The sequence below is a fragment of the Corapipo altera genome, unplaced genomic scaffold, assembly GCF_003945725.1.
Source record: "Corapipo altera isolate COAL_440 unplaced genomic scaffold, ASM394572v1 57, whole genome shotgun sequence".
In the NCBI taxonomy this organism is placed as follows: domain Eukaryota; kingdom Metazoa; phylum Chordata; class Aves; order Passeriformes; family Pipridae; genus Corapipo; species Corapipo altera.
Window position 1 is genome coordinate 9,270,796 of NW_020884905.1, and position 72,089 is coordinate 9,342,884.

At 43.5% G+C, this 72,089-nt stretch overlaps 1 long non-coding RNA gene across 1 annotated transcript; it reads left to right on the plus strand.

The window, feature by feature from the left end:
* Positions 1 to 38,186: 38,186 nt before the first annotated feature.
* LOC113950969 lies at positions 38,187 to 55,259 on the plus strand. Its single transcript, XR_003528953.1, has 3 exons — positions 38,187 to 38,196; positions 41,493 to 41,499; positions 55,161 to 55,259. It is a non-coding gene; the product is annotated as an uncharacterized LOC113950969 (long non-coding RNA).
* Positions 55,260 to 72,089: the final 16,830 nt, after the last annotated feature.

Below are 72,089 nucleotides of genomic sequence, written 5' to 3' on the forward strand. Positions count from 1 at the left end.
TACAGCGTTCTTGGCTGAGAGAGGGGGATGATTCCTGTTTACAGCACACACAATCATCTATGATTAAGCAAGTTCATACCATGCTCATGCAGAAGGCTTCCGCTGCACCAGAGAAGCGTATTTCTTGTCCGTGGTTTTTATCCAACAGTTTCACACAGTTTTTCAGATTTCCTAAATTCAGGCAAAGGAGCATCAGAAAGAAAAGGGTCAAAAACTTGAACACATCTCCAAATTAAAATTGTGAAGCTATTGTAGACAGTTGGGGATAGTTGTGATGTATTTGTGGCAGTGAGTGTCACTGAAGAGGTTTTCTGTAACATTTTGTACTGTTTGGAGTTTCCTAAGTGTTGCAGGCTTCATGCCCAGGTATATCGGTTTGCTGTAAAACAGCCAAGTGACCAAGGTGTGAAAAACTAAGGCCAGGTCAGTATCTGCCAGGATGGGATGCAGTCTCCCAGCCAACTGGGGATGGTTGGAAGTGATAATTGCTGCTATGAGAGAGCTGAATGTACTTGTGGATTCTTCTTTTGCTTATTTTTTTTTTAATAGAAGCTCAAACATGAATGCATGTTTTAACCACAGACTCCTCCAAATTCTCTCCTCTGCGTACTGACATCTCCTGTCTGCTTGGGTTCAACTTCCTTCCTGTGGTGAACCTCTCAGGATATCTTGACTTAGCACTGGAACCTCATCCTGGTATTGGCATGATTGCATATGATGAAAAATAGAGATATTTGTTTTCAGTGCCTTGCCAGCACTGAGGCCACTTACCCTCAGTTGTACATAAATATTGAAAGAGCTGGAGATGTGTCTTGGTTGATTTGATGCCCCAGGGTGAAGACACAGGCTCAGACTTTGTTCTGGACTCATGTTGCTTCTTGCAGGTGAGACGACAGTACCCAGTGTAAGTGATTTTGTATAAATACAGAGAGACCTGGAAGGATGAGACTGGATCATCTTCATCTCCACAGACGGCATAAGACCTCAGGCTGGCAGCAGCAGAGCCATTTCAGCTGTGGGTCTGGCGTGAGTCCAATTTGTGCTAGACTAAACCATAGGTCACAGCAAAACAAACAGCTTCCCAGTAGTCCAGCTATCTTGATCTGACATCAGAGGATCATGGTGGACATCAGTTTAATAATGTGTGTAGATGGGACTTCTTTAGGAATGGTTGTTCAAAGGAGCAAAGAAACACTCCTTTGCTGTATTACACCGGGACTGTTTGGTTCTAGGTGTTCGTGACTCTTCTTTCAAACCGTGGTGCTAAAATCAGGATTGTTGGTGGCTTCTGTTGACTGCTTGTCTCTTATAAACTGTGGAGTAACCACTGCAGTAGTGTGATCATAACCTGTGTTACCAGTGCCCTCAAAATCATCAGGAAGGCTGAACATGTGGTCAAGAGTCTCTTAGACCAGAAATTACTTGAGATCCTTAGCCAGGGGTTGCCTGCATGTAAACACAAAATCTGTAAGGTTTTGCCTCTTCTTTCTTTTTAGTAGAATTTAGTTTTTATTCTTTATCTTACAGGTGTCCTGCATCTCTAACTTCCCTGAAATCAGATTGTGCATCATCCTGCAGGAGCAGAGCTCTGCCTTTTAGAAAGGGGATATTTTGAAAACTGGGTAGCTCTCTCCAACCCACTGGGATAGAGAGAGCCTACTGGCAATGGGGTCCCACCACTGTACCCAAATGTTCATAACCCTCCTGGTACATATGCAAGCCCTTCATCTCACCCAGCAAAAGAAACCCTGTGCCTTTAAACGCCCTCCCCATGGCGGGTGCACACTTTTCTGCTTATTCTGAACTGACAGGTTTAACATGTCGTTTGCCTGGTCACCAGAGAGAGGCACCTCTGGCAAAAGTTCAGAAGTCAGTGTTTTGGAAAGATTGGTTTGACCAGCTCTCAAGCGAGAGCAAATCCCAGACCAAAGGCAGTCAAATCTTCAACGACATTTAACTACTATGGTGCTGTAGCTTGCTGACATCCTTTTAACCTGGAGAGGAGCGTTCAGCACACTTAAATCTTCAAGTTTTATTTATTGTTTCTTTTCTGCTCTCTTGGCTGGGGAACTTGGGGTGAAGACAGAATGTTTTTACTGAATTCTAGTTAATTAATTAGCTTGCATATGGTTTTGGCCCAAGAGTAGGGGACAAACAGCAATTTTTGATCTTGCCTTGGTATCTAGACTTCTGTAATATATAGTATTGTGGTAAGGATATATATTCCCTTATTACCTCTTCAGGGCTTGGTATTGAAGGGATCTTCAGATTTACTGCTTTGTAAAATTTCCAGTTCACAAACTTTATCTCATCCCTTGGTATTTACATTGAAGGGTAACAGTTTTGTAAAAAACAAACAAGAGCATACAAACAGTTAATAGCAAGTGGTGCCCAAATTACATATTTCTTAAACTCTTGGCCTACTTTACTAATCAGTTGTCATAAGATGTCAGATGGGGACCCATCACTGAAGAGTTGTAGAATGCAGCCAGTGAAGCAGCTAATTAGTTGGGCAGTGGCATGGAGGTGTGTGTCCCCAAGGAGCTGAAATGATCAGAGCAGGTGAAGAAAGTTTGGACAGATCGGTATCTCTGTAGTATAAACCCCAACACTTGGCTGAATTCACAGGGCTGCCGAGGGTGAGGGCACCACGGGTCCTCACCAGGGACCAAGCATGGCAGGCAAGTGCAGTGCTGCTGCTTCCAGAAAGGCGAGTCAGCTGAATGCTTGGAGGAGCATGACCTGAGATGTGCAGGGATTAGAATAGTTGAGCAGTTTCTGGTTTCATCTGGGAGAGATGTAGCTGCCTGACTTACTCTCCAATGGCTTGTAACTCATTCCCGAAGCCTTTGCTTCCCAGACGCTGCAAGAGTGGGAATTGGTTATTCCCTGTAGGCACCAAACATGCCTCCCATCACAGGTGGTCATTGAGCCCGCAGAGCAGAGGGTCCATTGGCTCCTGCAGCAGCTGGGTGCAAAAGGCCTCAGAAACAAACGTTAAGAGCCTCTACTGTGAGCTAAAAGATGTAAAAGGCTAAAGCTTATAAACCATAGATGTCCCATACACTCCTTTACAATTTGTCCTAGGAGTGCTGCATGACTTTCTTTCCTCTTTTCATCATCCCACAGCTATACAGGTGCACTCCTGCTGCACTCATGGAGTTCTGTCTCCCTGTAGAAAATCTATGGGTGCAACAGTGAACAAATTCTCTCCAAAACTCCTCCAATGGGTGAGCCCCACCATGATGCAGGACCTGAGACAAGGTCAGCGTGGGACACCAATAACCCCTTCACATCAGCAAGTCACTCACTCTTAGCAAAAATCAGGATCTCAACTTCAGCCTCTTCTCTTTGGGTACAAAACCAGGTATTTGACTTGGGATCTTTAGTGCAACAAATCCCAGGAGAAAATGTTCTTTTTGACGCTTTGATTTTCAAACTGTTATTGCACACTGTGGGAGCAGTCACACGATAGGATTAGAATTGTTGTATGAAGTATTAATAAGAAATATTTAGCTGTATTATTGTACAGATTAAGGATGGCCATGTCACAGGAATTATCAGAAGATGCGTTCCCAGACCTGGAGGTCACTTTTGGAGCCTTACTCATGTTATTGCTTGATATAGTGCAGTGGGAAATTTCTACCCAATGGGACAATCCAACATTCAGACTGGATCCACAGTTTCAGGACTGACACCACCCAAGAACAGGAAGCTGATGGAGGACAACATGATCATGTGGCCAGGCTGTCAGATGGGCTTGGAGGATGCCTTGTCAGGTAGTGTGCACCATGTGCCCTGGCAGAACCACACTCAGCAAACCCACACAAATGCTGTCTGGAGGTGTAAATGTAAAGAGGCATGAGTTCTTTCCATCCTGTTGAATTCAGGCAAGGTACTTGCTCAAAGGACAGATTCTTGGTTCCAAAAAAGCTGCTTTGACCTTTGAGCTGCTAAATTCCTTCCCCTGTTACCCTCCATCTTTCTTCTAGTATAGCACAGATACTCTGAGTCATTGTTTATCTAATTTAATTAACATTTGCTAGTGCCTGCAACCTAAAACACTGTCTTAAAACATTTGCTTGAAAAGCTTCCTTGTCCCAGAGCTGTCATTTTTAACATGATGGATAATGGATAGAAATAATTATCCTGAACAAGGTTAGACAGCTTAAATGATTTGAGTTTCAAGGAATTAGTAAGCTTAGCTAAACATCTTATTTTTCAAGACACATTAATAATAAAAACACAGTGATGTCCATAGCAGATTGTAAAATCTGTACTCTGCTAAAATGTATGTGATCTCTCACAGGTAGCAGTGTCCTCAACACCCTCGCTATCTCATACATAGAATCAGAGAATATCCTGAGTTGGAAGGGACTCATAAGGATCATTAAGTCCAACTCCTGGCCCTGCACAGGACAATCCCAAGGATTACACCATGTATCACTATGTACATCATCAATCCCTGCATTGCAAGGACTTTTGAATCCCAGATAAGACTCTTCCAGGGCTGTGAGTGCTAGTGTCCAGTTCAACTGGTCCAAATGGGAGGGCAATGCATGCCCAGGTTCTTGGGAGGACCTGAATCTATAGAAAGTCAGAGCTGCATCTGCTGCCCCTGAAACAGCTCTGGAAAAGGCCAGAAGAAATCAGAAGGCAAATCTGGTGCAAACAGAGTGAGCTATTTCAGCTTTACAAAGGTATAAAGGAGTGTGGAATTGGGCTCACTGCCTCGACATTATTTCCCCAGTCCATAATTTTGGGGAAAATACAAGTTTTGAATTAATCATTGACCTTTAGCTTCAAAGAAAAACAGAACTTCGGCATGAAATTGCCAAAAAATGAGAGTAACAATTTGCAATTGCTTAATTTCCCTCCTAGAAACCCAGGTGCAGCCAGGCCTCTGCAGCGCTTTGCTCTGTGCAGAAGTGGGCTCTCCTCCAGGGAACCTCAATCCAAGGCAGACAAAGAAAACATGGAGAAAAACAAGCACCTGGCAGAGAAGTGCCAAGCCACAGGCAACAGGACATGGGAGATGTCCCCTCTATGCCCTGCTCATTGCACTGTGACACCTTTCAAATAACAAACCTCCTGCACCTGGTGAGATGCACAGACCCGATGTTGTTCCCCTCGCTGCGGAGCAGAGGGTCACATCCTGCTTCCCATCAGCCACATTTGTGCTCTCAAAAGACACCCAGACACCCCACATGGACCCAGCCCTGGGAGCAGAGTCTGGCTTATAGGCTCCTGCAGCCTAAATTGTTAAATGCATCAATATGATGGAGATTTCCGCTAAGGCAGATTTATCTTTTCTTTAATTCTCAATCTATAAATTTTATATTTCTTTTTAAACAAAAGTCCTCATCCAAGAAAAAAATGTCCCTTTTCACTTCTGAAAGCAAAGAAAAATTTTCTTTATAAAGATGGAGAATTTGCAGACCCACTTGGTAAAATCCAAAAGTTTCACTTCGACCCTCACTTTTTACATTTTTAGATTCGTGTTTTAAAGATCTCTACATTGGTTTAGAATGATTTAAAATTCCTCCAGCAAAGTGCAGCTTTATTGCTCCAGAGCTAGCATAAAGCTGAATGGGTGGCTGTATTTCAAGCAAGGAGCTGTGGGAGAGTGCAGCTTGCAAGTGGCAATAGAGCCCAGAAATTGAACTCTAGCCTTTCTATTCAGTGCTCTTTTTATTATTAAGTCACAGAATAAGTAAAATGTTATGGGGACACTTTAAATCTACACTTGTTTGTACAGCATCCAATGAATATGTGATGGGGAAAGAAAATGAAAAATGTGGAGATATTAAAAATAAGGAAAAGATTGGATGCTGAAGAATTTAGTGTGGTAAATTATGAGACACAGTTATATCCATAATTTTAACCTGAAATGGAAGCTTTGGTGCACACTCATGTTTGTGGTGTGTCTTTGGAGTAGCTGCTCTCTGGTGGCTCAGAGGATGGGACATCTCTGTGGCATGAAAGGAGGCAGAGATGGCCAGAAGTTGACTCAATTGTAGCAAAAAAATATTATTTTAGTATTGAAGATCCCTTTTGTCTTGATTATTTTTTTCAGACTTGAAATAAAACAGTCCAGAATTTTTTATTATGCTTGTGAAAATGTTGGCACTAGTGGCAAAACCAGGTGAAAGTGTGGAGCAATCATTCCCAGCAGCATCAAGGTAGGATATGAAATAGGTTTGGTTGGAGGATGCCTTCAGGCTGTCATTAGCACCTCTTAATGATATGAAGCATAAATGTCTGGTTGATGCATCTAATTTAGACTAATGAGCCTTGACTAGTTTTTAAGGGCCAGGAAGTTTCAGCAAGAGCTGGCTGAGGTTCACCTGCAGGACTACAGGTTGCTGTTCCTTTCACTATAAGACAATGCAGATGACCCAATACCAGCATTTACTCATTGTTTCCCATCAGGATCCAGCCTTGCTGAGTGTTTTGGGTAAGTATCCTTATCCAGTGAGGTGTTGGCACCTCCCAGCATGGAGAAAGCAGGAAGAGGCAGGGGAGCATGGCCACTTCTCCAGACAAGGACACAGGACAAGCACTCCTAACACTGCCACCATGCAGGCTGCAATTTTAAGAAGCAACCTGCAATTTTGAAGTCCTTTGTTGTGCTTTTGTAACCTCGGATAGAAGATACAATGCAAATATTGCTCCTATTCCTATGTCCTGGAGCAGGGTGGAAGAGAAACTTCCTGAAAAAAAGGCTTTCTGTGCTCTGAGCTGACTGGGGCCATGGACAGATTTCTGTTTCTCACCAGTGCCAAACCAGGTCGCTGTTGACCACCACTGGCCCTGGTGCTCCTATACTCACCTGCCTCTTCATCCTGACCTCCTGACTGGAAAGTCATGGTGATTTCCCTGGTGGGAGGAGGTAAGAATCTCCACACCAAATGTGCTGGGAATGAGTGGAAAGAGCAGATCCTCTCGCTGTAGCTTCTCACCTTATTTTACATGTGGTTTAAATTTCACAAATCCATTGTAACTGGTTTTACCCCTTCTCCTACCCTGAGAAAATAATACAGTGTTAAATATTTTTTCTTGACAGTGTTTTTAACGTGCAATAGGAGGACAAATGTGAACACTAAGGAGCTTTTGCTTCTTTGTGTTTTCTGTGCCTCAAATGAGGAGCAAGTGACTCATGGGCTGCCCCATCATTTCTCGTGTTGTAAATCCCCACAGTTTGTGTTTTCTTTAGATCAGAGACAGGTGGGTCAAACGGAAGAGGCCACTGAGGCAGACAATCCCATGGCAAAAGATGCCCCCATGGAGGCAGCTGTTCATCTACCACAAAGGTGAGTTAGATGAAGAAGGATTTGGAGCTAGCACCAAACCTGCCAGCAGCCATGATGAAAAAAATTACATAGAGAGCTATTAAAGCTGGGGTCTATGACATAAATTTAGGTGTACGATGGGTGAAATCCTGGTGCTTAAAATGTAATTCCAAAGTCAATGGACTCTTGCTCCACCTCTTATGGCACCCAGGATCATGGCAGCACTGTGGCCAGAGTTAGCTGGAGAGGAGCAACAATAAGAAAACCAAATCCAAAGGATGGGAAAAGCAAGGTGTAGACGAGATCCATGGGTGGAAAAGGTACACATCCACAAAGCTGCCCCACAGAGCAAGAGGAGAGACAGCTCTGCCTTTTTATCAAAACCAAAATCGGATCAAAGAAACCATAACACACACTGGGTACCTGTTCCTTGGGTTTTTCTTTCAGTAGTGCAGTTGAGTTTCTGATGCAGTTTGTTTCTCATGCCTGTGGATATGCAATATGAGGCAGAGCACTCATTGTTGGGGAGCCACAACCCATAGATGAACAGTATATTTGGGTGCCAGTGTTAGCACTGGCCCTGTGTAACCATTATGTTGGTAACCTGCATTAATTGCTCATGGTAAAGCCAACAGATTAGTTTTCTTTAGCAATTACTTTATAATTACACAATGAGCCCAACAAAAGCAGTAGTAAAGTATCATGATGTGGGTACTTTTTTTTACAGGTACCAGGTAATTCTCGGAGATTATATATAGATATAGATATATAATTAATGTGTTGCTGCTGTGTGTTGGGTTGCTGAGAGGAGCTGGGCTTTGGAGCATGAAGTAGCTGCAATCTTCTCTGTTGCTGGTGTTTAGGAGGTGTAAAAGCCTCTCCTCACCCTTCTTGATTGGGAGGAAATGCTGCTTTGTCCCCTGACTTTTGGTCATGGTGCTCGGCCAGTTCTTGTCATGCCTCTGCCACCTCCTCCCATCTGATGGTACCTTTGCTTCTTGCCTGCCCTATGTCTGTGTAACTCAAGCAGTTCTGGTTGTCCTGCTGTGATTTAGCAAAAAAACCATGGCAGAAAGTGCCCTTAAACACATTAGGCAGCATGAGGGAAGACAGGTATGAGCACAGAAAACTGCTGGTAATACAGATATATTTTTATAGACAGAATGCAGAATGGATGCAGTGAATGTGCTTTGGTTATGTGCTGACTCTTCTGCATTGTGCATGATGTGTAAAGCAGATTTGTGGGTGTTTGTGTTTTGTTGGGTTTTTTTAAATTAAATAAATAGCAAATTTCTGTGCAAACTTAAATTTTCCACTTGAAAATCTCAAGTTTGCTACCAAAAAATCTGATGGGGCCAATCAAAATGCATTCTGGGTTCACACCAATTGCCAAAGTACAGCAGCTTCAGTTGAATGTTCTGATCTGAGAACATCATGGTGCTCCATTGTATGTCCTCTCAAACATAAACAGTTGTGCCTTGATTTCTCTTCAATAAAAAAAAAACCAGTATTTCAGCATTCAGCTGAAAACAAATGTCAGTTAATGTTCTTTATGTTTATTAAATAGGAAATCAGTGAATAAGAATGAGAGTGTGAAAAATGTTCTATAATAATTTCAGATTTTGTTGATCATAACATAGATCTTTGCCCCAAAATTTGAAATTCAAGCAACTAGCCAACTTATGCAATATTTAGAAAATGTGTGATCTTCTGATTATTCCAGTGGAAAATGTTTAGGAATTTGCAAAACAGTCTCTGTGGTGATTTAGATGTGGGGATTCATTCAAGCATCTGCTTAGGTCCCATTGATGCTGTAAGACCTAAATCCCGTTCCTAAACAGCAGTGCTTTGCCAGGTGAAGATTCAGGCTGGAAAAGTGCTTCTGTTGGGTCTGTTTCAAGCTTTTCTCACAACCCTTCCTGCAGCGGGGTAGATGTTCAGGGGGAGGGATTCATTTTCCCAGATATCTCCTGTTCCCTTCAGCTGGATCCAGTCTTGGAAACAGCCCTCATGGTTTAGGAAGTTGTTCCTGTAAACCCAGAACAAGGCTAATTTCACGTTATTAGAGTTTTGGTCCTCAAAGCATTAGTTTCCCCCTTCTGCTTTCTGCTCAAACCCTGCCAAGGTTACTCCTTGTGCAAATCTGGGGAATCATTGAATCCTGCAAAACTGTCCCACTATTTGGCCAGGGTAATTTGGGGTAGGACACTTGCCACTGTCTCTCTGCAATGTTTGCAGTGATTTTCAAAGGACAGTTGACTTTTTCTAAATTTAAAATCTATTTCTATGGAAACTGCAAGGCTAGAAGAATGATTTGAAAAAGTTTCATGCCTAGTGGCAGCCAAGACAATGGCAATAGACAGATATAATATGGTGTGTGGGATATAGAACCAGAGAATCCTGAAATGGTTTGGGTTGGATGGGACCTTAAAGATCTCCTAGTTCCACCCCCTGCTCATGGGCAGGGACACCTTCTACTAGACGAGGTTGCTCAAACCTTGATCCTACGTGGCCTTAAACACTTCCAGGGATGGGGCAGCCACAGCTTCTCCGGGCAACCTGTGCCCTCACCACCCTCACTGGGAAGAATTTCTTCCCAATATCTAATCTAAACCTACTCTTTTTCGGTCTGAAGTCATTCCTCCTCATCCTGTCACTATAGTTCCTGACAAAGGAATATCATCAGGAAAACGATATCCCAATCATCCTAAACAGTTGAACTGCAGGTGTGGGCAGGTGGAATTCAGTATTCCCCACTCAGCCTGCATGCCCTGTGCATGGTGCTCACTGGGACCATGGACAGTCACAGCCACTGGTGCTGGGAAATAACCTGGGCAAACTGGAACCAGGGAATTGAAATGGGATGTGATAAAAACACATGGAGGAGTAAAGCCTGCACAGCTCAATTGGTGCAAACTGCAGTGTGCCCTTGTCTGGGCGCAGAGGTCAGCAGTGGTGCAGTGCTTCCACAGCAGTGCCTGCATGGAGGCTATTTCCGACTCTCATAAAAATCTTTATGTCTCTGTGATCAGGATTCGGGGATGCAAATTTGCTGTGTCAAAGGAAGATGCCGCTGTAAATGAATTAGTACAAGAAGAACTTCTTATTTAAGAAGTGCTGACTCTGCACTCTCCCCTATGCCCTCGCTTTTAAAATTGAAGCCTGGGTTTGCTGCTTGCTATGATCTATATTTAGATACTTATAAATGAATTTTTGCAGTCACATGGCTGCATTCTTGTACAGCTTCATGAAGCTTTTTTTTCGCATTACAGAGATTTATACGTTTGCGTTTACATATTGCAGGTGTTTCCATAAAATCTCAGGGCAGTCACATTCAGGATGGCCTGAAAGAAAACTGAGAAGTGCTTAAAATGTTACTGAGCACCCTTAAAAACATTGTCCTGGGGCAAAAGAGCGAAGTCACTGCACAAACGAGGCAGTCGCAGACAGGTAAGATTGATGGATGCTGGTTTTACAGGAACACCTCCAACAAACAGAGGCTTGAGTTGTGCAAAGGGACAGCATCCCTTTTGGGATGTATCTGGTGCAATACTCCCCGTAAAGTGCTAAGCCCCTAGCAGAATATTTCAAAATGTCAGAGAGTGCTGCAGTGCTGAGCTCATGCTATGTAAGTGATAGCCTGATGAATTATGTGCTGTACACGCTACACACAAATCCTGTCCCAACCAGCCCTGGATGAGGAGATAGTACTCTTGCTGGTGTGTCCTCTGCTCCAGGAACCTTGCCAGGAGGACACACCATAATTCATACTCTGCTGATACTTCATAAAAGTTGCAGCCTGTACTTTGGCTGCTGTGCTGCTGACCCCAGCATCCATGTCACCCACCGGCCCCTCCGAGCCTGGTGGATGACTGCAGTTCCCTGTGCCTATCGTGGGCAGGCTGATGTGTCCATCAGCCCTCCAGCGGGCACAGGCACTGCAGGCAGACAGTCCTACCTTGCCTGGCCTCAGCACCATATACCACAAAAGGGCGGGGCTCTCCCTGATTTCAGGCTACCCCCAGCTTTGCCCTCGTGGCTGCAGAAGTCTGCAGCTTGACCCAGAAAACAAGTTGGGAACTCATAGGGCTTCTCCTCAGTCAAAGAATCCCTCCATTATCTGCTGAGTAGCAGCTACCAAAAGCAAAGGATTATCAGCACTTAATTTTATCCTAGTTTCGAACTCACCATAAAGCTGTAATGCAGCATCTTCCAAGAGGCAGTGCCTGGGAAACAGGAGGTTTCCCAAGGGGAAGGTGCAGGCTAACAGTATGGGATGACAGGGAAATTTCATAGCAAACTAAAACACTCCCGAAACATTGAAGGGGAATGACAGAAGCCTGGGGCAGAATGGTGAGAAAGAGTTTGACTGTGGAGTAAGAGTGTTTCCTTCCACTCTCCATCCTTTTTTCCATGGTGGGCTGTAAACCTGGCCTGAAGAAGACCCTGTTCAAACTCCATTCTCTGGACAGGGAGAGGCAAGGTCCAACACAGGGCAAGGAGGACAATCAGCTGGGTAAGCAGGATTGGAAACACCTGGGTAAATGGCTGCCCAGGGCAGCCCACCCAAAGGTGCCAGCGTGCCTTTTTTTCAGACTTTTGCCTTTTTGGAGGCTTGTTGGGGAGCTAAAAATCCCCAATTTCCTGGGGCCACAGACCAGGCCGGGTACTGGCTCAAATGTAGGTCAAGAGTGACACCCTGTGGACAAGTTACTCTTTTTCGTAACCTTCCAGGATTTCTCCTGATGCTCTTCCTTTGCCTCTGACTTTATCCCCCCACTCCCCACCAGAGTTTCTCTTTCCCAACTCTCCTGCCCCAGCCCCCCTTGCACGGGGGTTGCCTCTGCGAGCCCCATGAGGCGCAGGGACCGGCGCATCTCAACCCTTTAAAAGTGCAGGGCTTAGGAGACGGGACCGAAATCCCCCGTTCCCTTTTGTCCTTCATTGCTTTCTCCCCTTTTTATAGTCGGTTTTCCCCTTTTTATACTGGGTTTCAGCCCTGCAGCTCAGCGAGGGGCCGCGGCTCCGGCCCCACCGCGGTCCCCCGGCTCCGCGACTCGCAGCTCCGCAGCTGGAGTCGGGTGCGCTCCCAGGGCTCGTAAATCTACGGGCTGCTAGCAAAATTTGGCAGCTGTGAACCAAGGATGCCTGTTAAACCGGGGGAGAAACTGCGTGGGCTTCCCTACAGTAACCCTCTGTGTCCTCCGCAGCTCCCTGAGCCGCCCCCCGGTGTGAGAATTCCTGCCCGAACACAGAAACACAAAATAAGCGTTTGGACAATAGTCTCAGGCACGTGGTGTGACTCTTGGGGATGGTCCTGTGCAGGGCTAAAAGTTGGATTCGATGATCCTTGTGAGTCCCTTCCAACTCAGCATATTCTCTGATTCTGGACACTGTGATGGTCCCTTCCCAACCCTGGACCCATTGGAGTTGCACTGTGCTGTCCTGATGCTTGGGGTGTTATTCCCAAGGAGCAAAATCTGGTGTCCCGGAACAGGCTGATTGACACCAGCTGACCACCTGGAGAGGGTACAGCTCTATTATAAGCAACAAATAATTCAGTTTTATATTGGTGAGAAATTCCTCATCACTCATTTAATTTTGCAGGTCTAAAAGAAACCATGTTTTGGCACGCCTGAGTGCTGGGAGTGGGAAAAGAGGGGGGTGCCAAATCCTTCCAAGAGTAAGTCCTTTCTTACTCCTGGCAGTTTAACCCTGCCAAGTCTGCACAGACTTATATATCCCTATATCCAAAACAGAGACTGGACGGACATTTCTGAACAAATATGACAGCATTATTTTTTCCCAGTGACATTTATATGCTGCCATTAACTCTGTTTTAGCTGGTATAGTTTAGGGCTTTCAGAAAACGTAACTTCAGCTGTTCCAGCTACTATAGGTTTTTGCTGAGAGGAGCTGCAAGCTTTGCCTGGACACTTACATAGATTCTCTGCCTTTTCCATTGTATTCAAAACCTGGAAGATGAAGAGGTGTTCTAGATCAAAAAGTCTTTTTTTTTTATGCCCTTATGCTATTCTCAGCATTTTCTAGGCCTGAGCACGCGTCTTGGTCAGAGGAAAAGGGAGAGATCAAGTCTCTTAGTCTAGCTCCAGGATGCTGTAAAATAAGAGTAAGTTAAAAAAATTGAAGGAATATGTATTTTTTACGACTGTATTCATGACTTACCACATGTTGTACTCTAGTCCTTAAAATTAAGAGGCTTCACCTGAGTAGTCATCAAGAAATAGAAATAGAAAAACCTCAAAAAAATCTGCCTTGTTCTGGGAACTTCCTAGTGAACATCAGAAGTGGGAAGATCCAGCAGGTAAAGAATGTGGGACAAGAAGCTGCTGGTGGCTGAAGAGTAGGTTGGTTGGTTGGGTTGACATCATCAAGCAAACAGTGAAGGTTGTGGTGATGCTACTGAGCTGTGGGAAAGGGGGATTAGAGACCCAAGCATGAGCACATGAAGCCATGTACCATCTTCAAGATGTGGAAAGGATGAAAAATTCCCTCCTCTCTTTTAAGAGCTAAGGTCACGTCTTGCTGGGACATATTTCATCCCAAGTCCTGCCTCCTTGGTTCAGATAAGGCCACTCTGCCTACAGAAAGGTGTCTTCTTGTGTCCCTTTCAGTGTCACTGCACAGTGGGACAATATGGCCATGTGACGTGGAAGAGGTGATACAGTTCACCCCAGAGGTGCCTGCAATTCACAGGAAATTTATTGCGTACAATCTTCATTGTTAGATTGGACGGTCTTGCTAAAGATATGCAGCCCCAAGTCCACCTTGCACCAGGAACTCGGGGGGAACTGTGGAACAGCCCAACAACAATAGCTATTGGCAGAGTTAGAAACAGGGTCAGGTCATAATGGCCCATTTTAGAATTTAAATTTGGTCTATATGAGGTAAATAAAATAACTGTGCTGCCTAGTTTTCAAAGGATCATTTACTTTTCTGGAAACGAGAGTATGCTTTTGGAAAGTGTACAGGCATCTTTCAGGCTGAAGGGCTCTGTTTGCAACAATCAAGTTTCTAACTTTTGATTAGCAAAGCTTTATAAAGAATTTCAATTCTGTATTACCAAACAAAGAAACTATACAAGCCTCAGATGAGATTTAAACAGTTTCCAAAAGACATTAAAAAAGAGAAAAATAGTGGGCCACATGTTTTTTCTTATGTCTCTTGAGTGCATTTATTCCAGACATCTGACATGCAATTCAAATTTCCAATAGTTTTAGGTAACTATGTCCGATTTAGAAACCACAGCCTTCAGCTAAGCCTACCTACCTCCCAAATCAATCCAGAAAACCAGAGCACTTGCTGATACTCTGCATTTTCAGACTTGCAGAGCTTCCTTATGTGTGTGCCATACATACTTGGGTTGAGCTTTCTGGCTCCGTGCAATCCATTTAGATACATTTCATAGACCTGTAGTCAGTGGTCACAGTCAGATAAATTATAGCTCCTAATGGAGAGGCTGTTCGTGCTTTCAAAGAGTAAAACCGCTATAAAATTGATCTCCTCTTCTGAGGTGCCTTTGACGGTGGTTGTCGTACGGCAGTTCGGATGAGACGGAAGCAAAGGGCTCCCTGTGGATGAAGAACTAATGAGCTTTATTTCTGGCTCTGAAACTTGGGCTGGTTTCTTAACCTTTCTCTGCCTGAGCGTTTGTGTCTCAAAAGTGGAGATTAAACAAGGTCTTCATGAGGGGCAAAACCAATTCACAATGGAAATCCTGATTCAGATATGGGCAGATAATGTCCTGCTACATGCCCTTCCTTAATTCCCAGCAGAAACGTCCTTGGTGAGGGCTTAATGATGTTTGGGAGGAGGCAGGTAAGGCAAGGGATATATTAGGTGCTAGTTTCTGTGCCACTTTTCTCACCTTGGTCCTTAATACCTGGGTCATCCAATCCCACAGATCCCAGCACAGACTGAGAGGTTTGCATCAAATATCCTCTTTTCCCGGGCCCCAGTGAAATAGTAGACGGTCAGGTGATACTTCCAAGAGAGTTTGGTTGAACCAAAATTATGGAGCAGATTCTCTACTGCTAAACCTCAATGTCAGAAGAGACTTCAGCAGCCTTCAGCAGCCAATTCTGTTCGGCTGTAAGTGGCCATTACTTTATCCTGTAATCTCTCACCTATCTTGCCTATTTTTATCTTTCCAGTTCCCTTTCCAGTGGGAGCACTCATATGCAGTCACAAACTCTGCTACCAAGGAAAATATAGAATTCAAATCCAATTTATTGCTGTTAATTTCTTTCCTAAGCATCATGAATCAGGGGGGGCACCCAGAGGTGGCAAAACACCTGTTCATCCACAGCCTTTGAGACCAGTGATCAGAGAAAAGGCCAATAGTGGAGCTGGTCCTGGTAGGATTTAGGGACTGGGAACATGAGAGAGTGGAGGGGAGAGTTGAAAAAGTCACCTGAAGCATTTTGCTGTTCCTCACAGTTTTCCTAAGCGTCTCCCCCATTCTTCTTCTTGCAGAGTTGATCTGAGCAGAATCAATATTCTTTCTTAAAAATAAAAAGGAATAAATGAGAGAATAGAATGAATTAAGACATTCTCAGCTGATGCCTTGTTTGGGGTGACATTTGTGACTTTCAAAACCAGCGGTGCTAATTGCCAGAGCCTCTTGACTTGAGAGGATTACCCTGATTTTAAGGACAGTGTCTGCAGAACGTGATGTATTTTGAGCAGAAAACAAGTGGCCAGATTATGGTCCCCCAGCGGAAACACATCAACAGACTTTCTTCAGCCTCTTTTTCTATATATACCAGCGCTGAGAAGTAAAGAGGGAAATGCTGAGTCTACTAAAAACTGTTCAGATTCTTGTGGGTTCTTTGGAGGAGCTGGTATACAATTCTGAGGTAGTTCTTTCTGATGGCAAATTAACAGCTTAGAAAAATTACAACAGGGGGAGGAAAAAATGGGACTTCTATTAATGAAACAGAACAATGAAAATCAAAGCTAAAGATGGAAGGAACTGAGTGGGCCCCATCCAGTTCTTTGCCTGCTAGGCTGGATTTCTGCCTGTAGTAATTTATGCCATAGCCTTGGAAGTGAAAACAGATTTCATTTACTACTGAACAGTACTACTCTGTGTAGATAGAGTTCGTGGCCTCGCAGCATTTCTGAGAAGGTATTGTGGGATTATTGCTCCCACTTTGCAGATGGGCCCTGTAATGCTGCTTGAATTCTTAAATTTAGGCTCTGGCAAGGGAGAATCTGAATTAGGACTCGAGTGTCTGAGGGCTGTCCCTTGTGTCCTGCTGCCACATGACCTGGCCACTGTAGGAAGTGTTGAGATTGTAGAGGTCCCAGTTAAGACCCAGTTCATGGGTGCAAGGCTTTGCTTGAAGATCATCCCTTGCTCCAGGAATTTCTCCCTCAAGGGTTTGATGGCAGAGCTGAACATAAGATGCTCCTCCAATAGGCAAAAATCAGCTTTCAACTTTAACTAAACCTAAAGGGACAAAAGTAATCCGAAACTCTTGGCTTGCTTTTCCTTTTTTACTGGTCTGACTGGTACCAAGGAGAACCCAAAGCCAACTCTTGCCCTACCAACAAGCACCAAGACGGAGGATGGCGAGTCCCTGCTTGCTCACATCGCCAACACTGCCACAGGAACATCCTTCCTCAGAGAAATTTGGCTGTGAAAAATGCACATGTTCTTTTGCAAAAAAGCAGAAAACAGGTAAAATTAGCATTTGGAGAAAAGTTCTTATGGAAGAAAAGTATATGTTTCATGAGAGCCAAACGAAAAAAACCCGCAACCCTCAAACCCAAGCTTGCAGAGTCTGCTGTAATTTATGATTTACCATATGAATCTAACTATAGAACTTCATTTAGAAATTTCATAAAGATTGTAAATCTACAGTGGAGCGTTCTAGGGACAATCTGCTGGCAGAAACCCACTCTGCAGACTGACCTATGGGAGAACCAGTTTGTCAAGGACTTGATCCGAAGCCCGCTGAAGACAATGGAAATGCTCTCATTGACGTCAGTGGCCTTTAGATCAAAAAGCCTCCAAAGCCCAGCATGGAAAATGAGTAGTAAGGAGAAGCAAACTGCTCTAATCAATAGATGCTGCTGGATGAAGGTCTTTAACAATAGTTTAATGGGCCATGATGAGCTCCTTTGGACACTTTTATTTGGTATTGTATGTATCTTATAATCTTTCTCCTGAAACTTTTAGTGGAATTTATCTCACTAGAGAATTTGGGAGAACATCTGCTGCAAATGATGGGTAAAGGCATAAGCTGTTGTGGGTGGGGTGAGCCTCAGGAGGTTCACAGTTTGGGTTTGGCTTCTGCTTCAGATTCTTATCTGAACTATACAGATCTCCTGTGGCTGCAAAAATTGGACTGGAAATCACAAGAGTACAAGCCTTCTTGTGAGATTTCCAGCACTTTTCTTATGGTTTTGACTGAACACCAGATGTGGAAAAAAATATTTAACGAAACTGGATGCAGTTTTTTTCATGTCTGGTTCTAAAAAGAGATGAAGGTTCAGGAATCTAATTTTATCCTTTCCAGTTTCACTCCTTAGTAAGATTCAGTTCTAGTGAAAAAAAAAAAAAAGACACAAATGCAACTTAAACCCAAAATGTTGCTATTGCAACTGGTCTCCAAAGAATCACTCAAGTAGATGAAACTCCAAACATTACACTGACCATGAACAAAATTAAAACCTTATGCCTCTGGCAAGTGGAGTGCAAAGAACAACCAGGGTGAATGGTGACCATTAGGAAACATCCACTAATATTCTTTCCCTTCAAAGATTATTTTTATTTGCTTTCCATGCAAGAATCTTTGCCTTTCTAACCCTTTCCTGCCTGCTTCCACCATACAACCAAGTTTTTAGGCTTTGTCTAGCACAGATATTTGTAAGAATACTTGAGCAATTGTCTCTGCCACATGGAAATTTTAAATTCCACACCTAAAAGCAAAATTTTCTATTAATCTGATAGACTTTGCAGGCTACTTATACAAAGCTGCATTACCTTTTTGGTATAACACCAGTACTGTGATGCTGAGTCACAAACCAATGGCATGTTCTTTTAATCCATATGTTCTATATGTTCTTTGTGGACAACTCACAACTGGAAAGGAGGATCACTTTATTAGGTGATTTATTCTATTTACACCTACTCACTCTTTTAAACTGGTGTTTTTTCATCAGAGAGGGAAAGAAAAGGGGTTTTTTGAAGCCAAATAGTAAAGGTAGGTTAGGGGAGCTCTCAAGTCACGGGAAGATTTCACAACATGGGTAGGCAACTCTGGCAGATGGAAAATGGCCTGAAGTGAGGCGAAGGAGGATCACAATCTTGAAGGATTTGGATCACAAACATTGGGAGTAAAGCTGAGCAACAGAAAGTCAAAAAAATCAAGTGAGGAAAACAAGTTTAAAAGTGGCTGGGCTGGCGCTGACCTCGCTCACTCAAATATTTTATCACTTGTGATTGACTCTGAAATTTTTGGTCTTGGTTTGGAAGAGTGAGTTTGTCCCTGTGGGGTACATAAAGGCCAGGTTGAATGGAACTGAGCTGGCACATCTTTTAAACTCCTCATTTGGTGTGTAATCTCTCATTCAAATCAAACAGGACCTATGAAAAGGCAGAGTATTATCTCATCCAGAAGCTGTGGAACAGTGAACTGTAAATCCAGTGCCCAAGGAGACTGTCTAGAACTCACCACGTCCAGTCATTTCACTGAATTTTTGGCAATATTGGGAAAGTTTCTCCAAAGATCTAGAGCCAAGCTTCCTGTGAAAGTCCACTGTCATTTAACAAACAGCAAATAAACCAATTAATAAGAGGAAGAAAGAGCTATGAAGTGCAGACACCAATGCTGGAAAAGGACAAGGAAAAAAAAACAGGGTTTGTTTTTAATCCTATCAATCTGGGAGGAAGGACAGTGTCTGGAAAGCTTTCAGAGATTTTCTAGATGTCTCTTTGGGTCTGGGGAAGGAGCAGTTTGCAGAGTGAGGTGTGCCAAGACCCTGTCAGTGCCTCTGCTCCCACTGGAGATGGGTCTCCTGGTGTCGGTGGGTGCAGGACATGTTTTGTACTGGAGGAGACAAGCTGGTTTCTGTGTGTGCATGGGGAGGTAAAATCCTGCAGCTTCTTCCTAGAGGCCCAGGAAGCGTCCACCAGGATGGACTCTCCAAGAAAAATACTGGAATACTGGTTTTTGAAATGCAGCTTGGGAGAGCACTAAAAAAAGGCTGAAGAAAAAGGTAAGGAGAGGAGGGAAGAGCCCTCCTACTGCTCTCCCCATGCGTTGCTCTCAGGACTGTACCTCCAGCCCATGTGGAAATAGTTACCTCCAAATAACACATCCTGCGGGACTATTTCTAGTCATTTCACAGAAGCCTTATTAAAAAATAGAGACTTTATTAACCTGAGATTCAGGGACTCGAATTCATGATAGAGGCTGTAAACTCTCGGCCTATGGTTCAGTTTTACAAGGATGATTTGAGGGTTGGAAAAGGAAACCTTGTGGAGAGAGGCTTAAGGAGCTCAATTTGGTGAACTTAGCAAAAAAAGCAGATCAGGCAGTGACCTGACTCTGTGCAGTAAATGCCTTTGGAGGAAAAAATACTGTGTACAAAAGGGCTTTATAGTCTAATCAGGAAAAAAACATAATGAGATGCAACAGCTGGAAGTTTAAGACAGGCAAAATTGAGAGACTGGGAAGGGAAAGGGGGCAGACTGTTGAAGGGGGCAGAGGATTTGTCATTCTTTTGCATCTTGAAATCAGAACTGGAGGCCAGCCCAGATGACTCTGGTGAACATATAGTAGTAGGCTCAATTAGCAAGTGAATGTGTGAAATTATTTTCTTGGGGATTTATATTGAGCGTTAAACTGGATGATCTGAATTGTCCCTTTCAGCCTTAAAAATGGAGGAAAGATGCCAAGAAAGGAGCTAGATACCCAAATTCTACCAAATTGCAGTTGCTGGAGCCTCTGGGCCCCTTTGGAAATGCCATCAGTGAAAGGAGAAGTGCTATTCTGGGCACTGGGCGTGTGGAGGGACAGACAGAATGATCCATGCCATCACATGCTGCCAGCACAAACCCATTTGTAGCTGCTTTTCCTTCTTCGTCCCCCCCAGCACACTTTTCTTTTTTATTTTATTTTTTTTAACTAAAAATACACCCTCAGAGACATTAGTCACTCTGCCCACATATTAATAAATTGCATAATGATGCCACCAAGCATCCAAAAACCTTTCAAACTGTTATATATTATTTCTTTCAATAATATTCTAAAAGGCCAGTGAGGCTTAATGGAGCCACATGGTATTGTATTTAATCCAGAAATCTGGAACTGTCTAAAATCTCATATATAAATTAGGATAATATACAATATGTTTTTTCATTTAATTTGGTTCTCCCCATTTGGGTAAGCTGTAACTCCATAGGGCTGTGTCTTTTGCAAGAGATTTTCGTCTACCAAAAGTTAGATTTGTAACGTTGCTCTCACTTTTAATTGCTCAGGGCTGTTCCCCATAACTCAGCCGGTCCTCTGTCAGGCAAAGGAAAGTTTAATGGAACCACAGTTTAATTGGGCAAAGTTTAGAAATTCTGCAAGTTACAAGGTTTCCTGGGACTTTTCCTTACGGCCTTTCCCACATGGCTTCTTTGGCGTTGCTGCAGAGAATGTCGCTGTCGTGCCATGGACAGGATTGGACAGTGATTTGCAGGTGGCTCCTTCTTGGCTCTCCTTGGACTCAGCTGGGTATCTGGCATTTACATACAGGAATCTTTAGGAGCTCAGGAGCTATTGAGCAAAGAAACCCAAATCAAATATTTCCTAGGCTGGAAAAACATAAGGGCTTTAGATCTGTGTTTTGTGCATGAGGCTTGCTTTCATTAAATGTCACCTCTGGACGGGTCCACCTCTACTGTACAGTGTCTGCAGAAGGTTTTCACATGCTCTGTCAAGTTATGGCAGCTGTCACAGGCTATGAGACAGGGGGTCAGTAAATGCTACCTCTTCCTCTTCCTTTCTTTTCATGCCAAGCTCCCTTCATGCTTTTGGAAGCTCTGGCCATCACTGCACCAGTGTGGAACAAGACTGTGGAACAGGAACTGTATAGGTCAGGACCACAATTCATGTATCTTCTTTTTATTCTTATAATCTGTGAACACAGTGACCTCAAAAATAGCTGGTTTTAGAGGTAAAGTGCTTCAAAAATGGAGGGAGGAAAGTATAAGTTCTTGAGTATGTTCTGCTCCGTAGTTTGACATCCTGCAGCAGAAGAAAGCCAGGTGTGGAAACAAACCCAGTGAGATGATTTCTTGTGGAGTCAGTGGAGTAGTCACAATGGAAGTGCTGAAATCTGGGGCATACCTTTCATTTGAGAGAATGTGTAGAAGAATTAAACACATTCTGGAAAGCAAGAGGCCTGTGCCTTATGAGTGAACAACTTTGAATCATATGAGCCCAGGTTTTTGTTGATCACGTGAATGAAACCTCTTGCAGGATTTAATACTTCTGTTCATCATTTCTGGTGGTTTGGGTTTTTTTCAGCTGGTTTTTAATTTTCCTTTGCTTTGTCAGGAATAGACCTGACCTTGAACAGGAATATTCTCAAAGCTATAATCTGATTTTGACAAACTTTTGGTATGAGCAGGGTGTACAGAGGCCCCTTGCTCCCCTCATGTCTACAGTATTCATCCAGTTTTGGGAAACTGTGTGATAGATGCTGATAGATTCACAACCCTCACTAGTTCTTTTCTCTCCCTTCCCAGTGCCCTGCTCACGAGAAGTGCAATCAACAGCTTTCTCATCACTCAATGGAGTATGGACAAAGCTGCTTGGCTTGTGTGTCCTAATTCCTCTCTAAACCAGGCATTGCTGCTGCTGCACAGATATCAAGCTGCAAACGTAATGAGTATCTTGAGGTGCTTTACTGAACATCAGATTTGTTAGACTGAGAGTCTGGCCCCCTAGAAACATCTGGGTGATATAACCAGACCTGTGTTGGTCTTACAAACTCCAGCATAGAGGGCAGCTCGGGTCACAGCAGGATGTATTGCATGGGAGGGAGGAAGATTATCCATGGCACCATGAAACTTCATAAGCAGCAGCTGTGAAGAGAAAAACAGGAGTGAGCATGAGCCCTGAGGCCACCACAGCCCTGTCACCTCTGCCCGGGAGGCACTGAGCTAAATTACACCTTCCCCACCACCTCTGTCCTCTCCTGGGTCCTTTGGGACAGTGAAAGGCCAGGTCTGTTCCTGGGGCACTAGTCCAGGACTTGTAAAACATTATTGTAGGGGTCAAGTTAAAATTGACTCATTTTTGAGCAGGGAAGCAAGGTCATTTTCTTGTAGCACAGTAATTCCCTCTTTTTTTATTGGTGCTGTTAAAGACCAACTTCTCCGAGGTGCTGGGACTTTGCCGATATTGCATCCCTCTTCCCATCCAGTTCCAACAATAAAACCGTTGCCTTTTTTGATCTCTGGTTTTCATGCTTGCTGACACACTCTGGAAAATTTAAGAAGGGCGCAAGGAATGGGTTAGTCACACTTGTTAATATTTATCCCATTGCAGAAAGAGCAGGGCTGACCTCAGAGCTTGGGCTTTGGAGAATAGTTATGAGAACGATTCCACCCAGCTGAAATGAAATCTGCATGCAAAGCTCGTTTGGTGCCTGGAAAGAGCTAGAAGGAAATAAAGGTCTTAAATGATATATTTCCGCAGTTAATGTTTTGTCCTGTTTACAGAATCTCACCAGAATACTGGGGGTTTTGTTTTGTTCATATGTTTTTCATAAGGATAAATATCCATGCAGTTTAAACATTTTCATTAGATTCAGACAAGAAGGAGGATGTGGGGTTGTTTTTTTCTTTAATTGTTAATCTTTCTTTTTTTTTCTTCAATGGTTATTTCTTAAAACACTCTTCAGTGTTTTAAAAAAATCTCAGGTAAATCAAAGAGACGGGGAAAGTGATTTTCTTTAATTATTCTTAGAGCAATTTTGAGTAATGTAGGCTAAATTAAAAAAATATACAAGCAAGATATTTTGGCTGGGAAGTATGTGTAATGTATGAACAGCAGGAAAAAAAAAAGCCTTCCTTTCTAAATAGAAAATCTTTGAAAGTAACAGGGGGAAACTGATGGGAAGGGCTGAAGTCCATATATTCCCACCTCCTCCGCCTTGTGCTCTCTTAAAGGTGAGCTGCAAAATGCAAAAGAGAAATGTGTTAAATTCAGATGACTCGCTCGGGTGTCAGGAAGTGGCTCGAACAACCACATGAAGTTAACTAACACATTCCCTTTTTTTTTCTGTTCATCCCCTCCCTCCTCTGCTCTTCCCATGAAATCTGTTTTTTTGCTGCTGTGGTTTCTGCCTCCAGGCGGGAGCGCAGCCACTTGTCCACCCGAGCAGCACCCTGAGACCCCCCCAGGGCTTGCAGGGAGCCAAGACTTTCTGTGAGGATTTTCTGGAAAGTAAGAAAGGAGGAGAACTTTAGAAAACATGTTCCCAATCTAAACATCCTCACTAAAGGAGAAATGAGATGAAATGTGAGGAATGGCGTGGTGAGTTTCTGTTGCTTTGCCATTCATCTTTTGTCTGGTCAATCCATCTTATTATCATTCACCTGCTCTGCTCTAGGTCTTCTTCAGTAATGTGATTCCTGGCATCCATGGTGTTCAGGATCATGGCCACAGTAACCCAAAGTGTGAGTAGTGCTATGTTTGACGAGTGCCTTCAACTGAGGCACTGAGAGAAGCAGTTGGATGTGGGGAAGGGCTTTTTGAGCTGCAAGTGGCAGAATTTGGTTTGCAATTGCATGTGTGTGATGGGAATATGTCTCATTAAAAACACTTTGAAAGTGGTTTAGGTGACCAAAAGAAAGTTGGAAAGGTAAGACACCCTGATCCATCTGAAATAGTGCCACTGCCCTTTGCAATGATTCCTATCGCGTGGACCAAGAGCCCTCCAAGGCCTCGTGAAAAGGCACAGATATGTGGCTGTTTCTCATTAGCTTCCACTTTTCCCTCTGGAAATGGTCCCCGTACCTTTCCCGCACTGCTTGGCAGTAGGTGTGCTAAGGAGAAGTTTTAAATCTAAATGGAAGGGAGTTATCTGATTTACAGTAAGTAGATTTTTCATTTGAAATGGCAACACACAGAGCCCTGTGCATTACCTTGCATCAATATAATACGCACACACACATGCCATGTGTTTATGCCTAGGATATAAAAAGACTAAATTATTGCAATGCTGTGTGTCTGCATAGAGCTAATTCATGTACTACAGCATGTTTATCAAAGGACATTCCTTAATTGCATGCTAGTATTTTTTAATTAGTGATTAAGTTGTAAGACTCTGTCTCTGCTGACTTATGTTCTCTTTAGCTACAGTGTGACTCCTGCAGCAATTCATGATTTTAGTTTTCTGTTCTTTTGCAATACACAAGATTTCCAAATTTGGGTGGTTTTTTTAAAAGAATAAACCCAACTACACATCTGAGACTCTTTAACCAAGGAAAGCCAAAATATTGTATGAAAACAATGGCTATTCTCCCTCTCTTAGGGACATTTTGGTTCTGTTTTCCCCTCTAACAAATTTATCAAAACTGTTCATTCTCTGTTACAACCAGAGAAACAAACTGTGGATTTGGAAATATCTCTATAGTTTAGTCTCTGGACGAGAAAGTAAATAAATTGAAGTAAAAAGAGAAAGTGAATATTAATTCTCATTTCTTCACTGGGAGAAAGATCTAATGAATTTAGGAAGGAGGTTTTGCTCCTACTTAGTGTTGAACCTGAAGTTGCCCAACTGATCATGGCTCAGTGGAGGAGGTGCAACATTTCATAAAACCATAGCAAGAGGAATTCAAGAAGCAATCCCCTTGCAAGGTGAGCGTTATTCCTACTGAGGATCATTGTTCCTTCTGGTTTTTAGCTCTTTTTTTTTTTCTTTCTGGTGTAAGCAGTTGTCAGCAATGAAGGAGAAGTTAATATAACAGTGTGGGGACTCTGGGGTGTAATAACAATCTCCTCTTCACGTCCTGCTCTGGTAGCCAGTGAAAAGACCGGGATCTTGTGCCACACTGTCTTACCCAAACCTCTGAGGCCATACCCGGTTGCTGCAGGAGATGAGAAGGATGATTTAGCTAACATAGAAGGGGTTTTACATGGAAGTGTGGATGCCAAAATGTGTTCCTGCAAACAGCAGCAGTAGCAGAGTCAGTGCAAGAAAGGATCAAGGCAGTGGTTTCAGTTGCTTCATTATTCTGTGTCCCTTCCAAAAACCTGCCCTGCCATAAAAATCCTGATTGTCAGATGTTGCCATGCTGATGGCAAGATGCTATCACCATGATTGCTGCCAGTAGCCCTAATTTTCATCATCACTTACCTTTTTTCTTTTACCCACCTTGCTTCTAGCAGTGCAGGGCCAATTACTCTGTGTTTATTTATTCCTCCATTAATACAGCACAGCCATGCTATGGTTTCCATTTGGCAGGAGGCACTGCATGGCAGGACTCATGTTTGCAACACATCATGGTGCAACAAGCACCTCCAAAATGTCCATTTCCCTTAGAGCCAGTCACCTTCTTTTTGAAGCCTTTTGCTCCCATCACAATTACCCACCAAAAATTACCAGGTATTGGAAGTTTTAAAACTTTTCAAGAATGCAGTGGCTTCCTTTAGGCAGCAAAGCTGTGTATTGAAATATGAATTAGTAGCGTGTGTATCGGCAGGATAGACCATCTGCTGTGCTCAGCACCCGGGTTTGAAGCTGGTTGGCTGGCAGGACAGCATGTGTTTACAGAAAACCCTAACAGTTGTAAAGGAGCCATTTAGGTTTATCGTGTCAATTCCTGTACAACTCCACACAGAGAGATTCCTTTCACAAACTCACATAAAAAAGACAGATAGACTAGTTTTGACCTCTCTTGAAACATTTGACGGTTGAGTTTGTTGCAAGGATAAAATATCTAGAACAGGAAAAAAAAATCTTGTTATTTCCCCCTCTTAAGCATTAGACTCCTTGAATGCAACATCCATTCATAGCTTAGTTCTTGCATTATAATTTAACTGCCTTTTATTTTCCTTCTGAGGTGCAAATGCAGGAGCTGTACATGATTTTCATACCACATTATGCGAACCATTATGAAAAAGCTGCCCAGAGTAATGGCTCCATTTCAATGTGATGCATATGCCAAGATACAGGGATCATTTATTTTTCTTAAAAATTAAATGAGGATGGGATCAAAAATGTTATGTTTTGCCTATATGAGCAATATTCCTCTATCAACCATTCCAAATATATCGCCTCTTGGTAGCTTCTCTGTAACACAAATTGTCCAAGGGAAGGCACACAGTAGCTCACCAAAGGAGTTTATGCTGCTGCACAGCATCCCTCTTATCAGGGCTATCACTTGAAAAACACCAGTATTCCAAGGACAGGGCAGAATAAAACCTGAGGATGACACTGGGGATGCTTTTGGACTGAGCACTTGGTTTTTTCATGCATGGAGGAATTACTAAAAAACAGTCTCTTTAGTGAATGTGCTGAAACCCTTGATACTGATTATCAGGCATCTATACTGTACATACAATTCATGTATGTATGGATGCAGAGTGATAATGGAATGTTCTTCTATGTAAAACTGAGGCTGAGACCAAGCCCTCTGGTCCCAGTGCCCTGTGTGTGACTCCAGCAGGCTTTTGGGCTGAGAAGATGAATTAAGAAACAGCTGGATTGATGCATCTCTGAGATAACTCATCCCAATGCACAAAAGAAAAAAAAAAAAGCATCTTAATGCGCAGGTCTTAAGATTTCAATAATTTTATTATTTTTTTTAAATGCTTGATTCTTTTAGTGGAAAAATCCTTGAAGCAAAATGAAAGATGGTAAGATGAGAGACGGTAGGATGGGGGAGAAAGCTTGTTCTTGCACACATACCCCATCCAACCACCTGTTTGTAAGGGCCCTCATTTGGATGCTTTAGGACTGGGGGTCAAAAGCTGTATAAAAAGTAAATGTAACCAATATCCTAAATAGGAACATAGTATGTTGGTAGTTCATGAAGGGCTCAATGGCTTATGTGAAGTGGTCAAGCTTGAGTGAGGACAGGAGACCAGTAGGATGAAGGGAAAATTACCTGTATATAGCCCAGGTGTTGTGCTCATAAGAATCCTTTCTCTAGGTCATGCCTTGGGTTCTTAGAAATGAAATATGAATGTATTAGTATTACTGTGAATTATTATGATTAGTACCATAGAGATTTAGGTAACTTTTGCTAATAATCTTGTGCATCTATGTGTAGTTACGGTATGTGTGTGTGTATGCATATGTGTGTACATATACACATATAAGTTCAAATTCCCTTTAACCTGACCAAAAAGTGCCTGTACTGGTAAGAGCCAGGATTTGGTACTCAGTAGTGGAGGAGCAGAACAGGGTGGATCAGGACTGTCAGACTCCAGCTACAGGAAGGCAGCAGATTAATGCAAAAACATGAGGTCAGGCTCTCTCCTGGGGATTGCATTTCATATTTGGGGACATGGGAGAGTAGAGGGTGTCTTCAGCTGAGATGCACAGGGTCACTGCAGAGAAGTTTAGTGCCCAGGACCAGATTTGGGAAGCAGTACAGAGCACCAGAGGATGCTGTAGCACCAGAGGATGCTGTGGAGAAATCCTGGCTCCTTTAAAAGCAGCTTGTAATGCAGCTGGGAGAGCAGAGCCCTGGGAAGTCATCTGGAAGAGAGATTGGTGACCCAGCTATTGGAGCTACCTCTCTGCCTTTGGGTGCCCACCTTGGCCATTTGCATTAAGATACTTTCAGGCCAGACCACAACCACCTTATTTCAGAAAAAAAAGGCCTGGCCCTGGAAGTCTGCTGGAAAATAGCTGTTTTAGGGAGATAAGTAGCTGATGCAGTTTGCACAAGATGTCATGGATGGGTCATCTGTGACAGAGCCTAAGGCTGAATCCTATTTTACATTTACAAATATTACAATCTCAGATTTCATTTTCGTATTTAATGTGTCTGCCTTCAATTTCTTGTTCTGATTTTGTTTGTGATTCAGTTTTCAGTCCACGGACTAACAATGCAGTGACTTTGTGCGTTGTGTTTCTATGTGTCATCACTTTATTATTATCATCATCACTATTATTATTATCACTTATTTTGGGGGGGATTCTTCTGTTAGGTGGTGGAATACAGTTCAAAGAAAAGCATGACAACGCCTATGATAACAGCAAATTTCAGACTTTTCCTGATCATCCCTCCTGAATGCCTGAGGATGGGATTGGTTCTCTTCCCTGTGCCGAGCAGAGCGATGCAGCCGCACCACATCATCCTATTCCTATTTTCAGGCTCTGTGCTGTGCCCTCCTGGGTCAAAGCGAAAATGGGAGAGGATGGCAAGCCAAGGCGTGGGGGAGATGACTCACCAGATTATTTTCTGCATTTCAAATATAACCCTTGAATTCTTGCCAATGTATCGATACCATCAGGCTCTCCTTCCTGCACCAAGCCTCATGTATTTATATTTATTTATACCATGTAATGCCTCAGTCAATACTTTTACCTATTTTTTTATATTTTGTTTATTTATTTTTTTCACATATTTTCTCCAAAACAGGCACTGAAAGACTAAAACTGCAACCCACCCAATGCAATTTCTGTAAATACAACAAACCAAAGGTTCCAACAAGTGCCATCTTTGGTATAACCGTGATCCTTCCCATTCCAGGCCTTACTGAAACTGGCTCTGGGGTACTGCACAGCCCATGAACTGTCTGAGAAAGGAAAAAGCAGCTCAGCTAAGGTATGTTCTTATGCAGAGAGAGGGTATCTTTGCTCCTTTCCGTTGTATACAGGTGCTGGTCTACAAAACCCAGCCCTGCTCCAGTTTGCATGTCACACTCTCTATTTTGGGAGGGGAGAATGAAATGGGCTCAGGTCTGGGACGGCTGAATTGAGGCTGTTGTTATTGGGGAAAATGCAAACGTTGCTCATAGTGAGAAACAAGGCTGATATCCCAACAGAAAACTTCACATCAAGAATTGTGTCTCAGGGATCATTTTATTCTTGAAAGTGGGACATAAATACAGAGTTAATTATGACCAGAACCCGTAGCAATAACCTGTTTATGGGAAAACTCTAGTCCTAGTCTAGAAGAGCTGTAATCTTACCCTGCCATCTGTAATTTGTTACTTTATTAAGATTACATTCTCAGCTGAAAAAAAAAAAAAAAAGAGTGAGTTAGTTTGATATGTTTATTGCCCTTTGTCAGGATAGCAGTATTTTTTTCTGCTTTGAAAATAGATGTTCCTGCTTCTATGGCTGTATATTTATCCCTTCTTTTAGCTTTTTCATTACTGTTCCCTTTAATCATTTAATGAGGAGCGTTCAGGTTCCTGATGATTAAAAATTATGACTTGCAGAGACACTGGCAATATCTTTGCTGGAGTAACATTGATCCTCTAACTTTAAGACTTTAAATTCAAACCACATGTTTTTGCCACTAACTCCAAAAACAACCCCTGGAGTTGTGTGACTGTCACTAGAATATAAACCAAAGCTATTCTGCAAACAAAAGCTGCAGTATTTAAATTGCGATTACGGTCAGAAAAGCGACTATTTTAATCATTGCTCTGGTTTACTCGGGAGATCTGCTCCCTCTGCACATTCCAAATATCTCTGCAGATTTTTATAGACTGAAGGGAGATTTTACTGCTTTCCACCCCTCTTAGCCCTTCGGAGGCCAGCCAAGGCGGGCGAGTGAGCCAGATTTGTTCCAGACTCGCACACCAGCGGGAGTGTGAGCTGAATTCCCGCGGCAGGACCTGTCGAGCGGATGATGTGCCTGCCAGGACGAGCAGCCCTGCTTTTGTGCTCCCTGAGCTCTTGCAGGGTGCAGGGCACTTAGAGGGGGAATAGCAAAATAGAAAACCAAAACCACAGTGGTTTTTTCCTATAAACTAGTTTGGTTTGAAAAGAAAAAAAAAAAAAAAGACAAAAGCTGAAGGGCCTCTTGGGCTGGAAGGGCTTTTGTGAGCGCAGCTACCTGCATGCCACCCCACTCCAGGGGTAGGGGCTCTGAGCAAAGGAAAGAATAAATTTTTAAAAATATTACATACAGAATTGGCAAATTGAAAATAAGACACAAATGTCTCAAAGAGATTTTCTTTTCTTGCTGACTTTGAGAAGCTAATTCAGTTCCTTTAACATATTCCTTATGTGGACATTTTCTTACAGCCTTCTAGGTGCTGAGCTTCATCCTCTTTGGGCTCCTATAAACCCAATCAATGCCTCCTCCTGGTCCTCAAGCCCCTTTTTTGTATGTTTGCTACCTCAGGAATCAAATCCCATTTTAGAGCTGGCTGCTTTAACTCACTATCTGTACTTATGAAATGCAATTTTCTGTGAAAATCTCTTGTTACAGTATTGGGAATGCTCCTCTGATATACGTATATTCAAAATAAATGTTGTTAGGAGAACATCTAATTCATTTTAGATGGTTTTATTAGGCGTCTCTTAACAAATCCCAGAGTATGTAAATGAAATATAACTATACGTACATATTCATCAGTATGTTCTTGGAATTAAATATGAGTGCTGTGACATTTGGTTTTAAGGAATGACTAATTAACATGTGTGCAGGATGTTCTCATCTTCCTGCTTTGGAGTCCCGGAGTCAGGAAAAAGCAGACAAAACGTATTTCCACTCTTTCTATCATAGTTTGCAAAGCAGAAAGCTGCTCACGACAGCCAAGAACTTCTCAGGCGTTTCTGTACCTGTCGGGTGCTGACACGGGGCCCCTTCTTGAGCGTTTAGTGTTGTTAAATGTCATCTTGTCTGTGTCGGGGCCAGGATCACAGTGAAAAAAACAGCTTTGCATCTGACCTGGCTTTTAATAATCACACCAACAACTCACAGAGCACAATAAAGAGCAGGACAACTTCTGGAGTACAGCCAATGTGCTGTTGATTTAATTCCACAACGGGATGCTGGAAAAACGGGCTGAGCCCGAAGATGCTCCCCATCCCCAACATCCCAGAGACGCTCTCTAGGAAAACCTGGACTGGACCCTGTGGGGATGTTTGGCATTGGGAACGCCGGGCTTAACTGCGCTGCTGGTAAAAGAAACAGAGAAAAACCCACTTTATTTTTCAGTGAGGGTGGCTCGATTTTCTTTTGTGTGAGAGCAACGCGTGTGCAGGACACACACTTTTTGCAGCAGAAAAAAATAATCGGAAAAAAAAACCCACCAAAATTTCTTTCTGAGGACGCTGGGGGAAGGCGGGCACACCACACTGCCCTGTCTGAGCACCCTGGAGAAGTTGACCAGAACAAATCTCAGCAGGAACACACAAACCTCTATTATACCTTTTAAAAAGCTCCCCATTCAATGCAGCCGGGCAGATGGGAAGGGCCCTTTTATTTCCTTTTTCTTTCTCCGCCTGAGTTCATTCTCTCCCTTTGGGGAAGCCAGGTTCAAAGACATGCCAAATGCATCAAAACCTTCCCAATAAAGTCCCTTTCACCTCCCGGCAGAGCAGGGCTGGGACTGGAGTGTGCTGGGAGCGCTGGGTCCGACAGTGACTTTCAGGACTGTGTGTGGTAAATCATGTGCACAGTTCCCAAAATAATGCCCTGAATTGGATGTCTAATTCCCTTGAAATTAAATCCCTCAGCTGGTCAGGGAAAACAGGAGCCAAAGAGATTAAACAGTGCAGCAGGGAGAATCTCTGGGAGTTGATGGTGGGTTTTCTTGTGGGTTTGTTGGGGTATATTTTTACAGCAGAGAGGTAACAAAGTAGTGGTTTAATGTTGCTTCCTCTATTTTAATTTGAACTATTCCCCCCTTCCCCTCCCAATAATCTCCATGAAAAATTACTTCTTTGTGCTCAATACCCAACAGGTGAACTCAGTCCCAGCAAGCACAGCCCCATCTTGGGATGCAGAATTGATTTCTGAGTCCTTGGGATGAGTGGGGGGGATGCTGCAGGTAGAGACCCTTCCCCATGGCCCCTGGCATCTCACATCCTGCTCAGCTCCCCAGTAGTGCCTGCAGCTCCCAGCAGCTCCCAGGCCCTGCACCGCTCACCACAGCCCTTGCTCAGATTACGTATCCCGCTGCAAACTCAGTGGGGAGTGGAGTCGTTTGGGAGTCAGAAAGGCCAGAAGCGGGGCTGAGACATTCTCACTGATATTTGTTGCTGATTTATTAAATATGAGCAGGTCCAGCCATAGATGCTCCAGTGCAGCGCAGCGAGTGGTTGGATTCTAGACAAAGCACAGTCCTTGCTCCTCAGGAAGCGATCTTTTCCCGCAGGGCTGCCTTTTAACTGCTGCAAGTCAAAACTTAGTGGGCTTCACAGCGGCAATTTTTTTCCTTAAAAAAAAAAAAAAAGCAGTTTCCTATGTATTTTTACTGACAAAAGCCTGAAGCTCCCTTTATATGCTTTATTTTCTTTCTCCTCTGAAACGATCGTTAGACAAAAGCAGTTTTGCTGCTGGTTAATCAAGAGAGTGATGTGGCCCTGCATTTTAATCCTAAACCAATTAGCAGGATTTGACATCATGCCATTAGACTGCTTGAAACAAAAATCAAGGACAGCGTAATGCAGCTAGAAAAGAACAATAACCATCAGCACTGCCCTGTCAAAGGGGAAGGAAGAAATTTGGCTGCGTCTGTAATTTCCAAGCAATCCCCCTTCCCTCAAACCTGAGTATTCAAATGAGGAAGCTAAATAATAATGAGAGGGGGAAATGTTGAATCTCTAATTACATTACCCTAAACTGCACCAGTTTTAAAAGCAGGAATCACTGTTCTTGCTCCTGATTCGATGCAAATTGTTTGCATTTTTAAACCCTGAGCTGTGTTTTGTGATTTCTGCAGCAGGCGTTCTGTGCTTTGCAGGTCGTGCGGCATCTCGGATGCAGATGTACAGCGAGGGACCCCACGGGGTGTGAACACACCAGCATCCCTAAGAAACAACTTCCTGGACATGGAAATGTTTGCTGTGTCCCAACCAACCCTAAGATAATTAATGAACAAAGCACCTTTCAGCAACTGTACTTTTTGCTGGCAGAAATGCACTTTACAGCTGATCCCGCCGCGGCTGGGACTGGAGCCGGACTGGCAGGCGTTAGCCAGGCCATGGCTGCTGCCTGCGGGCAGGAATGAGCCTGGCGAAGAGACATGGTGAGAACAAAAATGCAGGCAGGCCCGGGGGTGCAGTATTTGAGGGATGAATGCCTAAAGCACATCGGGGACTCCATGCCTTGCTGCGCTCTCGGGGCTGGCAGCGGAGAGCAGAGCAGGAGAGGAACCCAGTGTCTCGTAAGGCAGCATATGGATAGAGCATAAATGGATGGGGTTTTATGTCCTGTGCAATATTTTCATTGATATTTATTTTGATTTAATTTGGCTAATGTGCAGGAGAAATGAAAGCGTGCCATACTCCTCAACATCTGATGAGGAGCTGAATACTTTTTGAAATTAGTATTCCCACATAGTATTCCCACAAAGGTCTGCCCAGCAACTGTGCTGGAAAAGCATGAATCACTCCATGTAAATCATGGGATGACCCTTGGAGCAGCAGATTGTTTTTTTAATATTGAATTGTTTCTGTTAGTATTACAGTTTCTAGTCTTTCAACCTTTTGTCTATAACTTTAATTTTCCTTTTAATGAACATGGAGTTTCACACACTCTCAAACCATGTCAAAAGATGGATTTTTAAATAATATTCATAAAATATTGTGAGATTTGTTATAAGGGGTGAAAGATGGCAATGGTCCTTATCCCTTCTTTGAGAGAGGAGAGGCTGAAGTGGAGCCAGAAGCGATGGTCACAAATTGTAGCAAGAAGTTGGAGAGCAGGGTGCAAACCTCTGCCAAAGACTTCCAGGGTGAAGTTGGGCAAGTGACATAAATCTTCCTCTCTCGTAGCTGCCATCTGCAATACGGGACAAAAAGAGCCCATTTCCTCCACAGGGATCTGTATACAAATGCCTTAAAACTGCCGAGGGGCGGCAGCGATGGCAGGGCCATGCACCGGCTGGAGAGGAACAAAAAATAATTCCCCAAAGAGGTCAGAAACAAACAAATCCTCTGCCTTCCCACCAAAGCAGCAATCCCCAAGCTTTGTGGCTCTCAATTTTGAGGGAATAAGTTTGTGAGAGGAGAGTGGGTAAGGTGAGCAGCTGTTGAGGGGTACCCAAAGCATCACACCCAACCCCCCCCTTCACCCCAACAGGGCACCCCCAGGGCTGCCTCCTGCTGCACCACTGAGATTTTAATGTCCCACTTCCCTTGACTGTTAATAAAGGAACAAAAAGCACATTTGCCTCCTCAAGGGTGTTGTGAGACAAAGTTGGTAAGTGCTGAAAAGAAACCCAAAGCGGAGGAGAAAGCTGGCTTTGTTGCCTTCGGACACAGACCACCACAGACCTTGCTCAGATTTTGCTGTAACAACTCTTGAATGAAAACATGTTCTTCCAAAAAACCCATCAAACACATCCTGGCTCGAAACGGCTGCCAGGGTAGTGAAAGGAACTGCAGATTATAGATCCTTGGGGCTCTTGTGGCAGCAAAATGTTTGTCCCATGGATTTAAGCTGGATCCAATGAATCCAAAAAGTGCTCAGAGTGACTGTTTAACCCTCCTGTAGGAAAAAAAGGAGGGGAAAAAAAGCTAAATAAACCAAAAAAAGCAAAGCAAGAAACAACAGCAAGAAAACCCCTTTATATTAAAATAATAATAATATTGAGACATTGGACAGGAAAAGGAAAATTCAGAAGGTCAAAGGCTGAGCCTTCACCTGAATCTAAAACTGAATTGGAAAGGAAAGAAAATTAAATTCAACTGGTCAGACCTTGTAAACTGGGGTTGAAGCTTAAAAAATTAAATCTCCAAGGACAACAGCAGCACCAGACTGAATTTTCAGAGTTGGACAGGGCACCTTAAGGTACCATACAAAGAGGTAAGGTTCATATGAAAGATTACTGATCCTGGATTTCTTCTACTCTGTATCTCACAGAGCTCTGCAAAAGTAAAAACTATATTTGCATTTTTCAAACGTGTGTCAATGTCACAATGCATGTTTTGTGTGTTCACAACTTCTGGAAGAAAACAACATTTTCTTCAATAGGAATATTTTTTTTTAAGTTGTTCTAAGCTAGACTAAGACAAGGACAAAATTATCACAAAAGGAAGTTGAGTAAGAAGTGTATCCACAGTCTGATTTAACTGAAGCATTATTTACTGAAAGTAGTTAAAGAAATGGCTACTGAAAATAGTAAAAGAAATGGCATCTTTAACAGAATGGCGGTTTTCTACTGTATTCCAGGCAAGCAAATATATCAGTCAACATCTGAGATGGTAATGGGATGCAGACAAAACACTACAGCTGCTTGGTTGTTTTCAGGTGCATATTATATTTATAAAGAAGTTTTATCCTTAGTTTAAAAAAAAATACTGTCTCTTTGAGGTCTTTGGTTTCCTTTGTTTCATTTCTAGCTTCAGAAAGCAATTTTTTTTTAAATTATTTTATCTTTTTTTATTTTCACCTACAAAGCCAGTCTCCTCAGGCTTGCATTAATTTGATGCGCATCCATCTTAATTGAAGTTGATCCATTTCAATCTTGGCAGCATATTGATAATAAATGGAAATGAAACACCATTCAGCAAACTCCAGCTTACCAGCAAAACCACAGAGAAAGCAGAAAACCTGGGGCCATCTCCTGGAATCAGTTCCTGGGCTACAGCTCAGTGTTTGTGTATATATATATATATATATATATATATATGTTTAGTAGCCAAGCAGTTATAATTGTATTTGTAACTTTAAAGATGCATTATTATACTAATGGATGATAAGGTCTTAACAGTCACAAGAAATATTAATTCAAGAAGTTGTCCTGTCCTAGCAGGGAGAATGTTCCCTAATCCTCATTACAGAAATCAGTTAAACTAAGAGAATATTTCTTTTACAGTTTCAGCTCTTCAGAAAGCCTTCCATGTTCTAAGCCAAAGTAACAACCCATCAGGAACAGAGAGATGTAATTTGGTACCCCATGCCAGCTTTTTACTTATGTCTGTCATTTAATTTCCCCCGTAATATGGGGAAAGTCTTATCCAACATCTTCATTTTCATTCTTTAATGAAATCATGCTAATATCCCACTTTGCACTTGGCTGTCTCCTAGACTCTTTGGAGATGTCTGTCACCATGGTATGTATATATAGACAGAGCCCTCCATTTAAAAATGACAAGTCAGTGAAGTTTCCCAATATAAAAAAGGTCAAAGTACTACAGGACTCTATTATGATCTCTTAAAACTGCATGAGGCATTAAAATTATGAGTGTGGGAAAGGTGTAAAAGACAGCTGGCTGCCTTGATATTGCTGTGGCTGTCGCTGGGCTCCGCAGTCAGTTGCTCTTCTCACTTAGATTTGCTTTTTTTCCTCAAATAAGAGGTCACTTTGTGCCACACCAGAAGGTGCTCTGCTCATCCACTGTTCTGCAGTCCTTCACAGCTTTAATCTGGATAGGTAAACTGCATCCCTAAATAGTTTGAAAGGCAATAAAACAAGCACACAAAAAAATTACCACAGCTTCTATGTTCTAGAAGAGGGGGGAACATGTCCTGAAGAGCTCTCTTTATTAATATGAGATGGCAAATATTTTTTGCTGTTTATTAAATCATATGAAAGGTTAATTATGGTTAGCGACTGTGGGTAGAAAACAATTCTTGGAAGATGCTTTTGTAACAACAGGTTGGCAGTATGCAGAAGCCATCTGCTTCCTGCAAATGTTAAGGTACAATCTCAAACTTGTGAGGTTAAAAATTACAGATTGCAGAGTAGTTTGGTAGAAGGAAAACCCATGTTGTGTTGATGTAAAGTTGCTCAGTCTCCTTGACACACAGCCTGGAAGGAATGCCAAGTTCCGTAAAGGACGGTGTTTGGCTGGAGAGGACCCTCACTTGGGGTATTCTGCGCTCACACTGGCTGTCTACAAAACTAACTAAGTTACTTTTGTGCTGTGATTCATCTCTTTTAATACAGGAATTGTTTTCAAATACTGACCCATGAAGAGGAATGGATTGTGGATATAATATTCTGCTTCCAAGTGAAGCATTCAGCTCCTTCCATGAAGGACAATAAAACATTGCCATCATTATCAGGGCAACATACTCCTGAAACTTGTTGCTTCAATCCACAAAATAGAGTTTTCCACGACTGCAGCCTCTTCATGGTAAGAACTATCTGTTTGAAAAAGAACTGTGACTCTCATTTTATATAGTGAGCTGGGCAAAAAGATAGGAAGTGGTTTGTCTGTGAGCACACAGGGAGATTGGGGCTAATGGAATGAAACCCTGATTTTTCAGATCACAGTGAAGTGCCTTAACCACAAAACTATTCTTCCTCTCTGTGGGTCAGCTACTGTGACTTCAGCATTTGGGCTGGGTTTTCAAACATGTTTATCTTCTTCCAAGGATCAAGTTTAATTCTGCTGAGTTTTCCACTTCCATTGAAAATAACACTCGGTTTATCCTTCCGCTCTACAGATAACGTTGCCCAACTTTACCTGCTCCCCACCAAGGAAACACAGGTTGAACCTGTAAGAGGAGGAATGGGGAACTACCACTGCCAGGTCAGTCTCCTTCACTTTTCACCCAAACAGGGAGAAACTATTTTGAGTTTTCTCAGACAGACTTAGCTGAAGTGATGTCATGCAACCTTCAACTCCTTTCCTGCTCTCCCAATTTACCTGCAGCTCCTTCCCATGCTCTTGCTCAGGATCCAAGTGCCTGCTCGCTGCTGTGTATAAAGGCTCATTTAGGAAAAATTTCATCTCTGAAAGGGTGGTCAAGCAATGGAACAGGCTGCTCAGGGAAGTGGTGGAATCACCACCCCTGGAAGTGTTCAAAAGTCATGTGGATGTGGCACTAGGGGACACGGTTTGGTGGTGAACACAGCAGTGCCAGGTTAATGGTTGGACTCAATGAACTTAGAGGGCTTTTCCAACACAAATGATTCTATGATTTCTAAGCACTGCCAGCAATGAGACAACAAGTTGTTTATCAAGCAATAAAACGATCCAGGGCCTTGTTTCTAGTGCCTCTGCCCTAAACATTTTTGTCAAGGCTATGCATATCTGCAGGGGTCTCTTCTCCAACTGTGCCTTGTTTTTTAACAGATACTTTTCAGCTAGCTGACTATTTTTCTAAAACACCCTATAAAGTAGTTTTATCTCCTCCCTTTGCACTGGAGCTGGTGATCCACTCCATTATCAACACCTCCTGCTAAGAACAAGCCTGCCATTAAAATCTCTGTGGATGTAGGAAAGAGGGGCTGATCTCTTGGGTTAATCTGCAGAACTCTCAGTCATTTATCACAACCTTGCTCCCAATCACCAGGATCAGGCAGCAGCAGGACCTACCCTAATCTGCACTGTTCCCCTTCTGCTGCCAGCAGTGCTGCTGTTTCACTGTGTGTGAAGTCCTGAGCATGGGGCTTCTGGTGTGCTGCAGTTGATGGGATCCTCTATTTCTAGGCTGGAACCACTGACGGGGAAAAAGGAGCCAATTCTGTTCACCTCCCTGTCATTTTGTCAACAGACCTGGACGTTTCCTTCTCTTCTTCCTACTCTGATCTCTTCAATGAAACTGAAGATCATTATAGGTAATACCAGTAACACTTTTATCAGGCTTCCTGGAGTGCCCTGCAGGATTTGGCTGCATGTGAGGGACTGAAACACACAGAAATTAGGGATGAGATGTTTCGATCCCACCAAAGGGATTTGGATGCCCGACATTCATTAAAATGAATAATAATCCTTGTCCTGCCTTAAATGGCCAAAGCCCAAATTGCTCCACGAGATGGAAACCATCTTGGTTAATGCATGGACACTTAAGCCCTCAGCATCTGACTTCACTTATATTTTATTTCCAGCAAACTTAGTTGATGATGTCCAATGAAACACTTGTGCACCCACCCGCTCCCTGACAGCTCATCGGGCTGTTGCTTGCCAGCTCTGCTATCAGGGGAAGGTGATGAAGGTACCTAATTTGTTTGCAGGTTGGTGAATGATGTAAAAGGTTCCTCGTCCATCATAATAAAGGCATTCAAAAAGCCCGAGAAAAATGTTCCTTCCTCTCGTCTTGCCTGTGCTATGCAGGGACATTTGAAACAGAGGGAAAGTTCAGCACAGCCACGTACTGAGGGATGCACACAAATCACAGCTGCTGCTAATTGGATCCAGGAATCTAATTGGTCCCTCATGGTTGGCCATGTTACATATTGGGTCATTGCAGCGCTGACGGGGGGTCCGTGGGGGCTGGTCCAGTGGCTGCCATGGCAGCTCAGTGGCAGGGCCATGGCAGGGGGCTGCCCGTGGAGCCAGGGGTACAAAACTGCCCTGAGTATCTTGGGCTGCTTTTGCCTCTCCTGGCCTGCTGAGGGGGCTGAGCCACTCAGAGCATCCACACAGGTCACTCACTAAGCAGAGCAGGCATCCAGGGCCTTGTCCAGCAGAAGGGAGAGATGAAGACATAAAATAACATGTAATAATGTAAAATAACATGTAATGATGTAAAATAACATACAATAATATCAAATAACTCCAGGTGCTTGCTCTAAGGCTAATGCCTCATCCAGAAAGTATCCCTACACCAAAGCATTGAGAAGCACCACTTAAATTGCCAGAAAGAGGATGTTTCCCACACCCCCTTCCTGTCCAAAGTGCATAGCAACCAGCCTGCCTATGCTAAGGACTATTGGTCTTGTTTAACCCTTTTTAGGACCACTGTCATACCATCTACCTCCAGGCATGATGCCAACTAGGAACTCTGGACATGCATCCTCCTAAGTTACATGGAGCAAAGAGCTCTGGCAAAGCATGGAGGAAATACCCAAGGTTTGGTCTCAGGTCCATTTTAGTTCTGGAGAAGTCTCCGAGTCTTCTTTTATTATGCAAATCTCCTCAGCCAATCCTAATTTTAATAAAGTTGATTAATCATTGTACTGCAGACAAGGACAGTTATTCCCTGACTTATGCCATGGCATTTATTGAAGCTGTATCCTTAAATGAATTACTGCAGGGATCATTAAATTTTGACTTAAATTGGACATAGTAAGCTCATTTAAAAAAATAAAAAGCTTAGCAAGTTATATATAAACTAGAGGAAAAATGATTCTCCTCAAGCTGTCTCCCATCTCCTTCCCAAGCAGGAACCTAAAGGGCAGATTTGCAAAGGGAAGTTTTAATTTGCAGGGCAAAATTTCATGAGGGCACTTTGAAGCTGCATTTGTGCAAATCCTAATAGAATTATGGGCTCAAAATTTGGGGCTTTATTCTCATTCAACTCAACAGGTTCCCAGATTTGGGGTTGGCAGTAGAAATACTGCTACCCTGGATAAAGAAGTTGAAAACTACCATCGTCTCCTCGTGTAGAGCCAAAGGGCTTGGTGGGAAGTGGGTGCTGCTCCCATGCCCTGCACTGTGAGAGCTGGGGGTACAGAGATCCAGAGAAGAGGCAGACAATTTTTTTATGGGATTATGTTAAAACAAATATTAAAAAAAAAATCATAATTTGATGGCTTTAGGATTTGAGTACTCATTCACTCAGGGTTTTTAGAGGGAAGATGGAGATGTTGGACATAGATCTTGGTTTTTGCCTGGCAAGCTTTTGAAAACAGTGCAGTATTTGTTGACTTGGTTCCTTGTGAATAAAACTGGCAACATCACTCCTTTGTGCTGAGAATAATCACAGGAACAACCAGGGGCCTTGTGTGGTCATAGACTGGCACAGGTTGTCCAGAGAAGCTGTGGCTGCCCCATCCCTGGCAGCGTCTAAGGCCAGGTTGGACGGGGCTTCGAGCAACCTGGTCTGGTGGAAGGTGTCCCTGCCCATGGCAGGGGGTGGAACGAGATGAGCTTTAAGGTCCCTCCCAACTCAAACTATTCTATGATTCTATGAACATTTATTCCTTAAATAGAAAGGACTTCACCTTTGCCTGTGGAGACAGGTTTACAATAAGACAGAAAGGCCATAAGCAAAAATAAGATGATAAAGCAGGGTTTTTTGATTAGCAGTATTCAGATCCATCTTGACTTCCTGGTTGCACATTCAAGTCACACTTATTCATCCCACTTTTCACATCCCAGTCAGACCATTCTGGGGGAAGGGGTGAGCTCAGAGGTTAAAGGGGTTGCAACTACATGTGCTTCATCAGCCAGCTCCCCATTTTCCATGCCTCTGTGTTTTAATTAAAAATCTTTATTAATTTTTCCCTTTGTGTGCAAATTTCCTTCAGTGTGGGGATCAATAATGGACACATCTCTTGGGAAATGGAGCATTTTGCTAGAGAAAGGAAAGATACCTTTTCTTTAATGGCTCCTATGCAGCAAATTCTAAAGGGCTTCAGTTTACTGCCTCTTCGTGCTGACTTGATTGGTCATGGCAGGATCAAGCTGCTGCTCTAATAGGAGATTTCAAGGCAGCTACTAATATTAAAAAAAAAAAAAAAAAGGAAAATTGTGCTATGCTTCAGATATTTGGTAACATATAAATGCAGAATCAGTACATGCATGCCCTCAAAAAAGATGGAAAATAATCCAAAATTTCCACATCTCCCTGCTTTTTGTTTCTGGCTGAGGGCTCAGCATCCAAGGGGTTCAGTCCTTTCTCCCTAACCCAAAACTGCTTTTTCTGTCAATGGAAATTTCTATTCCATCGCCATCTTGTGGTTTCCTGCAAAAATTGCTGGTGCTGCAGAATCCCTGCCTCGCACCGGTGATGCTTAATTGCATGATGGCACTTATTAAAAGGCAATATCCACTGGACATGAGATACATGGGTAAGAGCAATTAATATTGTGTAGCCAGGCCTGTAACAGTGGAGGTGGGAGGGGAAGATGGGGGAGCTCAATTCCAACGTGAGCAATCAAAGGACTAAGCGCTGCCTTTCCCACCAGGAAGCACAGCCACACTGCTCAGTGTCCTGTGTTACACGGAATTCATCCATGGACTTTGGCTTTGCAAATGCAAAGGTGGCTATGGGATGCACCCTAATACATGAGAAGGACCAGGAGGAAACTCTCCTCCAAATGATGAAAGGCTGTCAATTAGAGTAGAATGTATGGCATGATTATCGTAGAAAGTTTGGGTTGGAAGGGACCCTTAAAGGCCTTTTAGTCCAACCTCTCTCAGAGCCTGTCCCAACCTGACCTTGAATGTTCCCAGGGATGTGGTATCTCATGCCTATGCAATTCTTTTTTTTTTCCCATTGATTTTTACATTTTACTTCTTTGATTAATTGGAGCTGCACTGAAACACTGAAGGGCAAAATCCAGATTTCTGCTTTTTATTATATTGTTATGGTGGCACTGGTACTAGTTTGGGAATGTCACTTCAACCTACCCTTCTGCTTCTCTTTACACGAAGGTGTAGGCTTTGTGAAGACTACAACGATGTTCAGTCCTATGGACATGCCTTGCACCTACAGTTTATAAAAGTCCAGCAAAAACTGTCCTCTCCAATTCATTTCAACGTGTCCTGCCAGTGTTCATCCCCAGGTTAAAAAACCTCCAGGCAGCACTGTGCAAGAGCCCCCTTGTAGCAGAGGGGAAGCAAAGGCTGCAGTTGAAAGGGAGGATCATTGTGGGCTCGGGGTTGTAGTTGCACAGAGGGAAGAGGATGGCGGATGAGTTGCAGAAATTATCATCAGTCTGAAAAAACTCAACTCCAAGCATGCCAGCAGCAGCTCTCCAGCTCAGCCCACTCTGTTGCTCTTGTCAAAATTCCCTTGCTTTGAGTAAGTCTTTGCGAGAGGCTGCATGTGTGCCCCTGCTTTTCCTCAGCAAGGCAAGGAGAGCGGGAATGTTGAAACTCAGCCGGTGGTTAGGAAATTGCCCCCCTCTAATACAAGCCAGACCCATGGAAACCCTCCAGGTTTCAAAATCCCTCATCGGCCCAAGCAGGACTTTGATGACGAAAAGCAGAATAAAAGTGAACAGGAAGAAAGAGAGTTTAAATAAGCCCAAACAAGCAACAGCAGATTTTGAGAAAGCAAAGTGAGCAGCTGTGGGCAAACCCAGCTGTTTTACTGCCCCAGAAAAAGCCCAGAAACCATGAAAAATGCCATGTGGTGGTGAATGGCACGGAAATACCCAGGTCTCTCCATAAGCATGTGATTATGGCATGAGCAGGGGAGGACAATGAGTAAATCTGTGAGCAGTTTTGCCAGTGAAGAGTCCTAGTGAAGCCAGTGTTTTGTTTAGGTCTGGGGCTTTTTGATGGCAGACATACCATTTTCCTGGGAAAAATCCCCCCAAAACATTGGCGGGTGGCCTCCCACTTCACATCTCCAGGGCACATTAGCTCTGCTGCCCCATCTTCATACCTGCTGATGCTCCTTCACACCCCCTGTTTGTAGCTATTTGTAGCAAAACGCTCAGTCCTGTCCCCACTTGTGTCCTCTCACCATATTAAAACACAAACAGGGTTTTCCTTCTCTCCTAGCATGGTGCCTTGGGCTTCATGCTGCTTCCACCCAGCCTAAGGAACATCAGGAACAAAGCACTGCAGAGGTCATTTGGGCAGTGTGCTGACAGGGACATTGCTGTCAGATTTGAGACCTGCTCTTAGGGCAGAAAAAGGCTGTTTCAGGACCTGAAGAGGAAGGAGCAGTAGTTGGCATGTGTAAACTCTGGAGGTAGATAATTTATATAATTATTAGGCATTTTAAAGTATTTGCAAGAGGTGGTTCCCAGCTTGCATTTCACTCCACCATGGAGCAAGTTTAGAAGCAAATGAGGAACTTGTTAACTTGGATCTCACTGAAATGAATGGCTTCCTTTATACCAGTTACCTCTCAGGAATTTTGAGATTTAATTAATCCCTTGCTGGAAATAATGCACAGTATTGCCTTGATCTCTAGGGCAGGATGTCAGTGCTAATGCTCAGCATAAAGAACGAGGTTTGTTAAATGTACAGTTGGAAACATGACCATGACCCCACTGGTCCATCTGCTGACTGGACTCAGCACCGCTGCTGGGGTTGATGAAACATTTGCTGATGGTTTAATTTGGGACTGTATTATTGCACTGAGCTTTGCCACAAGCCACAAGAGTGGTACAGTAGTGTTAGTTCCAGCTTCTCCACCCTCTGTCTCCCTCCTGGCCATGTAGCCAGTCCAGCTCTTGGAGCCACCCAAGGAGGACAAGTCTTTCCAGGCACTGATGGGCAATGGGTCCATATGACCTTCCTTTGTTCAGCCTTGCCAGAAAACCTGCAGAGAAACTTCAGATGCTGGCTCCCACCTCTCAGCACCTCCTTGGGAGGCAGGTGCCCATGTCAAGGTGCTGGAGCTGCTCGGAGAGGAATGAGGTAGCTCTTGCTCAGGAGCATTTGAGCAGAATGGCCAGCACGCTGTGCTCAGCCAGCTTTGCACTGTAAGAGGATCTCCTCTATTTTTAGAGTGATCAACTGTGATGCAGGGGCCCTTGTCTCTTGGGTTGTTCTGGCAGCATTGGATATTCCTGACATAGCCCATCCAATCTCCTGCTGCCAGTCCTTCCTCTCACAATCATGGGAACTTGCTGCCAAGCTGTGCCCCATCTACTCCACTCTTCCATCCCCTCCTGGAAACCATTCTTCTTCCTCACTCTTTGCCCTGGGCTGTATATAAAGGGCTAATCCCAAAGCTAGTGGTGTTAAAGAAAGGGCTCCCATGGACTTCAGGACATTGAAAAGACATTAGCTGCTCACTTCAGGGCAGATTTTTAATAGCTGATTAAATGACCAGAGGGGAACAGCACAGGCTGGGACATTTCAAAGTCTGCAAGTAAGCCTGCATGTGGTTTCTTCCCCCTAGGAAGATGCAAAATGTGAGGGTTTGGGACAGGTTGATGCTCGCCAGCGTTCTTTGACAGGACTTATCTCCATTTGCATTTTCTTAGGTGAGATGTGAAACGCTGGTTGGGTTTTAAACGAAAACTGCAGCAGTTTCAGTGCAGAATATCCAGATATGTGCTCTGGGTTGTCATGTGCAGAATCCGACTGGAGAAGATCAAAGGAAAAGGGTCTATTTTTGGGTTTGCATGTACTAATTACTCTGAACAAATGAGCAATGCATCTGAGAAGTAATCAGTAATCTTTTTTCAGGTTTCCATCTGGTAAAGCTCTTGTAGGTGCTGTAACTTCAGAATAATTTCAAGCCTGTCATTCTCACTGAAGACTCTGAAGTTGGAGTCAACCAGTGAGTGAAAGAACACAAATTTGCTGTTGTGTCACTCATGTCCATTCAGAAAACTACTAAAGCAACATGCCTCAGGGCTGTGAACACCTACACCCAGTAATTCTGGATGTGGTGAGTTTTATAGTTGATGCAGAATCCCCTTTGCAAACCTGTGAAGTTACACCAAGGTGAGAGTTCCTTGTGCCTCTAAATCCTGTTCTGCAAAGATAATAAAATGACACTGTGGGAAATGGGGAGGGTTGTGACGATGAAGGATGCAGGAGCCAGTATTACACTCTGAACTTCACTCTAGTTTGAGTACTACATGAAGGTTGGAGTCTTGCCATATTATATCCAAGGAGTGCATCATTACTCTAGGACTAAAAATCACCACTCCTCAATGATAGATGCACTAGCACAGACTTACAGGCTGGTTCCTTGAGAGGACAGTGGTGATTCTGGGGTGAACTTCCCAGATTTTTGTGAAACTGAGGTTTCACATCATTCGTGACCAAGTTCCACCCACTGAATCATGGTGTCGTGGACCCATGGAAAGGAGCGGGAGCAGAACGGGAGACCTTGGAGTTGTTGGTTTTTAGATGTTGGGTTTTGCAGAGTATTCTGTACATCATTCTGAATTTAGGCTTGTTTTTGTATGAAAGCAATTGGCTGGCAAAATGGCTGTAAGTATTCCTAGTAGAGTTGTGTTGGGGAAAAAAAAATATTCCTTTTTTTCATGGAAAATTTTGACTTTATAACTCAAACCTTGAAAATTTTAGCTGAAAACTGTGGGAGCTTCCACAGTGTGACTTCTTATTTTCCAACAAAAATAAAATAGCGTAGATAGAAATAGAAAGTTTCTGTTTTCAATCAGAAGGAAATTTTCCTTTCCTACCAGTTCAAATAGCTGGTAGCCTCCAGCACGTCCTCTCTGCCAGCCTCCAGCTTTCCTGTTGATCCTGGATCAGTGTTTTCCAGGAGAGAGGAAGTTTTGCAGAGGTAAGAAAGGTCTGAGCATGGACAATGTCACTGGAGTATTTGCAGCCACTTTGAAATGGATATCTTAGACAAAAATTGAGATGAGACACCTGTGGCCATTGAAATGAAAGAAATCTCTTACCAGGCTGTGATCAGCAATAATCTGATTTTCAGTGAGAAGGAGGTTTTTAAGTCAAGAATTATGGAAATATAAACTGGTTAACCCTCTGTTGTTGAAAGATTTGAGCAGCTGGAGGGGTGAGGTGGTGGATGGACTCAGTTGGTTCTGCTCATTGTAGTCACCTCTCAGAGCTGGGTCCCCTTAGCCTGAATGAGTCATTTGCATTTTGGGTTTGAGGTTGGAAGTAGGGACAGTGCAGGGACTGCATCAGAAAAGCTCATTCTGATTTCAGAGCAGAGCTGATGAATTTTGTGGGGATGCTAAAGGCACCTCATGCAGTGGCCTCCCACCTCCCACGACCACCCGTGCATGGTGTCACCATGGGCAAGGCATGTCCAGTGACCTTCGGAGAAAGAATTGCATTTGCAGGGGATAAACTGTTCCCCACATATCCCATCTCTGGCAAAAGCCTAGACTGTTAAATTAAACCCATTTTGCTAAGGGTTTTTAATGCTGCTTGCCCATATGCAGAATTATGTCTTTAAAGATTAAAAAATCCAATATAAACAAAATAAATCTAGGGAGCTGAATGCATGAATCATTATTTTAGTACATATTGTCCATTCTAATCTGCAGTCCAATTGTGAAGTCATTCAAAATGCTGCTTCTCAGTAATTAGCAGGAATCTAACTCAGAGCCAATTTCTGATTAAATGTGCTTAAAATCAATAAAACATCATGAGTGATTAGAGTCACGTGTGATTAGCCCTGTCGAACAAAGCAGAATAAGTTATGGCCTCACTTTAACTTGTCAAAAAACAGAACTGGGGGTGGGAATGAGGAGGAACAGCTGATATTTCTATAAAGGGTTTTTCCAGTTCTCTGCCTTTCTCTTTGCTCCTTTAGAAAAGTGAAAGGATTGATTTGTTGTCTGAAAATTGCAGGCTGAAGGGGAAAGTTTGGGGTGGCTTTGGCTTCTCTCATGGGTTTGTTTAAGGATATGATGGGAATGGCATTTTTAATCCTGTGTCTTAGCTGCAAAGGGTTACCTGCTTCTCCTGGCCTCACTCTTTCTCCAGCTCTGTCCTGACCATTTGTAGGAGCAAATAGGTGTATGATTTTATTTATTTTTGTTTCCTAGAAGAGGCTCAAAGATCTCTTCTCCCTCCCTGTGAAAGGGAGCAACACCATAACTCCCCTGTCAGTAATGAAAATAAAGAGCAACTACTCAAAACCAGGTGTTGATTGAAAAGCATCAGAGGTTAAAGCTGCATGTGAGATGGTTTCTCTCCATCATGCTGCCATGAATCAGGGGGACTCACAGCACTCCCACCCCGGGGTCGCCTGGATACACACCACCATCTATTCGGGGTCCAGCACAAGGTGCTGTTGTTGATGGAAAGCGGCTTTCTGGGCGAGCAGCTTTTGGCAGCATCTTCTCCCATCACAGCAGCTCAGGGCTGGGGTGTGGAGATGTGCCAGCACCCGGCAGGGAGGGAGACGGCTGAGATCTCACATGGGGGCTGCATGGGGTGGGAGATCTTCTCCGAAGCTTGGCAAGGCTCACCAGCAAAGCTTCCCTTGACGTCAGGAGATGGAGAACAACACTCATTTATAGCTTCTTCCCTTACAGCTGTGTGACCACATCCCCACCGGCTGGACCCTCAGAGAAAAATCCATCTGGTTTGCTCAGTGCTGCCTCCAGATCCGGCCCTGACAGTGGTGCTGCTGAGGCTGCTTTCTTCCCATCTCAGTGAGCAGAACAAAAGCCCCACATCCACAATGTGCACATGGTGGTGGGTGCAGAGGGAAGGCTTGGGAAGCGCTGTCCCCAGTGTATTTCTGCTGGCAGACTGTTCAGTTGTATTGTTTCATGGCCTATTTGAGTACATTGAGTACATGTACTATTTCCAGAGTACATCCACGTGCTCATTTCCTGCTCTCAGCAAAGTCCTGGACTTCCACCAGTAAAGCTCAGGAACCTTGGGAAAATCTGATTATTATTATTATTTTTTTTAACATGTGTGTAACCCTGGAATGTTCCCTCCTGCAGAAAGAAGTTATACATGATGTCGTTTGGGTCTGCTCATTCCCAGGAAACTCCTCGTGTGCCTGTCCCATGGGACAAGAGCTTGTGACTCCATGTCATACCTGGGAGATCCAATGAGCTGTAAGGGAAGGCTGTATTTAACTTGGGCAAAAGACCCACAGGCACAGGGAACCTCCTTCTAAGAGGAGTCCTGCTGTGGGCAATCTCACCATCCACAAACGCCATGCTGAGCTTTGGGTTGGTGTTTCTTCCAAAGGAAATGGTCTTGCAAGCTCCGGTTGAAATGAAAATGCAAAGAAAGTTCATTAAATGGTGATCTTGAGTCAAAATTAGCAATAAAGACTTAGCAAGGGTAGGTTGTGCATCATAACTTGATGTTTGGTGGGTCATCACTGCCAACATGGGACAATGTCCCTGGTTCACTCTACAAATTTCCTCTCTTTTATAGGTTTTCTTACTCCTTTTCTTGAAAGCTGCTGGTGTTTCATGGCAAAAATAGTGCAGAAAGAGAGGAGCAGATCCTCAACAGATGTCCATGTCAGTAGCTGGGTTGCCCCCAAATTATAGCAGCTGAGTCCCAGGGTCTGCTGTGCTCTGAGAGATAAATTACCCTGCACTGACCTCCTGGATCCAACCTCAACGTGGGACCATCTGTGCTCATCTCTGGTGCCACGGCATGTGTGGGGAGATCTGCTGCTCAAGGTGGTCAGAGTCAGGACCATCCAACACAGGGTAATGAGAAAAACCCAGGGCTGAATGTGGGAATTACATAAATGAGCTAATTATTCCTCTCCCTGTGCCCCCTGTGCATAGTTTGGTGTCTGAGCTGGGGCTTTTTGCTTTTCTCCAAAGCAGCTGGAGATGGGATGTTGAACATGGTGTGTTATTGCTCCTTATGGTATTAAAGAAAAACATCTAAAGTGCTGGTTGGCATGTTTTGATTGTATGTGAGGGTAAAATGAGTGCCAGATTTGGAGCAGGGAAGACGTTTTCCTACAGATCAGATTAGCAGGAGCAGTTGGGGGAGTGAAGCAGGGAAGCGAGGAGCTGGGGAGTGGGGGGGAGCACTGGAGAGAATCTCTCTCTTGGAGTTAATTTGGCATTTTCACTGAACAACTTCCCACTACAGAAGACCAGAGCCCTTGGTGGTTCCTTTTCTCTCTTCCTTTGGTGTTACTATTTGTGGCTTTATTTATTTGTGCTAAAAGCCTTAAGCTCGTTATGGCATTTTTGCTAAGTGTTTTTGTGGCTTGTGTTGAGTGAGTGTATGCAGAGCAGTGTTCCCTGGACTTTTGGATTAATGTTTGTCATATGATTGCCTGTGATTTCATGACCTCTGTGGCTGAAGTGAGCCCTGTGGGTTTTTTTATGTATGTGCAATTTAGCTTTTAATTAAGGCCTTGTTATCCAGGGAGTTGCAGCTCGGTTGGCTTGCATGCCCCAGGGTTCTCCCGGCTTGATACTGGAGTAAGGTAGCCCATATTTGGAAATATTCAGCTTGTTTCTCTCGTTTCAGTTTTCCAAGCTGTTTGAATTAATCTTCAGTCTCCTTTTCCAATGTTTACTGAAGAACAGCAGTTTTTTTTAACACTCCCTTGTATCACACAGTGCGATCAGCCCAGCTCAGACAATGCACATTCATGCTGGTGTCTGTTGCTCATTTAGCAGTCTACAAACTACTAATGAAGAGCAGACGCATTGGGGAAGATCCTCCCTCCACGGATGAACCCTGGATCGGGATGCACTGAGGAGCCGTGTCGTGCAGTTCACAGAAGCCAGTTGCAGGCATCACAGGGAGAGTAGTTTTACTTCTATTTGTCTTCCTATTTACTCCTTTTTTAATTTGCTAAATGGCTCATCAAGGTCCCTGCATTTAGCTCTAAAATACATGTAATCCATGGACATAAGGTCTGCCTTATTTCAGAAAAGAGAGTGGTTTCTGTTGGTGTGGTTTTTGGGTGCTCAGGTTGTGTCATGTGCAAAGGATCCATTTCCAGAGTTGACTTCCTTTTCATGCATTCTCCCTCTCAGTTGTCTCTAGGATACCCAAAGAATTTAGGAGCTTTGACAGACACCTGGCTGCAGATTAACTCCAGATGACCAGAGCAGATAGGTACCAGACCTTCATCCTGCTCCTTTCCCTCTTCCTTCTGCTGCTCCCTAAAACAGGAATTTACTTGACAACAAGTTCCCAAGATGCCACTGCACTCAGCTGTCTTACTAGACAACTATTAGCAGGTTTTCATACGTCTGTTTGGGAGTCATTTAGCATAAGGGCAACTCAAGCTGAATTTTATGCCATCTCTATGAAGAAGTAATAGAGGTGCTTCAAACATCCAAATTTCAGTATCAAGCCAAATTAGGTAAACCAGAAGGTGTTGAGATGTTTGTAGCCAATGTTTTTATTGATAAAATGCACATTTGTAAAACCAGGATCCATATCTGAGCTCAGATTTGGTGCATTTTACAATTCCCTTGTATGTTAGGTGGGCTCCAGCACCTCCATCCTGGTCCAGTTTTAATGGTTTAAGTGTCTTGTTCTTAGAGTGCACTTCTCACTGACACGTGTTTTAAAGATGTTGATTTATGCCTCTTGTTTTCCTAAGCTTTGGTGAGATGTTGACCTGGGTGCTACACTAATCTAATAATCTTTAGAAACAATTCTGGGGTGTTTAATATTCTCACAGTGGCAAAACTCTGAGTTGTCAGTTGTGATCATTACACTGGAGCACGGTCAAGATGCAAAGTTTGGCCAGGACCCTGTGGCCATCTGGTTGCAGGGAAACCAGCTGCCTCTTGAGCTAAAAATGCCCTTCATCCATCATGATAAATCTCCTTTTCTACCAAAACACCTTCATTCTGTAGCCTGTCTGCCTGTACATAAACGGCCATACTCTTCAAATAAGGTCATTGATGGCATTTTAGGTTTCATGTGGCCTCTTGGAGAAAACTCAGACCAGATACGCTGGCAATAAGCTGAGGTGGATTTGCCAGACCTTGCAGAAATCCAGGACCAGGTACATGAACCTTGATGGCATCACCTGGGAAGGCAGGTGCCTGTCAATCATTTGAGCCAAGGGGTGAAGAAAGGCACTTGTGAAGAGATAGGATTCTCCCAAAGGAAAGGCACATTCAGAGCACTTTTAAAATTTATTCTTATGATACAGGATAGGAGCCATGTCTCTTGACATTGACTTCTCCATCGGTTGTTACTTGAGCAAAAGACATGCTTGGGATGCAGGAATTACCCCCGCTAAGTTCAGATGCCTCAAGTGGCTCAGATAAACCATGATTAACTCACTCATTTCTCTCCATCGATGCTAAAGGGAATCTAAACCACTAGCTCCAATGCAGACATCAACCCTGGAGGCATCTAACATCTGTGGAGATGTGAATCTCAGCTGGGTTGCCTCTGCCTCTAAGCTCGAATATGAGAAAAGGGAAGCCAGGCTGAAATCAAAGGCAGTTAGAGACATAAAACAGATGCAAAATGTCAAGAAAGATAAGAGCCAAGAGATGGCCTATAGTCCTGGGAAGCCATGGGCACCTATCTGAAAATGAAGTAGCAAAACAAGAAAGCAGCAAAGAAAAAGGCAGGGTTGGACCAGTGCAGTAAGATAAAAATTTCCTTTCAACACTGAAAGTAACAGTTTCTGAAATCCACCTTCTCTGTCCCTCCCAAAATGTAAATGCTCGTAGTTACCCCAATGAAAATCTGGAGCAGTTTTGTGGTAGTAAGTAGCAGATTCTTGGCTACTGGAGCCTCAGTGTGGCAGATGGGTTTTCTGGAAAATGCCACTTGCGCAGCCCAGCTGGTAACCACAGCTGAGATCTCCCTGTCGGAGATCTTAGAAGTCAGCGGCTGCATCGGCTTTGATTTCTTTGCAAACAGCGGCTGGGCTGCTGGAAATTGCACCCAGGTGTGAGGTGGAGAGGTCAGACTTGGCCAGCGGTTCCCTGGGTGATAACTGACCCACTTCAGGCAATTCAGGCAATTAATTCCCCATGTTTAACACAAGAATCATCTGCATTAACTGTGATATTGCTGCAATCTTTGGCAAATAATTTTTGCCTTTTTAGGTGATTTATTAAAAATCTTTCCTCCCCTGGCTTTGGACGATATTTAGGCCCATTTTGGCTGAGTGTTGGGCACCTCTTTCTGGCACTGCCCAAGGCCCTTTGCTTTGGAAAGGCTGATCTGCCACCAGCCTGCTGTTAAACTAAGCCAGAAGCAGGCATTTTCCACTCCCCAACAGGAGAGGTTGGCATTTAAAAACAGTCCCCTTCTGAATCACACAAGAAACTTGGAATATTAAACAATTTTATTGAATAAAAGGATAGTGGGATTGTTTTGTCTCACATGTGGCAATAGGAAAAGCAGTCAACAATTTCCCTCAAAAGTAAACAACGCAGCACAGGGGACCTCTGCTGGGGCTGTTGTTGTGATCTTCGTGCTCCCAAAAAATTTGGAAGCTATATTATTTCCACATGGAGGGGGAGAAAACATGTGGCATGTCTGACCAGTTGCACTTGCTTCCGACTCCGACACATCAGCTGGGTTTTGACTTTGTCTCTGCTGAGAGTTCAGTATTGTCTGTATTTTAATTTTTTTCTTTCACCAGGTCTCCCTGTACCCAACAATAAATGGAGGGACCTCCAAAGTGTTTTCAGTGTCACCTGCAAACTGGCTTTTGTATTTTAACTTTCTTGAGATCTAGAAAGCACAGCTTTCCTTGTACCATCAGATCTGACTGCTATTTAACCCTCCTTTTCCAATAGTTTCTGTGTCCTCAAACTTTGTCTCTAAAACTTACTTTTTTGTTCCCATGCCATATGCACACCCACCTGGATGTGTTATGTGCTATGTTATGTTTTATGCTGTGCTAAGTGCTACGCACACACACCTAACCATGATGTGTTATGAGTAGAGATAGCTGTGGATTTTCCATCCTGTCATCTTCCAACAGAAAAAGTACATTCAAAACACCATGTTTTGCTGTTGCAAAATAGAAATCCTTTTGCCCCTGGATGTACAGCCCCCAAATAAAGCCGGCACTGTGAAGATTGAAATTAAATATTTTATTTGAGGATAGATTGACTGTAACTAGAGTATTTATAATGTTTCAGCTAATTGTTTTCTTTTTCATCATTTCAGCCAAGTGTTGAACTGCCTTTGCCAGTGGTGAAACCATAGAATGTGAGAGCCCTGGTTCAGTCCTGAACCTTCTCATGGAGGATGACTTCATCCTTCACCTGGTGTGCAGTGGTCACAGCACTCTTACAAGTAATGGGAAGTGGTATTTGGCTGAGGCCACAGACCTATGGAAAAGGAAAAAAGTCCTGATTTCAAGGCTGAGATTTGATGTTTTACATCATTGCTGCCAGAGAAAAAGGCAGGAGCTGGGCTGCTCATGAAGGTTTGGGTCCATGAGATATTTCCCATTGCCTGTGGGAGCACTGGAGGAGGTCTTTGGTTTGCCAAAATAGACTTTTTGAGTGTTTTTATGGAAAGGGGAGGTTGTAGTGTCCTTCCTATTTTCGTTTCTGCTTTAGGAGAGACCAGAGAAAGTCTCTGCAGTGACTTTGATGCCGATGGAGCAGGGTCAGTGGAAGGGATGGAGTCAAGCTGTTGATGAAGAAGTTGGTTGATGTGTGGATGCTCTCTATATTGATCTCTACAAACAAGCAAGGGAAGTACTTGTTCTTTTAAAATAGAATTATAGAAATCATTGTTATCCAGTCAGCAACTGGATGGAGGTGGACAGCACTGGTGATTCTGCTTCACTTTCAGAGCCCTAAAATACTTTTCAACACAGAGTGATCCTGCTGCTACCTGTAGGAGCTCACAGTCATCTTCTGATCAGTTCTCTCCTCGTCTCCCTAACAATGATTAGTGGTGTGTCCTTTCTGTTGTACTTCTCAATTACTCCTTTGTGGCAGCCCAGAAAAACAGGTGATTCCTGCTCACAGGTCTCCAAGTACAAAATCCTGTGGCCAGGAGGGAGAAAAAGAGAAGTAACTCCAGCTATACTTTAGTGAGACTGATGAGAGGGACAGCAGAAGACAACAGTGCAGAAAGCCTCAGTGAATACTCCATTTGCACTCAAATAACAAGTTAAATACAACCACCAGGCAGGAGGGTTGCTTAGTAAGTACTGGGAATTAGATCTATCCAATGAAGGGAAACAGTTTTAAACCTGTTTTTACTGAAGTTGTATTTTCCAAGACAAGTCACCCTATGGACTTCACTGGAGAGGTTCTTTTAAGCTTAAGGTTCTTTTAAGCTTAAGTCATAGATCTGTGGGTAAAGCATAGTCCTGAAAGTCAAGAAATATGTTCTCCTTCCAGCTCCATGGGGATTTTGCTGCATAACCACGAACAAGTAAATTCACATACCTTGTTTGTGCATTCAATCTGCCTTTAACCCATCTTAATCTTTCATCTGGCTTCAAAGTCCTCTGGACCAGCCAGTGAGCAGCAAACCTGCCAGAGTTCAAGAAGCACTTGGACAATGCCCTAAGGCACATGGTGTGATTTTTTGGGGCTGTCTTGTGCAGGGCTAGGAGCTGGAGTCAATGATTACTGTAGACCCCTTCCAACTCAAGATATTCTATGATTCTAACCTGTGCCAGCCAAGGTGTGAGGGTTAAAGCTCATCCTCTCCACAATGAACACAGATTGAATGGCAATACACTGTCAGAGATTATTAAAGTCCTTTCTCACACTCCATTTTATGGGTTTTACATGCTGTTCACTAACCAAAGCAAGAGTTATTTAGATTATTTAATTCTCACAAAGGAGATTAGTTGATTGTTTTGGGGGTGTGTAACATTCAGATAATATAGAAATGCCAAAACTAATGTTTCACCATTGTTTCTGCATGTCAAAACTTCCTACCAAGAATTCTCTGTCTGCTTTCCTGCCAGAAGTCCTCACCAGAGTTTCTTGCTGGAGTTTTCCTGCCAAAAGATCCTGCTATTGTTTATGGTTATCATATCTCTTCGAACATCTGAATAAGGCTATGTGCCAAGAAATCATGTACAACCTCCTTTGAACACTACAAAAGTTGAGGAAAAATTTCGGAAAATGAGGGAGAGGAAAAGGACGGAGAGAACTAGTTACAGTAACCACGCATCTCTCGCCCCCCCCTTCCCTTTCCCTCTTCTCCGCCACCCCACGCTGGCTGCCTGCCACCAGAGACTGAAACCCTGCCGGCCTGGGGAACTGAGACCCACTGTGCCACACGCGTGAGTTACACCTCATCCTTCTGTCCTTACCGAGGGCCGAGAGCTGCTGCTGAATCGAGACCCTGCACGGCCTGGGAAAGGGCTCAACGTGAGCAGCAAGGCCACACATCCTGGCTGCATTCCAGAGAACTAAGCTGCTAAGACCCCCCCGCTGCAGCTAAGAGATAACATCGAAAAGCGTCAGAGACAGAAAAAAAAAACAAACCTGCTCCTTCCCCCTCTCCCCCCCCCCCCCCCCCCCATCTCGGCTCAAAAGGTAGCTCGGTGGTACCTTACCTACGCTTCTAAAAGTAATCTTAGCTTTTTCCAGCCTTTTCTTATTTTTTCCTCTTTTTCTTTGCATCTCCTAGCAATTAATATAAATAAAAATATCAGGTTTGATATCAGCAGATAACTTGTGTGAGTTTTAATTTTGCTCAGGGGCATATTCGAATCTGAAGTTCTTCCTGCAACATTTAAGCAGATTGTAACAGGGTGGGAGGTGTTTGTTTTGTTGTGGGTTTTTTTTTTTCTTTTTCCTATAAATAATTCTCTTTTTGCATCAAGGAATTCTGGAAAAGGAAAATTATCTATTCTGTAACTACAGCCCTAGCTATGATGTAGATATGTCCTCTGAAAATTACTTCAGCTTTCAGAAATGTCTATTATGGGGAAAATATAACATTACAGCTGCTTTGCAGTATTTGAAGGGCAAAAGCACCTAAACTATTGCTCCCCTGACTTCTGTTTCCAGTGAGTGAAAAATATCTTACAGACAGAATATTGCTGATCTCCAAACGCAGTGCAGAATTGTTGTTTGATTCCTATTCTCTAACAGGGATGCACCAAAAATAGAAACAGCTGCATCTTTCAATTGGGCGAAATTTGAATAATGTTGCTGTGCTGGAAATAAAATGGAAAACCCACATGGAGTGAGAGGTTTGATCTGGTAGATGCAAATGAGACCAAATTTCAGTATTCTGTAGCATATATAATTCTAGATTTTCATGACCCAAAACTCAAGAGCATTTGAATCTGGGGTTCTAATTTCTTCTTATAAAGAAAGCAACATCAACAAAGATTTATCTTACACTGCTCAAGAAGCGTTCTTACCTGCAGACACTGTCAATAGACAGATGTAGCAGACCAGTGATTGCCAGATGATATCAGTGAGATGTTAGACCAAGAAATTAAGACAGCTGCTCTTCTTCCTTAATCCTGTTCATTTGAATGGTTTTACAGGTTTTAATAAATTTGCTGAAATTAGTAGCATTTTTACAAGAGTTACAGTATTAAAATGCCAGGCATTCAAGAACACCTGCATGCTGTAATTCTGGGGGGGTTATAAATCTCTCTTATATAGAAATATAATGAAAGTAGCCCCCGAAACCAGGACCTTGTTTTCTATTGTTCTTGCCTGTAAGACTGAATCTGCAGGTGTTACTTCACATGGGCCTTGGACCAGCTACAGGTCCCTGGCATGCAGCAAAGCTGTTATTTAGTAAACAAATTCTTCTGAACAAGTCAAGCTGAAAGCAATGTCTGCACATGAAATATGTAAACTGAGTGGGTTTGGTCTTGCAGTAGCTAAGTCCAGGTCCTGGTGTGGGAACTGATTGCTGTGATCACCCAACACAGGGCTCTTTGCTGTGCTCCACAGGAGACAACAGACAGGGAAGCAGGGCTTCAATCCTGTTACAGTGCTGTGCCAGAGTAAGCTTGTTCCTCTGTCTAGGCTTTGGAGGGTCCTTCTCACTTGGTTTGTTGTCAATGCATGGGCTCACACCTGTGTTGCTCCCATTCTCCAGTTCCTCCCGGTTCCTGTGGGTCCCTGGGGCCTCCCAAAAGCTGTCCCTCTGTGACATTTACATCTTTCACATACTTGGGCTCATTTGTCATGTCCCTCAGTTTACTCATTGCACGGTGATGCATATTTACTAATTCTAACATCTCCTCGTTAGTCATTCCCTCCAGGCCCATTAATCACTATAAATTCCCAAACGAGAGGCTGCAGTACATCGTTCCTTCCAACAGACAGCTGACACGTAGTAATTAGGCAGCTGAACATAAAAATAATGAGGCTGAGGCTCCCGCAGATCTCCTTCCCCCTCTCGGCACCTCAGGGGCAGCCTCTCTGCAGCCACCACTGCACAAGCTGCTCCCCAACACGGATGTGTCTGTTTCCCTCTCTTTACCCCAAAACCTGCTCTCTGATCCATTGAAAAGGTACATAAGCATTTAGCTTCGTGAATTCTGGTGGTATTTTTCCATGCATCACATCAACACATACACTGAATTATTTAATGTCTCTGCCTCCCCTGTTTCCCTGTCATGCGGGGACTGGTCCAGCTCCTGTTGTTCATCTCTACCTGCTGCTCCAGAAAATCCTCATGCCAAGCTGCCCTGCCAGTTTGCTGCAGCCTCTCTAACCCAGAGCACACTCTGGGAAATAAATGCATCTTTTCACAATGGCTCTACTCCCTGAAATAAATAGCATGATTCAGGCAGGGGTTTGACTGCCATGTGCAATGCAGAAATGGTCTGAGACATGAAAAAGGCTCTTTGTGTCCAGCCTAATTTCCCTCTGCACAGTTAGGGAGCAGTTCTGCAGGTTTTTTTCCTTTTTTTTTTTCTTTTTTTTTTTTTTTTTGTGTGTGTGTGTGTGTGTGTTTGTGTTTGCATATGTGGTGATCACTTTTGTTTGCCACAGAAATACCTTGGAAATGGAGAGGGACACAGCACCATCCACTCCAAACTACACTGTAGTGTCCAGCATCACTGGCCAAACTGCAGTTAATGGGAATTAGGAAGAAACTTCCCCTGCAGCTCTTTTTCTTCCCCTCCTGCTCCTTTCTGAAGCAATGTGTCTTGGCTGCATTTGGCTTAAAAAGACCCTTGATCTGCTTTGTTTATGGTAATTTCTTTATTCCTGTGAGAGAGAGAGGGAAGGCAGCACCGAACTGATATTGTTCTGGGACTGCAGATGGGCAGATGGTTTGAAAAAACGATTGCAAGATTTCACTTGCACTCTGGGCCTGTCTTTCACATTTGGGTGCAAAGACCAAGTTTTGTCTTCTGTCACAGGGAGCCTAATTTAGATTGCCTAAAACTTGAAGACAAATCCCCAAGGTCAATGACTCCACAGATTTGGAGGTTAAGGAATTGAGGTTAAGAACTGACAAACGAGGATGCCAAAGCAAGATTATGGAAATGAGGATCTGTAGCAAATTCTCTCTTGTTTCCCCCTTGTAACCTCCTAATGACATTAGTGCCTGTCTTTGACAGTCCCTTCTCAAAGGGGAACTTACTTGAGCACTAAAGACGCTTTTACGAGTCCCAGAGACACACAGGAAAACATGTGGGCAAATCTGCTAAGACCCAGATATGGGACACAATCCTTAAAAGCTCTGCACTGACTTTAAAAGAAATGACCTGAAATAAGGGAGAGAGTGAAACACAGTTGGCAGGTGGGTTCCCACCACCATATTCTCATCCCAGTCCCTGGGCTGAAAACAAACATCCTTTTCTACTTCCACACTGCTGAATGCACACAGTCAAAAATCCAATCTTTGCATCTCCCTAGTGAGTTGAAGCACTTCTACTGTCCCTTCTCGCAGCTGTGAAGATGCAATTCAGAGGGATTAAAGCCAAGATCATAAAACAGCACCCATTAGCACTGCCTGCCCAGCCCAAACCACTCATCTCCTGAGTCCTAAAAGTTAGAATTTTGTGTAATGCATTTTTGGTTTTGCTTATCCTATTCACTGCTTGGAGGTTGCTGAACTCATTTACTCCAGGGAGACTTTCTGGACACCTGGTCCATGGCTGGAAAATTTTTTTCTGTAAGTATCTCGCCCATCTTCACCAAGGAATATTGTGTGAAACATACGCTGGATTTATTTCTCCAAGTGGTGTTTCTTAGACTAAAACACACAAGCCATGTTTTACTGCAAGGCTGTGTCTCATCCCATGCATTGTTTGGTTGCTGCAAGTGAGGCTTCCTCCTGGAGTCAGTGTAGCACCAGACCTTTCCTCCCCCTTTGTCTCTTGATCTTCCCCACAGTAACTACTCGGAGAGCTGACCAGGAACAGCTGGATGAACAGAAGGCATTTAACAGAGATGCCTTTACTTCCCCATCAAGTCAGTGAATTGAGCCATGGTGCTCACTCCTCATCTTCTTGTTTGTAGGACTTCCCTAATGATGCTGGTGAGCTCGGGCCCATTTCTTTCCTGTGATTAAATGACAGAAAGCAAGGTGAACTTGTTCTTTTTCTTTTAAATATATGAGCCAGTGATCGTTAATGAAAGCTGAAAGATAATTTTTAACTGCAAAGTGAGTAAGATACATCCTTAAAGGGCAGCAAAGTATACATGTGGATGGAGGCATTAAGTATGGATAAATAATGTACATGGCTATTTGGGAAGCACCTTATTCACCTGCCTAAAAGACCTGCCATCCTATTGATCTCAGATGTAAGAATTTATGGCCTTGTTATGAATTTTCTGATGCCTCAGCTCCCTAACATTGAAACATTCATTCAAAGTAGTTATAGCTTTACAAATAGATTATTTTTTTTTCAGAAATAGAGTTTTTCCATCTGTTTGTTCCGTTTTCCCATCTGTTCCTCCAGCCTCATAGTCTTGTTCAACCTGTTTACGAAGATTGCCTTTAAGTGAATATATATATATATATAACATTTTTTTCCATTCCAAGACAATTGTTTCTTTCACAGTGATTTGACTTGTTCTTAAACTGCCTCTTAGTTAGATCAGGAGCTGGACTGGATTTGCCTCTGTATTTGTCTGAGGCACAACTAAGCACCCTTCTAGAAGTGATCATTTTTCCTACAGAGAGAACACAAATTCGCGTCTCTGCAGGCCACCCAAAAAGTGATCTTTGATTTGTTAAAATAATCCTTTAAGCAGAGGAATTGAGAGCTTGGAAGATATCCAAAAATGTGTTAATCTACACTTTTTAAATTTCTCTTTTTATGTTAGGAGAGGGGAACTAATAATAAGCTTGTAAATCTTGTGGTTAAGTTTAAAGAAAAATGCTTTGGGAAAGTTTTCTAGCCTTTTGCAAGACATTTTGTTTTTATTCCTTCTGTCTCCGCAAGACTTCTGCCTTCTACTGTTTGCCAGCAGGACTGGAAAAATTCTACTAGTCCTGTCATCGCAAGGGACGGTTGTGGAGTTGTTTTATTGTTACTCCTCTCCTTCTGGTAGGATGAGATCAGACCCTCCATTTAGCTGAAGACAAGGCATCTTCTTTTTCGTTCCAGATGTGCTAAACTACTTGCAAACAATATAGGATTTTGTCATATTCAACATGAAATTCAACTCTTGCTTGAGTGTTCATGAGCTTTTGAAGGATGCTGTGCTTCACCTTTCAGGTAAAAGGGGTCACAGAAAGCCTTTGGGGCAGAGGAGACCCCAATTCCTGGTTCCAGTGCAGAAGGAGTTTCCCAGAAAGACTCAGAGAAAGCACTGGCCTTCCAGACTGAAGCCAACATCTCCTTCTTTTAAAGGTTTATCAAGACCATCTTGCTCAGACATGTGCATGTTGGAGACGGGCAGAAGCCTTTTGCAGCAGCCCCTTCTCTTGCTCCTGGTGGTGGCTTTATTTTAGTGTGGTCTTCTGGCCAATAAGCAGAAATGAGCTATAAACTTCCCTCCAGGGGCAGCTCTTTGGGCTATGGGATTTTAGGCACAAGAGGCCAGTACTGTGTGTTTTATTGCAAGCTCAAGGCTGTACCCTCCAGCTCAGCACAGAAAGTTTATCCATTACCAACCTGTGTTGGTTTGGTTCCCTTTGTTCCCAGAAAACAAAGGCTCTGTGTCCACAGCTGAATTCCCTCATCCAAGTATTTCCTATAACAAAACAAAAGCCTTCTAACCAAGAACGTTTCTCCCTCTGGGAAATGATGCATTCCCCCATGCTCACGATATGCAACATTCCCTTAGTTCCCTGATTTTGTTACTTTTTACAGTTCAGTTTCCATACGCTGCTGCTCATGTGTGGTGCCAATGCTGCTGGTGATGAATTTCTTGCAGAGCTGACTTGAGCAATGTCTCTCTGTAGTAATCACTCTCTGTCTCCCCAGCGTTTAGCTGAGTACATCGTCTCCAAGACCTTTCACCAAGCATCCATCAGCAAGGAGTTCAAGCTAAGCAAGACATTACCCCGTTCCAGAGGCTGAGCAAATCACATGCCTATGCTATAACTAATTATTTCTATTGGCTGATTGGTTTTTAATGTATCTATTTTACAGGTAAACAGATTTATCTTAGGAAGGGAAAGGTAATAATGATGCTGGGTCTTATTCATTGCCTTCCATCAGAGATGGAAAGTTTGAATGGTGAAATAGGTGTAAGTTAGTCATACAATCCCTTGATTTTTGTACCTAGGCAGTACAGGTGACTGGGATTGCTGGGCAAAATTGGAAAAGCCAGAAAAAAATTGTGGAGCTTCCTAACAGGACTCCATGAATGGATGACATTAGCCATGTGGTCTCCAATTCCAGCTCCTCATGAACCTCTCCTTTTAGAATAGAACTTTTTCTAATTGGCAAATTCCCTGGAAAAGGCAATTTCTGGTGCCCTTACATAGATTCTAAATTCAGATGGCACAGGAGCATCAGCCATTCGTGATGTTCCACTCACCCTTCTGATTCCAGGTGCAAATCTGTCCATGGATATCTTGCAGACATCTCAGCAACTGCTCTGGCAACTGCAGTGCTGTTTGTACAGTGGTTGTATTGCATAAGCACTCAAAAATGTCTCAGAGCACATAACTCACCCACTAAGGAGATCAAAAAACTGTGCTTGACCCAAAGTGCTTAAGACTGAAACACCAGAAGGGTGGGTGGAAGCACAAGAGACAGAAAAGCACTGCTCACTGGTGCAATTTAGATACAATCAGGGGCTTGTAGGAATGAAATGGACCCTGAAAAGCCCTTTCAGGCTTAAAAACTAAGGAAAGGGAAGAAATTCACAAAGTTAAAATTCTTGGAGGGAGATGTCATATATGTACGAGGTAAGATAAAGCCATGGGCAGAAAGCACTGGGTGATGCCCTCACCCACAGCACTCCTCTATGGTTTTTGAACTTTTTTTCAAAGAAATGTGGCTCTTAAAAACAGAAATCTAAGGCTAGAGATATTCAGAAGTGAGAGTGGCTGCCTTCAATTTAATATGGTCAACCTTGGAGACCTGAACAAGCATGAACCTACCTGAACGAGCAAGTGCTCAGCAGCATCCATATGTAACAGACCTGCTCAGGGTGAAAGGTTGGCTCCTCCATTCCTGAATTTTTCTGCTTTGGAAAGACCTTTCTTTTTCTTTCCCCCACTAAACAAAACAAAAACAAAACAAAGACAAAAACAAAACAAAAAGCAAACAAACAAACAAAAAAAAAAACTACTTTCAGTGTAAGTTTTACCACAGGTTTTCCTGTCTGCCCTCCCTGGGCTCAGAAAAGGAGGAATAGCTTTACCTGCTGCTCGCTGCCAGGCAGGAGGCACCATGAAGCAAACAGGACCCAGCCGTCTGGTGGCAGCTTTTTCGGCTGGATTTCGACTTGCCTGCCGGGCTGGGGTTGCAGCTGGCTGGCCTGATCTCCTTCCCTCCCACCGGCTCTCACTGGGAGCAGAACATGCCTTCTCCTGCTGATTTCTGCTTGCCATATTGATTGCAGCAGGGTATAATGGAGACAAGTCAGGCAGAAAGCCAGCCACCCTTGGGAATGATTAAAGAGCAAGTAGAAAAGGATAGAAGTGAAGAAAAACAGGCTGACACTTAGGACGTGGTGGATTTGGAGCAAATTATGCCCTTTTCCCCACGTCACCCCAGCGAGGTGCCGGGGACGGTGCAACGGCACCTCTATTTCAGCTCTGCCCAAAAGAAGCATCATATCGACCCCCATGTACGCGGGGAACAAAATCCCCAGAATGTGTACAATATCCCTATTGTGCATGGATTTGCAGCCTGATTATTCAGAGCATAGCCAAGGAAAGGTAAGGCTATGACCCATTGTTTTCCTGCGATCAATTGAATACTGTCATTTGCATTTAAAACGCTCCGAATTCGCACTGTCAATATGCCAAACAGCTGCTCGGGCTTTTCAGCATTCCATGGTGACAATCACACTATCGTACATCATTGGCACCAGGATTTGCAATACTCTCAGTGTCAAAATTTTGTGGTTTTTTTTTTTTTTTAAGAGGGAAAAAAAAATCCTCCCCTCCCCCCCAAAATACCCAAACCTGCGAAAAATCCACTTTTAAAATGATGGCGTTGGATGCTGCTAAGCAGGCCCTCACAGATGCCAACATATCAAAATTCATCTCTTTTCTTCCTCTCCTACAATTAAAAGGTAGTTAAGAAAGAGGCTGTTCCTGATAGACCCACCTTCTGTTTTCTCCTTTGTATGCGTATTATTCATTAGCAGTCTAATAAGAGTTTCAAAATGCTCTGTGCCTCTGCCAGCAGGGCATATGTATGTAGACATGTGCTTGTGACAGATAAGTACATAAACAGCATATTGGCACCAGAAAGACATCTGTGCCTAGAAAAACGCTTGTGATATGTACATAAATGACATTTTAGCTCTAGTCAAGTCCTTGTGGCTTTGAGAGGAATATGTGACTGTACTCTTCTCTGTGAATACTGAAAAGGTGCGCTTTAGAAGGGAGAGTATTCCGGAGGTTTGCGGGAAGCCGGAGGACGGGCTGGGATGCGGGAAGCCGCCCCGCGCGAACAGCCGGGGTTGCAGCCCCGGCTGTGCCAGGTTGCGGCAGACGGTGGGAGAGCCTTGCCAGGGGGATGGTGGGCGGCTGCCGCCGGCACTGCCTCGGGCTCGGCCCCCTCGGGGGGAAGCACCCGGCACCCCCAAATCTTATTCCGTGCGTCCGTCTGGGCTCTGAGGCAGTGTAGCTCCTGGATGGGAAGGGAATAAAATTTGGCCAACAGACCAAAAAGCCAGGAGTGATCCAGGGTCCGGGAGCACAGGGAGCCTCCCTGCAGTGCTTTGTGCTACCTACATCTAATTATCTGGCTGACAAGTCTGAATGCAAACCTTTCACCACAGCAGAAAATGGACATTTTGGCCTGCTGCAGAGTGGGACTGAGCTTCCCATCTTCTGGGATCCCTCCCAGATGGCACAGTGGGACACTTTGTAGGTCTACTCACACTGCTCATAATGCCTCACTTTCACTTTACCCATTCCTGGTGACAGCTCCCTGTGTTATAGCTCTGAGTGCTGGAAATGTTGCTGTGGCCAGGAGGGTATAGGTGAGAGGTCTATGGTTCCAGGAAAACCTAGGGAATATTTGCATCTAGTTTGTGTGAGGAAGGAGAGAGAGAAGATGCAAAACTGGAGGTATTTTAGTATTCACCACATAGGCACAGCAGAAAATACGTACTTGGTTCCCTGATTCTGGGGCTTGTAGTCAAAGTCCTAGATATATCTGAGCCCTGAGCTCCCAGAGGAGCCCTTCTGTACCTGTGAAATCACCCCAAGCAGGGAACTTCAGCTTAAGAAATGAGTTCAACCATGTCTTTTGAGCTTGCTCCAGGAGATTTGGGTGCCCCAGCACTTCCCATTCCTGGCCTTCTGAAATTACGAATCTTTTCATTTGATCCAGTAAAGTAAATCCTAAAAGCAAATGAGTGTCCAAAGCTGTCACTGACTCCAGGTTCATGAAGACTCACATCGGCTGGATCATGAAACAGCAGCTGCACCTCCGTGAAACCTTCTGGACCGTGGCTTTAGGACACTCACTGGGGCAGTCGCTGCTGTTCACCAGCTTGTCCATGGTGAAAATTGCCCTGCTCCTTTGGGACTGACACAAAGAGGGAAGAAACAGCAAAATATTCCTTGGTGTAAGTCAGGATAGGTCCTTGGATTTCTCTGGAGCCTGTTTGTTGACATGACCTGAGCAAACGGCTCCCTGGGTAGGTGGGGGTCTCACACCTCCAACATGATGGATGGAACCACAGTGGTGGATGAGCTGTTACTTGCCTGAAAAAAAAAGTGTTTTTGGGGAAAATTGTCTCCAGTCATTTCATTTTGCATGTGATTTTTCCTACATATGTTTCTAATCATTAAGAAATTCTGTAGCTTAAATAATGCTCTGAAAGTACGGTAACTGTTGGACTACATTCTGTTGTAACCTTATTGAATTTCACTTCTCTGGAAAAAATAATGGGATACTCTATCTTGAAAAACAAATGGTAATTGCATTTTTAACAGAATGTTTCTCTTTGTGTTTCAAAACCTTCTGCACACAGTTAGACATCTAGCCAGGGAAGAAGGTACAAAGCATATGGGCCAATTTCTGTCTGTTGGCTGTTCAAGATGCCTTAATATTCAAGCAGTGATGTGTGTGTGTCCATGCAATATGGCACAAGCTATCTACATGGTATTCAGGAGCTCAGGTGAGGTGGTCAAAAGTTGTGTGCTGGGGTCAGAGAAGGTATTCAAGGAGAAATTGGGGGAAGGTGGGTTTACATCCTGTTCCCTACTAGATGTGTGAGTTCTCATCCTCATATTAATTCAAATTTTGGTTATTTGGACCACATAAGACTGATGTTCGTGGTGCTGACCAGAGGAACAGGTTCATCTTCTAGGTGACCAGGATCTTACGCCAAGGGTCTTATCAAAACTGCAAAAATCAGAGTTGTCCAACACCTTTGCGCTGCCCATGCACTGCAGTGACGTGACTTCCTCTATGTCTTGGGGATCTGCACATCACCACGTGCTGAGCACTGAGTTGATTAAAGCCTGGGACCCAAAATAGCATCATCACAACACAGTTTGATAACACGCTAGTGTTATTGTCTGCCAAGGTTAGGAGAGCCCTGGTAATACTGGAATGCTCTTCCCTAATTTTTAGGAAATCTGGTGTGTTAAGAACTTTGTGAGGGGATGCTTTTGGACATGTGAAACTTCAAGGCAAAGGAATAAACTTGAGGTTTGTGACTGACAAGACACATGTGAGTACATGCAAAATGTGCTCCTCCTGCTAAAAATAACATTTCTCCTGTCAACCACGATGCATCCACCCCCACAACACCACCCAGAAGAACACATTAACACCTTGGCTTTGCACGTAGCCCGATTCACAGCAGCCACAAGTGGTAGAGGGATCTGCACTCTGTGTGCATGCTGACAAATCATATGGCATAGCGAGGAACAGAGGAGTGAAACTGGGCTAGCAGAAGTTGACGCCTTATCATCACAGTCCCTCTGAGCATGCTGTAGGCTGACACCTCCACCAACCAAGTCATCTCCCCGATGCCAGGATGAAGAGCATGAGCCTGCTATCCTGATTTAGCCTCTGGTAAGCGAGGTTTGGCTTGCCACACCAGGAAGGCTGGAACACGAGGGTTGGTGCATTGGCATGGGGAGAAGCACAGCATGTCCAACCACTGCTGCTCGCAGCTGTGCTACGGTGACATGCAAAATACACTTTATAGACAAGTGATGTGAAATGTTTGTCCCACTGCTCCTCCCCATTTGATGCCTAGTCCCATCCAGAAACCTGTAAATAATACTTCAAAGAGAGAAGGGTGGGTTGCTCTTAGAAAGGACTTCTGCAAAAGCTGAAGTGAAGGTCTATCATACAGCCTGTGTGTGCTTCTAAGGTAATGAAAGACATGGGCAACAAAGTTTGTAAAAATGTTGAAAAACTAGAGAATGCCAATTTTTTACCAATGGTTGCTCCCTATGAAAATTTACTCTTTTTTTCTGGAAAATTAAAGCTTTCTGAAAAATACTGAAGACATAGTTTCCTTGCCCATGGCAGGAGTGGGAATTAGATGGTCTTTAAGTTCCCTTCAACCCAAACCATTCTGGGATTCTATGACAAGAAAAATTTACTATCCTTCTGAACTCCTCACTGTAACTTCTAGGCAAATAATTTGAAAACTCGTTACTGACAGCTTTGCTTTGGTATAAATTTAGATTGTTTGCAAGTAAATTTATTAAAAGAGAAAGAAAAAAAAAGGAAAAAGGAAAAAAAAGGAGCTGGAAACAAGTTGTAGCTAAAGTATTAGCAGGTGACATGAGACTGCTTTCCAGTCACAGAGGTCAACGTCAGTGCTCTGCAGCCTTCCCCCAGGACAGCGTGAAGCTTAATTCAAAGGAGATTTTCAGAAAACCCAGGAGATTTAAATGCATAAGTTGCAATCTCATGGCAAATGCATGAGTCTGTCTTCTCACTCTCGAAATAAAGCTCCTTTATCTCTCATTTAAGTGGCTGGAAGAGCCCTGGGCTCCCGCCGTGCTTCCCTTGTCCGAACCTCACCTGATGGCTCTGACAAAGCTGAGAAGGCTTTGGTGGGCACTGATGGCATCCAGCTCTTTGCAGAGGGTGCTTAGCACTTAATAGGATCAGCCTCTTAGCCACTTGTATGATGTCCATCACCTCAGATGCCTCACCATTTCTGAATCTATGCAACGCCCACCATATGTAATTAGCCAAGTAAGCTGCTTTCACCTCACCTCAAATGTTTGCCATGCTGATAATCTCAGCTAGGTGTCTGTATAAAGGAGCCCCTTGTCCACGCAAAACGGAGAAATGCTCTTCTATAAGAAAATTAGGGAGTTGACAGAAATGTAAAGCTAAAGATTTGCAAGATTGCTTTTGGTTGGCCAAATGTTTTAAGGTTTTGGGGTTGTTTTTGGAGGTCCTGGTGTTCACAGTTAGTTATTCAGTAGGACGTCTGGCAGCACATGGAAAAGCAGCTCGCCCATGGCAAGTCCTGTCCTCAGAAAGCTACCAGTCTTAGCTTTTTTTGTTTCCTTTCCAGTCCTTTCTTACTCCTGTTTTAGCAAATGTAACACCAGAATCGCGTCCCTTCCTGGGATGAAAATCTGTGAGTTCATCAGCCAAGATGGAGCTTCAGTTTTGGTCTGATTTGGTTTCTCTCTTGGAAAAGCTGAATGGTCGGATGCTCTTGGTATTTCTGCTCTTGTTTCTTTTGATTATTGACCTTGTGAAAAAGAGACGACCCAGGAATTTTCCTCCAGGGCCACAGCTCTTTCCTCTCGTAGGAACCTTTGTGGATTTCAAGCAGCCCCTCCATCTTGCCCTGCAGAAGGTAAGAGCTCCATGGACATTTCTCCTACTAACAATATCTTACCTCTTCCATGACTTTTGTCACCAAACTGGGAAGAAGCAAGGGTAGCCTCTGAAGAACTACCTATATAATAACCATGTATGACAGATGACCCTTCTTGATTTTATCTCTCACTGTCACCTCCTCTTCCATGAGAGTAGGAAGGTTAAATGGAAAAGAAACCCATAATGGAGAAAGACCTACATGTTCCTCCTCTTTCTTCCCATCTGACCATGACCATTTTCTTCTGGAGCCCAGGAAGGACTGAGCCAGGCTGGGGGACAGACAGCAAGTGCTGTGTGAGAAATGAACTGTTGGGACTGTGAGGATCACCTCCGGAAATTTTCTTTGCTCAGAGGGTAACAATTTGCCCCATTACATCTGAAAGAAACATTTAAGACCCTGAATTAACCAGCCCTGTGGCTTCTTCTGTGTTGCAGAAAGAGGCAGTGATTGCTCTTGAAAGGTTTCCAGAGCTTTGACTCCCATCAAAGCCAACAAAAGAGAGATATTTTATACATGCTGAGTATGACTCTCTGAAAAGGTGGGAGAAGTTCTGACTTGCTGGCTGCAAATATCCTTTCTAGTGACTATTTATCTCTTGCTTTTACTTAGCAGGCTGACACCAGCTTATCTACCCTGGGTTTTCACATGCTACTAGCACAGATGTCCCCTGAGGGTACCCTTGGGGAAGGCTGAAGCAGCAAGCTCAGAATATTTTGTCAATACACACAATTATTAAGAACATTAATCCCATTCATTTGCGCACACACACAGTCACTGAAACACCCATTTGGTCCCAGGATGGTTTCATGAGTCACCACAGCGGTTCAGGGTGACTGTGTGTGCCTTTCCATGTACACTCACACTGAGAAGAGGATGAGCTCCTTGGCAGAGAGAGGATGCGACTGTCCTTTGCTCTCATACATCAGCAAGGAGGCACTAAGGCCAGCAGAGTCCATGCAAGGAAAATGGCTATAATTTGGACATAAATGCATTCAGGCTTAAAATTAGAAGTACATTTCCATCCATAAGCAGCTGGAGCTCCCCTCTAAGTGGGAGAGCTGGAGAAGCCACACTACTTTAAACACAAAGCTGATGAAAGAGATGATTCGTTTTACTTTGCCCTCAGCAGGAAGAGCCTGAGTGTGGTGACCCAGATGGTGCTTCCACTTTTTGTACTCTTTCCGTGAAGAAATGCCCATCAGTTACAAAGCAAGTCACGTCCTTCTTACAAGTCAAATTGATGCAAACACACCTGGTAAAACCCAGGTCACACCTGCTAACAAATAAAAGCAAACCATCTCTCCCACACTACAGCTGTCCAGCTCTTTTTAGGCCTTCTCCAGCCTTCATGGAATAGTTTAGATTGGATGGGACATGCAGGCTTGGTTTTGGGTTTTTCTTAAGTCCCCTTGCTTCAGGAAGGATTAAATTTTAAGTTAGATCCCCTTGTTCAAGGTCTTGTCCAGATGAGTTTCGAAAATCCCTACTTTATTGATCTCAGAGGGCAATGATCTCTCTTTCAGCTCACTGGTCAGTATGGGAACATCTTCAGTGTGCAATTTGGAAGTCTGACTTTTGTGGTTGTCAACGGATACCAGATGGTGAGAGAAGCTCTTGTCCACCAGGCTGAAATATTTGCTGATCGGCCAAATATTCCACTCCTTCAAGAAATATTCAAAGGTTTTGGTAAGCATGACTACCAAGATTTGGGGACAAATCTTTTATCTATTTGGAATGATAACAATTAGAGTGAAAGGAGCAGGCTGAATTCAACACTTGTGAACTGCACTGGGGAAGGCAAGAATTGAATTCAGACTAAAAATCTCCCAGGAGTATGTTTTAATTTCTCTGAGATTTAGGGATGAGGATGGGATCAAAGCCAGGTCTTGATGAAAGAGGAGAAATAAATTCGAGCTGCCCAGCAAATGATATATTTGAAGAGTTTTCCCCTTGGTTTTAATTTCTCCTTTACTTTTTCTCCCTCAGTTGCATACAGCTCCAGAGATGGGATGTGGTGCTCCTGCCTGCAGCTCTGCCAGCAGCGTGATAGTGCTCATAGTATTTTGGCTTACACCTTTTTTTCCCACGCAAAGTGACAAAGTAGCAGATTAAAGCAAATCCATAAAGCTAAAGATCTTTAGCGTAAGCCAATTACTCTTGAATTTTAATTCCCAGGCAAAGCCATAGTTTTTCCATATCTATGGGCTTTGTTTGCTTTGGTTTGGGGTTTTTGTTCACGATGAATGGCTGTTTCTGAATCCTAATGCTCACACATGACCCAGAGAGAGGTTTGTTCACTTGTTTTTTCCACCTACAGGGCTCATATCTTCAAATGGACACATATGGAGGCAACAGAGAAAGTTTGTTTTAGCAACCCTGAAGAGCCTTGCTGTAAATTTTGAGGAAAAAGTGCAAGAGGAGAGCCGGTACCTCGTGGAGACAATCGAGGAGGAAAAAGGTGGGGGGTTAATGTACAGCAACGTGTTCAGAGCTTCCAGCTAAACGAACAACGAGAAGTAAAACCCTTACCCCAGCACAGCTCCTAACATGCAAAACATTTCTTCAATAGCTCAAATCTCTATCTTACACTTCCAGACTGTGCCTTTTAGCACTTATTTTAGACCTCAGGCCTCCTATTTCAGTTCTTCCTTATTAATATCAAGCAAATATATAGTGGCTGGTTATTAAAACATGCATGTTTATAGGGCTAAGAAGGTGTCTCCCGTATTCTGTGAAGGAATAAATGCAGCTCTCCTGCTATCAAGCACTACCACTCAGAGGCTTAGTTAACCTCTGCTTGTCCTTGGTTTTGCAAAGTATTTTAAAACTTGTTTAGTCAGGCTTTCCTTTTGTGTCACACAAAGATGAAGTGTGTGTTTTGCTCTTTTATGGTCCAGCTTTTAAAAACTGCCAGAGGGATATTAGTAAGAATAATTTGTATGTTGGTACATGGGTGATGTTGCACTTCAGCTTTAAATAGAAGCAGATGGGGTTGAGCTAATTCTATGGAGCTATATATAGTAAACAAGAGAGATCTAAATAGGAATTG